Source organism: Lonchura striata, chromosome 8, assembly GCF_050655825.1.
Source record: "Lonchura striata isolate lonStrDom1 chromosome 8, ASM5065582v1, whole genome shotgun sequence".
Classification (NCBI taxonomy): domain Eukaryota; kingdom Metazoa; phylum Chordata; class Aves; order Passeriformes; family Estrildidae; genus Lonchura; species Lonchura striata.
The window spans coordinates 5,173,020-5,233,967 of record NC_140710.1 but is presented as its reverse complement, the minus strand read 5'-3'; the positions used below and the strand labels follow the sequence as shown (position 1 = coordinate 5,233,967).

The following is a 60,948-nucleotide window of genomic DNA, read 5'->3' as shown; positions in this document are numbered from 1 at the left end:
AAAAACACAAAAACTCTAAAAAAACTAAAAAAAAAAAAAAAAGGAAAAAGCCCCCCACACCTGAACAAGATGTAAAGTGGAAAAGGTAAAAATTTGACCCCTTGGGGAGCCCAATCTGCATCAACTGGAAAATATTAACCTGACTGTCACTATGAGACTGACACCCTCAGATCCCCCATCCCACCCACCCTTCCCTCCCTCCTGACTTTCTACAGGTAAAGAAGAATGAAAATGCCTAGGAAAAAGAAGGCAAACATTTAAAAAAAAATATTATTCGTATTACACACTAAAAAAAAAAGTTGTTTTGTCATCTCATGTCTTGCTGTCAGAATAATAAAAACAAGCCAAATGTCCCCCAAAAACATTTCAATGAAGGGGTGCGGAAAAAAGACATCCCTTTAATAAAACATTATCAACAAATATCGTACACAAACTACAATGTATAATAATTATTTTTTTTTTCCCCTCTCGGTAATTTTCGAACCAGACTACAAGGTAAGAAAAAACACTGAAACAAGATACAATGCTTTCAATAATCCGCACAAAGGTCAAATCCAAGGGAGAGAGTATTTTACAGAATATGATATACATGGAGCAGAAATGGGAGCTGGAGAAAAACCAAGACCAAACTACAGGGCAGTGTCATGTACAGAGATCCCAACCCGCCGCCTTGGCTCGTCCCTTCCTCTCCCACCAGAAGGAAGGGCCTTCGATGCTTGCCATTAATTTTTATTTTCTTATTACAGAGCGAGCCTACAGAATAGCAAGGTTACATTTTAACAACAAGAATTCCTTAAAAAATATCTCCATCCAGTTCCAAATCATAGATAAGTGAAATCCTGACAAGAGCACATCTCTAAAGAAAAGAAACCCCCCCACAAAATACCCCCAAAGCAAATAAAACCCCCAGAAAATCCCAAAGTTAGCTGGAGATCACAGTTTCAAAGTCCCAGGTCAGATTAACTTTTTTTTTTTTTTTTTTTTTTTTTGGTGGATTAAAAAAAAAATTATTAAAAAAAATCTATTTTTGCAGTGAACCAGCTGAAGGATTCTGGGGAAGGGAGGGACAAGAGATTTCTTCTTGTACTCAGAGGAGGGGGAAAGACTAACACAGTGCATGCCACAGTCACAGAGAGCAAGATCACGATTCATTCGAGGATGTGATCCTAGAAGGGGTCACCTGCGTTAACAAGTTTATAACGAGGTGGTGGAGTCTCTTCCCCAAAGCAGATCTTGTTAACTGGAGGAGGAAGCGTTGTGCTGCAAACGAACAAAAAAAAAAAAAAAAAACCACCCAAAAAATACACAGGAAAAAAACCCCCAAAACCAAAAAAAAGGGAAAAAAACAAAACAAAACAAAACAAAACAAAAAAAAACCACAGGCCTTCTGAACGAAAACCACCATTGTAAACTGTCCAGTTTATTTAAAAAAATGACTACAACAGAGACAACATGATTTCATATCTAGACTAGCTTCCTGGTGTCGCACGGCACAAACATACAACAGGTTCGGTTTCTGTCTTTATTTAAAAGAACAAAGCAAAGAGATCGGAGTTGGGTGCTAGAGGCTTCCGTTTGTTTCCAAAAAGAAGTGTCATGTACATATATAAACCCTTCTGCACAAAGAAGGGTCTTGTCATGTCTTGAAATATTTTAAGTTTTGTCCTTCATGTTTTATGGAATAAAAAGTTCAGCCTTTTTATTGCATGAAACTAAACCTGGGGTTTTGGCCCCCGCCACGCGTGTCCCTGCCCATACACCTAGCTTCTTCTTCTTCTTCTTCTTGCATAATTCGTTGAGAACCTCCGAACGGCAGCTGACTCTCTTGATCCTGGAGAGGAGGAGGGGGAGGGAAATCACACACTCATCGTCATGCTGGGGGAATACTGCAAGAGAGACAGAGCCACGGTGAGAAACCAGGCGGGTCAGAGCCCCGGACATCGAAGAGAGGGATGCAAAAGGAGGCTGATGATGACTACACAGCAACCTAATTGGATCTAATAAACCAGGAAGAGAGGAGATGCTGGAGACTCCAATTTATCAGGGCCTAATCTGCGCTGTAACTTGCTTTTCCGGGAAGAAAATCAGCAGAACAGTATGGGGCGAGATGCAATTTGAAACAAATAATTAACATGCACGTGTGTATATGCTGCTAATAGAGGGAGAACAGGAGGGATGTCTGCAGCCACCCACGGAGCTTCCAATGGGCCGGGCCAGCGCAGGCACCTCTGCACCGGCTCCTCTCCACCTCACCTGTGCACTCCATCCCACCACACACCCCAAACTTCCACCCACTGCCTTATTTCCTCCTGCCCCCTTTTCTGTCCTGCAGCAGCTCCCGCACAGCACAACCCAAGTCCACCCCAGTGCTGGGACACCTCGGGGACTGTCCCCCCATCCCCAGGCAGGCACTCACTCACATTGTCATTTTGGAAGGAATGGAGAAAGTTGCCTCCCAGCTCCCCGTCGTCTCTTGGAGTGCCCGGGGGATTGCTAATGCCACTTATGTTGTTTGGAGAATTCTGTGGGAGATGGGAGGGGAGGTGGTGAGCAGGTCCCCACAGCCCCCCGAAATGCCACAGGGGCAGGACAACGCCACGGTCACGCTCCCCGTGTCCCCATCCATCAGGGTCACAGCAGCACACCAGTGCTGAGGGAAGGGGAGAGCCCACACACCCACCCTGCAACCAACCCCACTTACTTTTGGAAGTCCATCTATGTCTCCTGACCCTGCAGAGAGGGGAGAGAAAGGAGAAGAGCCTTACTGGGCCTGCAGCCATGGCCCTGTGGCTCCCACAGCCCCGCTGACTTCCAGCCAAAGGCTCTGCTTTGAGCGCTGGTGCGAAATGGGGGCTGACCCCAGGATGGAAACAGGCACTGGGATGCTCTCCCAGTGTCCCCAGGGAATAAAGGACTATCAAGGCTCACCTAATGATCCGTTCATGTGATGGGGCTCCATCCCGCCCATGCCGCCCATGGGGCCGTCAGAGCCGGGGCCCATCGGGAACTGTGGAAGAAAAAGGTGAAAAAACCAAAATCAGCCAGAGAACAACCCCAAGAAGCTGCCACGGTGGTTCCTGAGGACTGTCCCTGCCCCAGCCAGCCCTCTGGAGCAGGGCAAGGAGGGAAGTATCACACCATCACTGAATTGTTGAGGTTGCAAAAGTCCTTTGAGATCACCAAGTCCAACAGTCAACACAGCACCCCCACTAAACCATACCCTGAAGTGCCAGATCCACGTATTTCTTGGACAATTCCAGGTATGGTGACTCCACCACTAACCTGGGCAGCACATTCCAATACTTGGCAACCCCTCTGATGAAAAAAAAATTCTGAATATCCAATCTAAACATTCCCTGGCACAACCTAAGGCCGCATCACCTCCTGAGGCTGTGGTGCTCATAGTCCTCTGGGTTCACCTATAAAATTTGGCTGGAGGGCTGACCCAGAGCTCCAGCACAGCATTCCAACCAACATTCCACAGGATTTAAGGTTGCCCATATCCCACAGAACCCAGCACCTTGGCTGGAGCAGCAGGACTGCTGCTCTCTTAATAAGCATAAAAAATTAACAAAGTCGCCCAAGAGTTAATCGCTTTTTGATGGTTTGTTTTATTTCTGTTTTGTAACAAATGGCTGAAATCAATTAAACTGCTTTACTCTCAACTGATGAAGTTAATTATGATTTGTTATGGTATCTGATATGTAAATTATTAGAAAGCAGACTTACATTCGATCGACTGCCTGCGGGCGGTACTGGATTAATCATTGTGTAGATGTTGTCACTTGAATTTGTTGAATCTATGAAACAGTGAAGCCCAGTAAGTCGGGTGATTAATTCATTTCTTAATTAAAACAAACTCATGCCACTTGAACTCATTCTTTTGTATTTTATCACCCAAAATTCCCTCTAACTACCACCATTTTCTGGCTAATTTGTATTTAATGAAGATCCACAAAGTTTTTAATCACAGAAATTCAACTGTGAAAAATAATTCAACTCTTGGCTGGGAAGGGTGGGGAGGTAATTCCTCACCTTCCTGAGCGCCACACCATCCAAAACCACAGGGGGATGTAGGAACATCCCCAAATGCAATCCCAAAGTCAAGAAGCCCATGCCGCTCACTTTCCAGAAAGCCAAAAACCACAAAAATTGGTCATAACCAACAGGGCAGGGATGGCCCTGGAAGAGAGAGGTCTCAGAGGGCTCATACCTGCAGGACTGGGCATGATGGGTGTCCCTGGAGGGCCACCGCCGCCGGGCGGACCCTGCAGAAGCAATGTTGGCGTCAGATGTGTAAATATGAGCACTGCCCACCTTTCCATGTTTTCAAACACCTCCCCCAACTCCCAACCCCCAAACCCAGCCCAGTGCCACTTCCCACCCCAAACCACATGAACTCCTGATGAAAGGACACACAGCAGGGGCAGGAGGACTCACCACGTATGTACCAGGCGATGAAGAAGAGTATGGGATCTGCAGGGACAAGAGAGACAGGCTCAGCCATGGGCTGGATCCCATCAGGGCACAGCTAAAACCCCCAGGCCCTTCAGCCTGGCCAGGGTGGGAGTCCCAGCAGCCCAAGCAAGAGGTTGAGGAACCCCTTCTCATTAGCAGGGCCCAGCTAATGGGGAATGATCCCATTTGCAGCACACTTCCCAGCCAACCCAAGATACTCACTGAGTTAGCACTGCTGGGGTTCGGCCACGGTCTACCAGCGCCCGGCCCCCTGGGGACAAAATTAAACAGGGGAAAAAATAAGTGTTGTGTTTTTCTGCAGACAGTCCCGAGTCAGTGGTGAAACCTCCCTGTGTGGGGATTGCCTTACATGTTAATTCCAGGCATGCCAGGACCTAGGGAGTTGGGTGGAGGTCTCATGCCGCTGCCGTAGTTCTGCAACGATAACCAAGGGTCAGTCTACCGTAACGGGAAGGGATGCCAGAGAGACAAGAGACAGGGGAAAACAAGCCAATAAACAAACAAAAAACAAGTGAGTCTGTGTGCAAAAATGAGCTTTTTAAAAAAAAAATTAATGGCGATGAACATAAGAGGCAATTGTGTTTATAAAAAAACCCTAGGATGAATATGGATGGGAGCCAGGCTGAGCCCCAAAGTTCCCCCTCCCTGCTCTGCAGAGGGAAAACATCCCCCTCCCCTCCACAAGGCAAATCCGTTCACAGCCCCAGCGCCAGCAACAGCCTTTTGGACTTTTCCCTTTGTGCAGGAGAAAACAGGGGCAGGAGGAGGAGAAAAAGCACCACTTGGAAGGTTCCTGCTGCAGTGTAAGGATGAGGAAAGGCTGCATGAGCTCCCCCAGAAATGGAGCACTCCTTGCTCCCTGGATGACTGCTGGAGTAGGGAATACCAAGCCAGGCTTGTTTTGCTGTTGCTCCCCATCTCTCTGCTCCATCCCCTGGAGCGGATCTGCAGCCACAGGGAGTGGGCGAGGGCAGGCAGCCCCCTGGGCCCCCTCTCCTGCCTTATTCCTCCCTGGCTTAGCCTCCAGCTGGGACTGGGAGCCTCAGATCTGCATCCCTCATCTCCTAAAACCAGCTCTAGTACAAAGCCAAGCCCAAGGCAGTGGAGGAAGAGGAATCCCCCGAATGCTGCGCTCCATTTGGTCTGTGCTTTGCTCCGTGTGCCCTCCAGGCGACGTGCAGCCAGATTTAGGTCGTGTTGCCACTCTTCCCCTCCCACCTCCCTCTCTTCTGTAATGCATCTTTTTGGACTGTGTTTCTCCCATTTAAAGAAAAAACTGCTACAGCAGGAGAAGGGATGGCTGGCCACTTGCTACACCACAGCCCCTTGGAGTGCTCCAAACTGGACAATAGTGTTGTCAATTTTTACCTGAATTTACAGTGAACCAGTGCATGGTGCACTGCTGAGGGCATCACCAAAGTTTGTTTTGAAGAGGCAAAAAAGGGTTTTCCCCAAACAAATTACCAGCAAGTCCTTAATTGATAGAAATTTCAGCCATTTACACTGAATAGCAGCATCAAGCCCCTTGTTTAAAAAAAAAAAAAAAAAGGGCTCAGCGTTTTTAATTGGAGCTGAAAGGCTGGAAAACGAAGCCAGCTGAAAGATGCTCAGGGAGGGTGAGGAGGGAACGCAGCTGTGCCGAGCGACCTGGGCAAGGCACCACCAAAACCCAGAGAGCTACAAACCCTCTTCATACTGGTGCTGGCAAACCCTGCCCTGGCTTCTGCAGAGCTACAAATGGGACTCAAAGGGAAAAAGGCAGCGGCAATCAGCTGAAAGGGATGATTCATCACTGCTGTGTAATAAGGAGCTGCTGTCAGGACTCCAGGATGTCCTGGCTAGATGTTCTGAAGCCCTCTGGAATCGTTTGAGAAGTGTTTAAGAAGGTCCCAATGCAAAGCTTAAAGAAAACAAGCCCTGGGCACACAAGGTGTGAGGGGCTGCTGGGTCTGGGTCGTTATTTTTGGTGGCTGCCTGCGCAGGCGCCGATTCCTGGACGGTTGCAGGGAGGCAGCGCCTGCGGGTGCCAGATTGGGAAGCCCAGCGCTTCTCCAGGGAAAGGCTGCCTCTTAAAAAACCTCTCCCTAATGTACATACACAGGGAACGGCGGAGTCAAAAATAAAGCTCTGAACATTTCACAACTCCTGCCGGCTCCCAGAGCCGCCGCCATCCCACGCGGCGCTCAGCGCGCGCTCGCCGCTTCCAAGTTTCGCGGCGAGCTCTGGAAGTGGGAAGCAGCCTCCCCCGGGCAAGCCGCCGCCACTCGCCTTGGCACAGGCCACGCTTGCAAATGCCTTTGTTTTTTTTTGGGTTTGTTTTTTTAATTTTCTTTTTGGGTGTAATTCTCCAGGAAAGGAGGATTTCAAGCACAGCAGCAGCGCTATGGGAGGGCTCGCCTGTGAAACGATGCTCGTGCAGGATTTTTGTCCCCTGCCTTAGGATGGATCTGGGTGCCCGTGGACGTGGCCGAGCACCACTGAGCAGCATCCTCAGGTTGGTGCTAAAGACATGACACAACTCCTTCTTTACACAACATTCACTTTTCTCAACGGTCTCCAGGGGAAAAACAAAACAAAACTCCAGCGCACCCGCTCATCTCCTGACAGACTCTGATCCTCGCGCTACAAACTCCACGTAGGCGACGATGCAGAGAGGATAAACCTCCAACCAAAATATGGTAATCTGGTTTTGAAGTCTCGTAGAAGGAACAAACAGGAGTGAGTCAACAACAAGCCACTCCATAAAGTGAATCAACAGAAAGACAGCATATATTAACCCAGATCTGCTTAATTTCAAGTTTACTCCCCTTTCCTGAAATAGACAACTCAAGCAGGCAGCAGGAAGGGCAGGTGGAGGGGAACCTCGCAGGGGAAAGCCTTATTCCCTTTGCTAAAGGGATCTTTGCCATTTCTTTTTATTTATTAATTTCAAATGCAAGCCTCCTTTCCCTTTCCTGCAGTTAGGGTTGTAACTGTTTCCCAGGCAGGCAGTGTAATGCACTCAAAGGCTGCTCCAGCGTGGAGCTAAGTGCCATCCCCTCTGACAGAAGGGCAGGAGGGAGGCTGTAATACCCTTAATGAGCTCTGAGGACCTCACTCCTGTTAAAAGGAGGGATTTCCAGATGCAAGACTAATGTAAAACACATTAACACTAATGGGGGGACAGGGCGTGGGGGGGAACTCCCAGCCCTGAGCCCCAGGAGGTTGCTCCCATGGTTTGTAGGATGTGCTTTGGCACTGGGCTTACCTGTGGACCGGGACCCATGGGGCCCATCCCTCGCGGAGGATTCATCCTTTGCATGGGGCCGCCCATGTTAGGGTGCCCTGTTGGGAGGAAAGCAGGGGTGTTACACAGCACCACAGTCACTCTGGGTCCCAAATTAGCAGCTAATTAAGAACATCAACGCTTGACCCTGCTCTGCTGGGTTTACCTTGCTGTCGCGTGGGATCCATCGAATTGGGCAGCAATGGCTGTGTACCGGGAACAGCACCCGGGGGCTGGGAAAGCAAGGGAGCAAGATTAAAAAAGTAAATCCTGCATCCCCCTGCATGCCACATCCTGCTGCATCCCACATCCCCCTGCATCCTGCTGCATCCCACATCCCACTGCTACAGCCTCCAGGTCTTTGCCGCCTTCATCCTTCTGCAAACCCTCTCTAAACTCCAAACAAGGTGATTCCCCCTCCCCCCAGGCCAAATGCTGTTGTATTTTAGGAAAGCAGGGGAAAACATGGGCTGAGCAGGTTAACGGTGTCAAATCCAGCAGGGAAAGGTGAGGAGCAGCATGGCACCTTGGTGACACACAGCACCAGGGCCAAACCAGACAGTGATTCACTGGCTGTGCTGGGGAGATAGATGCTCCATGTGCAGCAGAGCAAGGCTCCCTCCCCAAACTCACGTTCCACTTGGGCAATGCTGCTATTTAAGCTTCAAAGGCTACTCCAAACAGATAAAGGGAAAGAAAAATGCAGATATTGTCTGCCTGAGGGAAGCAAACTGTAAACAGTTTTGCTATGCTGGATGCCAACACCGAGGAGCCCTGTGCTGGAGCACAGCACAGGCCCTGGGTGCACACAGCTGTGCCGAGGCAGAATCAGCCCAATCCCAAGTTTTTTGCAGGCTGGAAGCTGGCAGCAGGAGGAAGATAAACCAGGAGGGTTGCAGGGGTGGATATTTACACTTCTGCTGCCTGACCTTCCTGCCTGCCTATTTATTCCTCTTGTCCCTCAGGATGTGACCATAACCTCGCTGAGCTCTGCCTAGGTACAAACATGTGTTTTTTATGTGGTGTTTGAGGGGAAAAAAATGAAATCCTTCTAATTAACTTTACCCAATCCTGGACACTTGATCCTGCTGTGGGGACAGCCTCCTCAAACCAGTTCCCCCTGCCTCTCCTGCCTACCCAGCTGACTGTGCTCAACTGCAGCAGAGCTTGGGATGAGTCAAGAACCACTGCAGGATGGGGTCCTGTTAAAACTGACCCATGAGGAGGTGCAGTGAATTAATACCTCATTAGATCATCAGTGCCCTGGGTGCAAGGCTCTTCCAGCCATGGGGGTCCTCCCTTAGCCCTTTCTGGGTTTTTCTCAGCTACATCTCAGCTGTCTCAGCATCAGTTAGCAAACTCCAAAGATTCAAGTCTCAAATCCAGTGAGCACAAACCCAGAGTAAGCTGGTACATCCTACTTCCTGACTATCCTGCTCCTTCTGCTAATTAGACCTACAGAAGAATCACGCTGACAGCCAAAAAACAAGCTCCCTAGATAATTTTTGAACAGACACCTTTGCTACTCAAAGGAATTACGGTTTTCCTTTAATTTCCCTTACAAATAACCTCTGGCTTGGCCATTACCCTATGGATCTGCATAGCATCACTGGCAAGGAGACCAAAGGCCACGCATGTGTCCAGGTAGGGCGTGGGGTGGGAGCCTCTGTCCACAAGGCCAGAAACAAACTGCCCTTGTATAAGCTGGGATAAGAGGATAAATCCAACCCAAAAAATTCAGCAGTGACCTGCCCTGCTTGACCCCACTGCTGATCTAAACGCTCAGGCAGGATTATCTCCATCACTTTAATTTTCTGCGATTGCAGGGAAAATCCAGCCAGGCAGCGAGCATGCAGCATGGCACAGCCCAGCTGGGAACACCACAGCTGGGAAGCAGCACATTCCCACTGCTGTTTCCACCCTGGATAGGCCCAAACCTCAAAATAAAATTAAACCATCGTTGTTAAGTGACACCCGATGATCCGGCACTAGGAAAAAGAAGGGTGACCAAGGAGGTGATGCTTGCCACCCAAACCCAAGGAGCATCTGCAGGACACCTGGCCCTCATCCCCCTTCCCAAATAACAGCTATCCCAAGGAAATCCAGAAGCCCGTGAGCACGGTACCTGGTTGCCCATCCTGATGGGGGGCCGGGGACCTCCGGCGTAGCGCGGCGACATGAACGGCTGCGGGGACACAAAAAGGGGTCAGGGCTGAGCCCTGGGGAGGCAGCACACTCCCCACGCACGCTGGTTAGCCTGTACACACTGCTCTTTTTTTTTTTTTTTTTTTCTGGAGACATCCTTTTTAAAAAAGTTAAGTTTCAAAAGGGAAAAAAAAAAAGAGAAAGGTGTCTGGAGTCCATTTTCTAGACATTTTCTCTGTAGGTTTATTGTTTGAGAGCGTGTTTGTCATCAGCAATACTAGGTGAGGCTGTTAAAATTAGTGCATGGGAAACCCTGAGTGTTAGATAATGTTCAAGTTTAATATATAGAGATATATTATAAAAAAAAAGTGGCAAATAAGCACATACAGACACGCACACACAAAAAACCCCAGTGCTAAGTACTGAAAAACAAAAAAAAAAAGAAGAAAGGCTTAATGTTACTTCTTTTTACAACTGCTGCTACTAACAGAAGCTTAAAAATCCACATCAAGTTAAATTTCTCAGGCTATCTTGGGAAGGTAAAACAGTCTGATACCCACGATTGACTTCTCAGTCCATTGACAACTGCATATCCAAAAAACACCAAAAAAAAAAAAAAGAAAAAAGAGAGAAAGAAAAAAAAAAAAGAAAAAAAAAAGGGAAAAAACCCAACATTTTGCTTTGGAGCTGGGGTGCCCAGGGGGATGCTCCCCGGGGAGCGGGTCCCCGCTGCCCAGCATGCTTACAGAGGGGAAAAAAAGAAGTAAATCGAGCGCACGTCCCGGTTCACAGCCCTACCCATCACTAGTGTCTTTACCTGACTGTGGGGTCCCATCATGCTGTTAGGATTGTGGGGTGGAGGCTGTGCGTGTGGCGAGGGCTGTGACCCAGGCGGTCCCTGTGAGGTCAGACAGTAGAAGGAGGTTATAGATTAGCACATGAAAGCGCAGAAAGAGCTAAAAAAAGGATTCACAGGTGGACCTGTTCAGGCAGGGAGTCAGTCCTCCCGGTTTTAAATAAATTTATTTTCCTTTTTATTTTTTTTTAATTGATTTTATATTCATTTGTAGCTGAACAATGAGTAATGATATAAGTGAAAAAAATATATATTCAAAATCAGAACATCTTTCAAAATACAGTGGCCACATTGAGAGTAAACGGTCCAGTGGTTCAACCAAGTCTGCAATGATAAACACACAGGGAAACACTTTGCAGGGGCGTGCAGTGAGGAAAAAAAATATGCAGGAGAGGACCAGAGAGGCTGGGGGGAAATAGAAAAACTACCCCCAAACCAAAAAAAAAAAAAAAAAAAAAAGAAAAAAAGGAAAAAAAAAATCTAAAAAAAAAAAAATTAAAAAAAGTATTTTTTTCCTCTCTCATCCCAAAGGTTGGAAACACCTCTGGGTTTGTGTTTTGACCGTGGTTCACTGGAGGTGCTGGAGCGAGCGCAGAGGACGAGGTGCACGTCCCAGCTCACGCTTGGGCAGCGTTTGGCCGGCACAACCGGGGCTGCACCGCCACGCTGAAGGGATGCAACATCCTTCCTCGAGGTGGATTCCCTAAGGATGAGAGTAAAATGGCTTGCCAGCAAAGAAAGGATGTCTAGGGGAAAAAAGGAGAGATTAGTTGGTGCAGGTTTAAGACTGCAATGCAGCAGTCGCTGACATTTTGGGCTTGAACGCCCACTTTAATTTTTTTTTTTTTTAATTTCCCTTAAAAGCACAAAATGAAAATTTGCTTGGAAAAACTGTGAGCTCAGTGCAAGATATACCGGTGCGTGTTAACGTGAGGAAAAGGAAAAAAAGAAAAAAAAAAAAAAAGAAAAAAAAAAGTATTTTTTGAGTCAAAGGAGGTGTAATTGGTAGAGAAAGCACAGGAGCTCTGTCAGTAGGTGATGGGAAGCGGCGGCAGGCTCCAGGACCGGCGCCGGAGCAGATGTTCTCTACCTGCCTCGTTACTAATTTCAACAAGTGTTCGCCTTCTAGCTGCTGCCAGCAATGGCATGGTTTGTTACCATGAGCAATTTTCTTAATTAACAGACATTAATTAGCCATTTAGCAATTTTGCAAGCATTTGTTTAGCAGCTTTCCTAAACATGAATACCACTGTGATAATGGTACTGATTAGAGGGTCCCCTAATTAACAGTACAGGGAAGGAAAATTGAAATCACATAAATTAAAAAGGGAGGGGAAGTTAATGAAGGCAGGACATATTTGCACCTGCAAATCTTTTGTACAGCGGAAACTTGAGTGCAATGTAAATAAAGTGAGAGGGTGGGTTTTTTCTTCTTTTTTTTTTTTAATTTTTTTTTTTAAATTTCAATGGTTCAGTGGCGAGATGGAGCCAAGCAGATTTAAACCAACAGCCTCCTGCCAGCTTCTCTGCTCCAGCCGCTGAAATCCCACCACTTACACCACCATTTATTTTCCAGATGCCAAAAGGAACCAGCCCCTGCCCTTAGTTCCTGGCCAACCTCATCTGGACGAGGTCACAGCACCTCAAGACAACCCTCCCCACTGCCTTCTCCATCCATGTCCCACCAGAGCGGAGAAGACAAACTTCTGAATTCCAACTGCAGCATCAACCTCCTTTAGCAGAAGTCCTCTCCAGGCATGGAAGTTGACTTATTTTTGCTTCTGAGTTGCTAACTCTGTCTGTGAATGCAAAGTGCAGCAGGGGCAGCAGACACCTCCCACCATCCCCCAGTAAGGTCTGGACACCCCCAAAGCCCTTCCTACACATCTCAACTGCAAGATTTGGGGTAGGGAAGATCAGAAGAGGTGAATGAGTGATGAAACCAAGTGAAAGGTAAAAATCAGGGCTGGCAGAGGCCAAACCTCAAGCCCCATCAATGCAAGAGCCAGTGTCCTCCACAATGCCTGCCTTGTGCTGCAGGAGGGGGTCATTGCTGTCCAGGCACTGATGTCCTTCCCTCATATTCTGCAGCAGGTGAAGGTGTGAACAGGTACCAAACACATGGGGGACATGGCCACCTGAAGGCACCCTGGCTGGGCCTGAAGGTGATGCTTGGAGCCTGCCTTTCGAGCTAGTGAGCAAACAATGTTTGATTATTGGAGAAAAAGCACCTATGAGACACGGCAGCATTTCCACCAGAGAAAAATCCCCTGTGGCAGCTGGACCCAGGGAGCATCCATTGTTTGTGCTGCTGAGTGCATCCTCTGGAGCGTGCTCCTGCCCTGACACCAAGGCTGCTCCCGGGATGCTCCAGACTCGGTGCCGCAGCATCCTTGCCCTCACATTATCCCATGTGGTACCATTCCCAGAGGACACTTCTGGATAAGGTGACGCCCAGCTCGTGCAAATGTTTTGGCAGGCAGGGAGGAGCTGAAAGCAGCTTTTAAAATTTTCCTGCTTTTCTTGCTTTTTCTATGCAGCAGCATCCAAAATGTTCGCTCCAAGCTGCGCCCGCCGCGGCCCCCTCGGCACGGCTGCCCTGCTCTGTCAGAAAGCAGTCCCTCTGGATATTGTTATCTCCATAAATACTTGCAGATGTTTCAGGGCTGGGATCTGTGTTGGGCTGGGAACGCCTGCTGGAGTGGTTGGCTTTTTGCACGGGACTGCCTCGCTGCAGAGGGAGCAGCAGATGATCCCGATGGATCACGGCAGTTCAGACAAGTGTTTTGCAGAGACGACATGTGGGCTCCAACCAACAGAACATCCCTCTTTTCTTAGAGAAACGTGTGTTTAGCAGTTATTAACTACTCCTGTTAAAGGAGGAGGCTGAACACATGCTGTCCTGCTCCCTCCACATTCCTCCATCCAGCCTGGATGGAGGCACAGCTCCTTGACACGCCATGCTGGGTGAGCAGGACCTGCTCTGCAGTTGCTTCACTCTCATCTCCAGACCAGCACTCTCCCCAGCCACAGAAACCCCTTAATCTCTCAAGTTTCTCCTTCTTCCCCTCAAACTGGACACTCTTTGTGTGGGGTTATTCTTCATCTTCCTGTAGCTGCCTCGAAAAAGAACCCCAACAGCTAAAATGGCATTAGAGGAAACTGTTTCCAACAGCTGTCGGTGCCCCAGCCTCCCCTGCTTCATTTCTTTCTCCCCTCTACACTCCAGGGACTTTAAAAGCCCAACCTGGCCCACTGGACAGACGAAGTTTGCTGCCACAGCTGCTTCCTACAGGGACTTTCCAGGAGATCAGGTTATTTCCACTCTGTCTTTCATGAGCTCGACTCCTCAAACTTCTTGTAAAATATTAAAGATGGAAAATGGCACGAGCGATCATAGCTCTGTGTGTGTCAATTTATGTTTCCAGCGTAATTCACCACAAATGGATCATGTTTTATGGGCTACATACTTTCAGCTAATGGGGGAGTTTTGCTATTTAAAAACATTTTCAAGCACCTCTGGGGGTGGCAGAACAAGGCAGGATGGTACGAGAAGGCAAAGCATCACTGCCACGAGACACCGATGGTTTCGAGTTAGCAATAGGGAGGCATCTTGTGTTTAAAATACTTGCCCCTGCCTGCCAGTTTTGACGTTAGAAAACACTAAAATAAATTAGATGGATATTAATTAAAGCCATGCCTGGGTTTACTGGAGAGGAGATTTATTTCTACTGAAGGAGAGAGATGTTTTGCAAGTTGACAAGGAAAAAAAGAGCTATCTCTGAAGGAGCCTTTAGGAGAGATGCTCCAGTTGCCTTCAAAGAGCAAGACCCCAGTTGACTTCCAGCATGTGGTGCTGGGTGAGGACCTTCCCAAGACAGGGCAAAGTGAGCCCAGGAGAGGTTAGACAAGGCAAAGCAAGGCAAAGCAAGGCAAGGCAAAGCAAGGCGAGGTTAGGCAAGGCAAGGCAAGGCAGCGAGGCGAGGCGAGGCGGGCCAAGCTCCCCCCGCAGACAGCGAAAGGCAGTCGTGGGCAGGAGCTCTGCCTCGCCTGCAGCTGGGGCTCCCAACTGCAGAAGCCTGGTTTTAAGGAATATGTTTAACACAAGCTCTTCAGGAAACAAACCCGTGTCAGCCAGAGCCAAGAACAGTCACCTCCATCTGGCTGGAGCACCCGAGAGAAAGTTGACTGCAAATCCCACCATATGCTCCAGACGCTCGGTACAAAAGCCTCGGGCATCCTACTAAACTTCCAGAAAAAACTTTCTCTGATGCTTGCTTTTCCTTTCCTCCAGTTTGTAGGCTACCTTCCTTCAAGCCCTGCCTGTTGCAGGCTGGTACCAAGTTCTACCCCATGATTTTGGGAAGAGCAGCCTGGTTTTATGGCTCTCGTGCTGCCTCACCAGAACTGGCTGGCCAGAGCTGGTGGCACCCGCCGAGCAGTGGGAGATCCCACTGAGACACCAGGACAGCAGGGGGAAAATGGTGGCATCCAAGGAGGGAGCAGGACAACATGGACCCCTTCCTATTGTCCCTGGCTTCACCATCCTCACCCCATGGGCGACCTCACCCAAAGGAGGAGGTCTCCAGGCTGCGGGGAGGAGAGGAGGGGATGGCAGGGGATGTTGGGGGGAGCCCCCCGGGCTCTGGAGCCCCCGTCCTGCCCAGCTCTCGAGGGCTGTCTGCATTAGGGGGCAGTGTGGGAACACGGAGCAGCCGGTGCTTTGTTTTGGTGCATCTCGGCGCCGAGCCGCTGATGCATAGCTAACGCAGCGCCGACATTGATTTATGGTCAACTTTCCATTTCATCAGCGCGGGGTACGGGGCGGCGCGGGGACTCTGCGCTGGGGACAGCAGGCATGCCTGGGGGGGCTGCTGACTCGGCCCCCCGTTTGTTTAGTGGCATAAAGGTGTGGTATTAGTTCCTTTCAATTTTTCTTTTCCTTCCTGTATTTCCCTGGCATCCCCCCCCATCCCTCTTGCGAGGGATCTGCACCCCGGCATCAATCCAGCTTTCAAAACAAAAGCAGGAACGCCTCTGATGACCTTTAGGAGGATGAGCAGAGGGTTTGTTTGTTCATCTCAACGGGACAAAGAGAGAGATTTAAATAAAAGCATCTACCCATGCTGGCCGTCAACCCAGCCAACCTTTTGTCCGGAGCACAGCCGATACTGTGCCACTGGCTGGCACCATGAAATGCCCCAGCAACTCAAAGAGTGCCAGGGGCCTCTGCTTCCCCATCATTTTGGGAAATTCTGCAGGCTGCACTTCCCTTGGCCCCTGACCTGAAGGGCACTGCAGCCTGGAGTCCTCTTTGCTTCTCCCTTTCCTGGAGCACTCCTTCTCCTCCAAGCTCCCTCACATGCGTTTGGGCTACAGAATCCCAGAAATGGTCCATATAGTTTTTTCCCTATGCCTGAGGTGAACATCCTCACATGCAGGGCTGCCCGCCAGGGTGGCAGTGCAGAGTTTCTGCTTCCTGAGCTTTGCTGGTGACTCATTCCTCAGCTCCCTGCGTGACTCCCCACCACGTCTGGACATGATCAGGCTCTATAAATCCTCCTAAAAACTATCTGCCCATTCTTGCTACCCTTGGGGTATCCCTTGCAGGTCCCTGATGCAGAAGAACAAGATGCTGAAAACCCTTGAGCCCTCTCCTGGCATGAGGATGGCACTGGCTGAGGTGGCACCACCTCGCTCACTCCCAGCGCTGGCATACACCAAGGGTTGGGGGAGAAGTCCTTTCTATCTTCTGTGACCTTTTTGTTTTTGCCCTCTGAATTTAGGCATTTTAATCTCCTACAGATAGGAAATTACCCCCAAGCTGTGACTGGCTCAGCACTGAGCCTCTAGCCCATCTCTGCAAGAGCTGGTCTCCAGCATCTCCTGAAGCTGGAATGAGCTCCAACACCCTCAATAAATCAGACAAGCTTTCATGGAAGCGATGTTCAGACTGTGTTAAAAGGTGGGATTTTTCTTCTGCTTTCCATCCCGAGGGCTGGGAGAAGAAACCAGATGTTGGAGGGCTTTCAGGAAAGGCAGGCTCTTGAGATGTCACATGTGAGCCATATGCACCAGCACCCATCCTCTCTTCCCTCTGGCAGTGCTGGGGACGGGCAGCATAACCTGTCCTGGTGTTATTACAATTGTCTGGGATTTCAGGATCCACTCCTGCTTCTGAGACACCACATTCCCCAGTGGCTCCTGGGCCAGCTGCATGGGAGGCAAGGAGCTAAGACGGGTTGTTTGCTCCTGAATCAGACCTTCCATGCAAAAGTGCTACAGGAGGGCAGAAAGGAAAAAAAAGGGGGGACAGCTTGGAGGCTGTCAACGGGAAGAGTCGAGACGGCAATATGAACAGTAAAAGTCTGGAGAGATGTGACTCCTCTTCCTCACCTTTCCCACTCTGGGAAAGCCAACCCATCCTCTCGATGCCTTGCCCTAAATTCATGCCAGTTTTGCAGCCCTCGCAGCTCGGCGTGACAGAAGCCCCAAAGGACAGTCAGCTTCACCGCGGGGCGAGATCAGGACGTTTTGGAGACACATTTGTTGGAAGCAGCAGCTTGGCACTCGGATTGCTGGCAGCAGCTCTGACCTGCGAGATTGCATCTCCGCCGTCGGCTTCACCCCCTGCTGCCGAGTGCCGCTACAAGATTCGCCTGTTTTAGGGCTCCCGATCAATATCGGATATTCTTACTCTGTCAGAAGCATGTTCAGGAAATGGGATCTCTCCTTCTCTCTCAAAAAAAAGACGGGACCCTCCTTCCCCCTTCCCACACAAATGCAACCGGCGATACCGGGCTCAGATATCGCCACAATAAATCACAAGCTCCTTATCGAGCTCGCCTGTCTACTGCCCGAGAAGTTCTCCCATATACAAATCAAAAGCCCAGATTAAAAAAAGCCCAGCTTGCCAAAACAAATACTCCTTTCGACTCTTATCCCATTTTTTTACACGAACAAGTGTTTCATCCTCGAGCAGGAGGATTTTAAAGCACCAAAAGCTTATGTTGCTGCAAACCAGTGCAGCTCAATCCGGGCAAAGAGATTCCTGAGAAAAACCCCCAAGGTTCAAGGTTTGAAAACTCCTTTTCTTTGTGCTTGTTGATCTCCTTTCTGTCAGCATCACTCCAAACACGTTACTCCCTCCTCTGTGAGAGCTTGTTGTGGGATAAGGAAGGAGCAAGGGGACTTTGGGGACTTTGCTGGGTATTTGCTTACAAGGTGCCTCCACGGCATTCAGGGATTTGGCTGGAGCCCACTCCCGCCTGCAGCCGCAGCCAGGGTTTGTTAATGCATTCAGTGATTGCATTTGGAAAAAATCAAGTGGTTAACCAGAGGAGGGGGAAAAAGTTTCAGGAATCAAAATCCAGAATGTTTTCAATTACACACGTCTGTTAGGACTGGAGAACAAATACAATCCCAACCCAAACACAAACCAAGCAGCTTGGAAAAAAAACATTGGTTGTAAATACACAGTAACCTCTTCGAGCAAGAAAAGAATTTGCTTTAAGGCCACAAAAGATAGAAAGCAAACGTGGAAGGACAGCAGAACACGAATTATTCCTAGACAGGTCAGCTGTGCAGGCATGCTGCTCCCCTAGCATCCTCTTGGGGGAAAAAAAAACAAACAAACAAACAAAAAACCAAAACACAGGCACGACAGCGCTGACACCCAGAGCAAAAGCAAACACGTGCGCGGTGTGGAGGGACACCGGGAGGAGCCACAGCCTACCTGGAAGAACCCGGGCGGGATGGGGCCCCCGGGCATCCCGTCATTCGGGGGAATGTTTCCAAGCACGGGACTCGGGGCAGCAGCTGCGCTCTGTGGGGAACAAAACCAGGGCAAACATGGTCAGAGTTATGACAAAAGCACATTAAAAATGCCACCTCTCCTGCCACATCCCACCGAGCCAATCAGCCTTGTATCTCCCTGAGCATCTTCCCCGGTGCAGGAACCAGTGCAGGATGCTCACAGCTGGAGGGACACCAGCCTCTGTGACTCACCCACGGAGGAGATGGCCACACAGAACCTGGAGATGATTCTGCGTTTTGTTTATTCATTTACCCAGGCACTGTGTCTTGTTAATCCACCAAGGAACCACATTCAACATGTAATTTTAGGCAGAAGCTGTTTGAAAGCTTTAAAATGCTTCTCTCTCCCACCTCCCCACCAGGTTTGCTGGTTTAGCCCTGTCCTTTGAAAATTATGCTTCCCTGACCTCACCAACATGCCAAGGCTTTATTATTAATTTCCAAATTCACTGCATTCAACCTGTGGAGCCACATTCCCTCTTGTGCCTCCCTAGAATGAGCCACCAGCACAGCTCCAGGCCCAAAAAGAGAAATGGGGACAGATATGGGGTACCTGGACACCCCACTCGTTCCTGTCAGCATCCCTATTTGCATTTATTCACTTCTGGGAAAGCACCAGTGTGATGGTAAGCTCAAAGAAAATAAAGAAAAAGATCTTTCTCTAAAAGCCACTGCTGGTGACACCTCCCTGTGAGATTAGGAGCAGTACCCGTGCCATCCAAGTGCACCCCAGCTTGCCCAACACCAAGTGACCCCATTCCAGTTACAGGGCAGTTATAAAGGCACCTCAGTGGTGTTAATTGGATTTGGATTGCTGAACTACTCCCTCCACCAATTTTTATGATGGATGTACCCACCTAAAACCATAGTGGAAAAAATTTCTACAGAGGAAATCCCATGAACAGATGGGGTACATGTGAGCCTGCTCAGGCTTGGTTTCACCCAACAAACCCCATGTCCCAACAGCAGCCGAGCCAGCCCCGGCTCCCAACCGCATCCGATGCAGCAACAACCACAAGATGTGAGCAGAGGGGGAAGCCAGGCTGTCAGGGCAGCCTGGAAAATTAAGGATTATTACTAAGAACTAAGGATTGCCAAGATAGGATCCCCATGTTTGGTCAGCAATCCTGCTATTCCTGACCAGAAAGCCTTGCAGAGGCAGGGGAGCACCAGACTAATCATTGCCTTGTGCCTTCCCAGGGCATCCCTTATGCCCCTCACCACGTTCTCCAGCAGGAGCTGGCGTGCAGGATGTGGGATGAAGGCCAGGACTATGCCAGATGAGTGGGTGGTTTTCCCACCCCAGCATCTCAGAGCTGCAAGTGTCACAGACAGCAGTGGAGGCTGATTCCCTAGTAAGAGCCTCCCTTCATGAAATAACCAATTCCCCCTGAGGCTACTGGGTCCTGCACCCCCACACCACGCTCCCTCCCGTGCCCCTGAACAAGGCATCCTGAACAGCCTTCCCCCCATCAGCAGCAAAGGCCAGATCTGAATGTTTTTACAGTTAATAAAAAAAAAAGTCCTGGCAGGAAAAATAAGCCTGCCCATTCCAGGCTCTTTTTATACATCAGACGGCAGCAAAAATAGATGGGAGAGGGAGTGAACCCACTTCTCCCCCTCCCTCCATCCCCCCAAGTGGGTCAGCTATAAAAGTAAAACCAAATCTTAATCCAAGGCCATGAACATATTGCAGTTTCTCTGCAAAGCAGATGACTGTTCTTAATGCAAAAATATATAAGACTGAGCCCCAAACTGCAGTGAGCCCATTTGGAATTTCCTTTATTAAACCCTCTATCACGCAAAACGCTTCTCTCCCAAGGCGGCAAGCGCTGCAATAAAGCTGCCAAGGTGATATTTTATGGTTTCAAGAGATTTCCAGCACACTATAATCCTTTGCTTGGGGAATCTCCCAAAGTGAAATGGATCCCAAAGTGATGGGGAGTGAGGAAGAACACGGATTTGAGGATCTGGGGGGAAAGGACGCTGCTCTTCCCTTCTGCAACAGGGAGCAGAGGGAGGAGAGCAGAGGAGCCAAAGAAAATCTTGAAGCAAATGCCAATTTTTCCACAAAACCACAGAGTATTTTTCCGTGTTAAACACCCTGAAACCTCACCTATGCCTTCGCAGCATAAACGGGGATTTAAAGTTCCTCGCACATGTGGCGCTTGGCAGAACTTGGTAATTAAAAACCCGCAAGTACCCTGAGCATATTGTAGGATGAGAGCCAAATTGGTCAGCCCTTGATGAATGATTTACAAGGCTGCGAAGTGACATTTTATTTCTTTTTTTATTCCCCTCCCCATCACCGCTGCTAAGGTAAACACTGAGGCACCTTTAGCCCTGGTGAAGCAATGGGAGCACAGCTGTGGCTAAAGCAGCTCTGTAAAACACTTGGGCATGCCAGAAATGAAAGAAAAAAAGGCAAGAACAGACAACAGGAACAACTTTTCCAAACCTTAAGGGTGAGCACCCAAACCCTAAGGGTCAATGCACAAATCCAGCACCCATTTCCAGGACTTTTTTGGCCACACAGCTCCTCCCATATGATTTATTTTCAACATTTTGTCCCAGAAACTCTTTTGAGGGACTCTTGGTTGCAGTTTGCTTTCCAAAGCTCGTTTCTGAGGTGAACATCTAAAACCCATCAAACCTCCCTGGTGAAGGTACAATGTGCAGTTGCCATGGAAGCTGGCAGAAAATAGGCATGGAACTGCTGTGCCACCACATCCAAGCTGGAGCTGCACCAGAAGCACATCAGCCACATCAAGGTCCCCACTGGCATGTGACACCCCGAATTTCCTTCCACTGAAACACATGGAAACCACTGCCAGAAACGAGCCAGGACATCTCTGGCAATGCTGGCATGCCAGCTCATTTGCCTTTTGTAAGATGGCAAATTTTCCCCACGTTGGAAATCAATATATATGTGTTCCTGTGGCGCACATGTATAGCTATATACACAAACACACATATGTATTTTTAATTCCCTGCCACATACATTGGTATTTTTCCTCTTTTTTTTTGGTGGAAGCCAGTGGAATGATGACAATCTGGATCACCGTGTTTCGCTTCCAAACCGAAGCTCTCAGTTAACACACCGGCCTGGTATGCCAGCAGATGCCGTCTAAGCCTTTAAATCGCACACTAATTGCACTAATTGAGCTAACAGTCTCTGTTTCGTCTCCCTACCCTGAGTCAACCAGCATCTTCTGGTACTGCTGTAGAGATCCAAGCTGTTGACTGTAGTGTTATTTTGTCAGCCATTAAACGATTCATCAGAGTCATTAATTGATTTATTACCGCTGCCTGCGAGTATAGCTTTGCAAATAAAGAAGGATGGAGGTCAGGAGGCAATGGAAATCGGACAAAACAGCACAGCCAGGAGCTGGGCACTTGAATTATCAATAGGAGCCCACTTGCACAGGACCACTGGCATCAGGTTGTGGAGGGAAAAAAAAGGAAAAAAGGAAAAGATGCGCTGTCTGGCTGTGCTACAAAGCTGGTTAGGGTCTTCAGCTACAATCTATGCAGGATGTAAAAGGGCTATTAAAACCATCTTGTTTTCTTAACCTAATCCTCCCGGAGAAACCAGGTTACTCTGCTGTATTAACTGTGCTGAAGAGCAGCAGGGAAGAAGCACCGGCGTGGCTGCCCCACACCGCTCCCCAGCCTCCGGCGCACCTCGGTGACATCCACATTTGCTTTCCCAGGCCGGCTGAGCCGGGAACACAGCTCACCTCCGCTGTCCCACAGCCCTGGGAGGAGCTGCGGGCCAGTGCTTTTATTTATTTACTTTCTTTACTGCAGGGTTGAGGTCTTTGCTGGGCGTGAGGGTTTGCTGCGAGCAGGGTGCGGCGAGCCGTTTCCTGCCCCCCGCCCTGCCGCACGCTCGGGCCCGGAGCCGCCGTGAGGCACCGCCGAGGCCCCGCCGGGGTTTTGGGGGCTGAATTTAGAAACCAGAGCAGGTGGGTTGAAATTACCCTCACTGCCAGAACGTGCCTGCCCCCAGCTCCCAGCCTAATAAAAGACAGCGCCCTATGAGAGAGGGCTTGGGAAGTCAAGAGCTTTCTGCATGTGTTGTCCACACACGGGGCTGCTGCAAGGGATTCTTCCTCCTCATCCCCACTTGTGGACCTTGAAGAGCAGCCTGAAGGTTGGGGCTAAGGCACCGCACCCCTTCCTGCAAGGCTCTCAGTGTCATAATGGTGGCAGGGCACTGGCCAAGCTCACCACCCACCCAAACCTGCCATGTTTCACCAACACCAGCAGTGGTTCCTATGAGCCATCCATGAAAAACAGGTTCCAACTGGTGGTAGTAACTCTGCCATTAAATGCAAGCTGGTGTCCCCACCGCACACTCCAGGCGAGCAGCTCGCCCCAGCATCTCATGCTGGCTTTCACCAAACATTTTTAATTAAAATAACATGCCAAGAGTGGCAGGAAGCATAGAGGATGCTCCATTCATGGGAAGCACCACCAGCACTGGCTGCTTGGTCAGGCACAGCCCCCATCAACCCAGCAGTGAGATGGGGAGAGCAAAAGTATCTTCATAGCACAGACCTAAAACCAAACTAAGGATGGCTGAGTATTTCCTTTTTGAGCTGGTTTTGCCCTCTCTCCTCTTCAGAACACCGGACCAGAGGATTTTGGCTGATCTCACACCTGTGAGAGATCTGTGGGAGCAGCACAAGACTTGAGGGCAGCTGCCTCTGGTAGGAGCATGCGGGGGTGCCCAGGACATGCTGGTGATCTGGTATCTACCTGTCTCCTTTGATTTTACTTTTTTGCCTAGAGCACAGGCTTTGGAGCCTAAAGAAGAAACCAGCGTGCGGGTCAGGACTTAAGCAGGCTGCGTAAACAGGTAATACGGAATTTAATTGGACTCCAGTTAAGCCTTTTCATCTCGTTAAAGCTGCCTTCATCTTATATAGCCAGGTTTTAAATTTAATAATAGAACCCTCCCACACCTCACAGTAACCCGATTAACGCCAGGGAGGACGACACGCCGATCCCTTCCTCTGGACCCAGCCCTCAGATCCTCTCCCCCATCAGTCCCCTCCACGGGCGGGTGCCAGGGCCTGTGTTGTATCAACGTGCACCAAAATAAATAGAACACCAGCCTGCTGCAGGTTCTGAGAGTGTGACTGCCAGCCCACGTGCCAGCAGCAGGCACCCACTGTGGCACCCACCTCAAAACCATGGTGCCTGTAGAGCCTCTCAGCATTTTTTGGGGGCATACTGTGCTCTCCAGCCCAGGTATGCCAAAGTCCATCCTGCTTTCTCCAGTGCAAGCCACTTGGCTGGATGCTCCAGAAGACAAAGCAAACTGGCTTTGGTTTATTTTAGGGTAAGAGAAGGTAAAAGAAGACTGGGTTGAAGCTCTGTGTATTCCCAAGATATTAAAAAAAAAAAACCAAAACAGATTAAATGGGCTCATAGCAGTATCACCAAACCATCCAAAAGCCACTGCTGTGCTCCCATAGGACAACAAGCTGTGCATATAAGTTCACCTTAATTATACTTTTACAACAGCACAAGCTTTTTGTGCTTATTTTAAATCCATCACCTGTGAGCTGCCCAGCACACAAAGCTCCAGCACACACCCTGGACAGGAACAGCCACGCTCGGCAACTTTTTCCCTCTCCTTTATGGAGAAAGAAACAACTCCCAGCCCCGTATTTTCCTTGAGCCTTAAAAAAACCCCAAACCATTAAAAAAAAGGCACAAGAGTTGAATGGTGTTTCAAGCTAATATGGGTTTTTTTGTTGGGTTTTTTTCTTTTCCCTTCCCTTGTAAAGGATAATCTGAGACAGCAGCTCCGGCCATGAAACAATAGGATTTTAATCTCTTAAGTCGGCGTCCCCCTTATCCCCGGGAAGGAAACCCCTTCAGTCATTTACAAGTTTGTAAATAAGGCTCTTGGTAGCATCTCGCGGACATCTGCTCCGCCAGCCCGCCAGCGTTCCTGCTAACATTTACAAACATCCTTCCACAAACACCCAGCGCGCTCTGCTGAGCTGGCTTTCTCTAAATATATCCCAAGGAAATAACTTGGCAGGGCTGCAAAAATTTCACAGCGACCGAATTAAAGGGGGGTGGAGAGCAGGGGGGGACAAGCATGGGGGGTGTAAAATAGACTAAATGCAACTAGGCTCCGTTTTGCACGCGCGTGTGTACAGGGAGCAAGGTTTACAAAGGGAAACTTGTGAGAAGTGAAGCTCGACTTGCTGGAAGTGCTTCTCCTGACTCAGGAAGGGCTTTGCAGAGGAGAGCACTCCAGGGCTTCACACCATGTGGCTGGGTGTACAGATTCACCCCAACCCTGGTATTTAGGGATGCTTTGTCATGGAGTGGCCCCTATCCCTGGCTTGGAGTGAAGGTGAAGCTGATGGTCCCACTGCCAGAATCTTCCTTGGCACAAGATCTACATCCAGCAACACCTTAAAACCAGTGTATGAGAACCAATGTATGAACCCTCCCCACTGCCAAACAGCTTAAATGGATCCCATGCAATTAGCACCCTAGAAAATGCTGTAAATACACAGGTATTAATTACTATCAATTCTCCTCTAATAATTCCAGCAACAGACAGGCCAGGCTCTTTTCCAGCAATCAATACCATCCATTTTGGGGTCTACCTGCCAAAAAAGTTATATAAAATAATGATATAAAATTTTCATTAGATAATGCAATTGCTCAGGACTATTAATCTACTGCTCATCTATCAGTGTGGGAAGCTCAGCTCTGTGAGGGATACCCAGCAGCTCTTGCACCAACAACCTGCATTCCCTTCTGCACTCGACACTCAGTGCTTCCACCTAAATGTGCTCCTGATGTACCCACCCAAGACAGTATGGAAAGCTCACAGATTAATTTCAGATTTAAAAAAACATCACAGTCCTTAAACCAGAACTGCTGCCGGGAGAGGTAATTTCCTGGAGTTCACTACAAAGTTGTGATGGTTTCAAGTTTACTCCCACTGACGTCCCTTGCTCCATGCTGCAGTTTCTGGGGTGTAACTATGTGGGATTGCACGGCTGGATGCTCAGTGCCATGTGCACCAGCTCACCTTCCATCCTTCCACAGCTAAAATCAAGTCCTCTCTGCTACCAGCCTTTGAAAAGACCAGATTAAGGAAAATACCACCTACCCTCTCAGAAAACTAGTAATAATGTGGTGATGAGGTGCAGGGGAAGCTGCTGGTGTTGGCAGCTGGACTTCTGCTTCCAAGCGCCTGCTGCTCTGCACTCCTCTGCCTTCTCTTCCAGATCAAAACTGCCAAGTGCATTTTGGAAGGGGTTGTAAGAAAAGCTAGATTTAAATTGGTAATCCAATTCAAGAAGGAAAAATAACAATAACTCGTGACTTTAGAAAAATGCCACGCCACTGCACCACGTGCATTTGAAGAAAACTAGTTTTAACTTGTCCAAAGGATTTACTGACAACTAACGAGGATATTGCCAATCCCACTGGCAAAACACCCCAGAGCCCGGCAGCGATTTCCCCATTAAAGATGGATGCAGATTACAAATATATTTTTCAATTTTCTTTTTCAAATTTTTGCCACCTTGTGTTTCAGCCAGTTAATCTCGTAATTTGCTGTTTGCAATCAAAAATAACACAAAACAAGCTGTGAGTTTGCACAGGGAGTCAGTGACGTCTGATAACTCACCCTCATCCGAATCCAGAGAAAAGGGTGAGACCTCCCCTTTCCCAGCAACTGCCTTTGCAGTGCAGAGGGAAACACCATGACCTCCCTGGAAAAACATCCTTTTTGCATTGTCTGGGCAGTTGGATGATGTGAGATGGAGCACTGACACCCCAGCACAGCATCCAGCACTTCCCACCCCCAATCCATCGGGAGAAGACCAGGCCCTGGCTTTACCCCACGGGAAAACATCCCAGTTTTCTCCATCCTCTCCCGCCGCAGGGAAAGAGAGGAGAGAATTAATGCAAATACTCCCATTCTTGTCGCGCACTTGAATGCCAAAATATCCCATTTGCTTAAGCCTATTTTACTGCGAGCAGCTGCCCCGGCATTATTCCCCGACACCAAAGGCAAAGGGCAAAAGAAGTTGGTCTGGAGCAGGTGAACACCATCTGCCCGTCCCTGACAAGATGCTCGTGGCCACCATCTTCGTGTAATAACACAAAGCCCGTTTGAACGCCTGTGAAAGGTTACGGCGGCGCTTTCCGAGCAGTGCCGTAACCTTTCGCGGGCGCTCGGGCGGGTTTTGTGTACCTACGGAGGCGGCCAAGCATCCAGCCCCGCTCGCAGCGGCCCCTGATGGATTTGCCTGCTGATCTGTGAAGTTTTACCACAGCCAGCCCTTAAAAAAAGAAATATTAAAAAAAAAAAAACAACAAGAAAAAATAAGAAAAAAAATCCCTTTCTCTAACAAAGCAGCAGGTTAACAAAAAAGAAATCAGTATTTTTTTAAAAGGCGGCTCTGTTGATGCTTGGTGGTGCTTTGTAGCACCTTCTCTGCAAAGCATCTTTCATGAAAAATGCTGTTGAAGGAGTGGAAATGCCTTAAATTGAGGTGGCGGTGGCAGCTGAACTTAACTAAGGGCTGTAATTTGCTGCACAGGGACAAAGTCCAGCACATCCTATAAACCCTGACGAGGTGGATGGGGAGGAAGGTGCTGGACTTTGCACGGGAGCAGCCGGCACCGCTGTGGCCAGACCTGGGGCAGCCCTTCAGAGCCCTGAATTAACTGGGATGGATGGACTCAGAGCAGGATTGAGGACTGCTGTATTCAGTAACAATGATGGCTACAGGCTTTTGTCCTTGCCACTAACCAAATCACACCCATCCTACAGCACCCACCCTCGTGGAAGCATTGCCATGACTAACCCTCCATGCACCCTTGACTCATCCCAAGAAGGCATTAAGGGTTTAGACATCCTTCATGAGGCTGCAGTTGTACTCCAAGAGCCAATCTAGTTCCCAACTGGCCATTGCTGGGACAGCAACACTGGAGCACCATGAGGAAAGCTGCTGGCAAACCCCAATCCCAAGCAAGATGGGCTTTGCGACTGAGTGATGATGGAGAAAAGCCATCATTCCTTGGCGTGACTCCCATGATTTCCAGGGTGATGTCTGAAAAATGGTGAAAATATTCTGCCCTCCATGCAGGCCTTTTCACTGACATCGTGCCTTAGGAAAAGAGCCACAAAACATCTTGCATCCTGGCATCCCTGCAGTGTTTTGCTGTGCAGCAATGGAGCTGTGGTGCATCCTGGATCCCTGCAGTGTTTCACTGCTCAGTCTGGAGCTGCAGAACACCACCCTACATCCCCACATCCCACAGCAGTGGTGGTGACCCCCCCCATCCAGGGGATGGCCACCAGCAAGGTCACAACACACGTGACTTCCCAAGTGCTGTGTCCCGGGCTCATCCATCCCTGGGGAGCAGGTTTGCCCACGCAGCACGGACTGAGCACCACTGATACTCTTTCCAGGCAAGCTGAAAGCTCGAGCAAGCAGCTCAGGTTGGAAATCAAGCACAAGGGAAGGTGCAAGATGTGGGTGTGAGGTGGTGGCAGGAGGAAAATCCCAGCTTTCCTCACCACCTGCCAGCACAGGATCCAAGCCCAGGCCACGGGCATCGCTTTACCCCGGCAGCACCGAGGCTGAGCTGTGACTCCAGGCCACAGACAAACCCAAAGCAGTGCTAATCGTTCCCAGAAATCATCTTTGTGCATCTGCCAGGGGTCAGAGATGAGGATTTTTGGGGAGGGGGGATTGCAGCAACTTTCCCCTCCTCTCCACTCATCTAATCCCCCAGGCTAATCCCTTCCAGCCATATGGAGCCCTCACATCCCAAACCTGCTCCAAGGCTGCCCCTTTACACCCTCTATGCCCCTGGGAATAATGCTTTGGACCTCAAAAGTGGTGTATGGGTGGGAAAAGGGTGTGATTCCCCCTCCAGACCCCCGAGAGACCCCCAACCACTCTACACACACGGCTTCTGATGAAAATTCACATTAAATTCACATTCAAAATCTAGGCAAGCACAGCCCCATGTCTGATGTTCCCTCCCCTTTTTCAACAGCAGGGTTTATTGCAGTTATTTGTGGGTGCTGCCCCCCAAAAACAGTGTTTCCCAGGTTTGATAATTGCTCTAGGCATATCAAAATTAATAGAGCAGCTAGAGCAAAGGACAGGAGGAGTAAATCTGACGTAAGCCACTGTGTAATTCAGTTTTGTTCCCAAGAACTGGTGGCTTTCTCCACTGCCAAAAAAAGCCAGGGGCTAAGCTAGCGTGGAGGGGGTGCAGATCTCCCCTGGTAGGCTGGGATTTCTTGGGAGGGGGAGGGTGAACAGGAAGAGGCATTTTAACCATTTCAGCATGTTCTGGAGGAGAAGAGGTACACATCCATGGGGTAAGAGGGAATTCACCACACCACCTCCCCACTGCTCTGCTGCCTCTCGCCTGCCTTAACCTGGGGATTGGAAACACCGCTCCAAAGTGGCCTCATGTTTTATTTACCTTAACACCAGCTCTCTGCATTGCTTTGGTGCTGCTGGCACTGGTGACCCAGGCACAGCTGAGCTGCAGGACTTCCCCATGGAAAAGTCCTCCTGGGGTTGCACAACTGACAAGGTGCAAATTGGGATAGGGGAGGATTTCTGATAAAAATACGGGTTCTAAAAAAAAATCACTGTTTTCTGCACAGAGCATTTTTGTTAGGTGCAACTCCAAGCCACATCACCCTTAAAGCTTACAAAACATTAATTATTTCTCTTCTAAGAGCAGTTCTCCCTGTCAAAACACAGTGGTTAATACAAACCCCCCATTTATGAACTGGGAGCTTTTTGAAGCCAGCTCTGGAGGGACCCTATAAAACCAGCGTGCAAACCCCTGCCCCCCTGACCCAGCAATAAACTGGTACGTGAGGCAGGAAAACTTAAAGTCTGGAGAGTAAGGGGGAAAAAAAAGAAAGAGCCCCAGGCTTTCAGACAGCAGAGAGGGGGAGGGAGTGATGTGAGAGAGCTGAGCATCACTGCAAGGTCTTGTTTAGACTGGCAGTGCTGGGAAACACCTGGCTACAGAGCCAGTGAGTGGAGTTCAAGGGACAGACCAGGATGAGGAGCGGAGGCAGCACAGGTATGGTGGTCATGGTCATGAATTGCTGGAGGAAACTCCCTGACAGGCTTTTTCTCTTTTGTTTTTTTCACATCCACCATTTGATACCCATAGGTAAGAACAGCTCCTTCACTCCCCACCGTCAGAGCTGCTCTTGCAATACCCCGACATAAACCCAGGCACGACACCCTCCTATCCATGGGGACATTCCTACGAGCACCAGCTTGTGATGCTGACCATCCTCAGTCCCCAAAGCTGAGCATCCCAAATCCTTCCAGATTTTAGAGCTGCTGCAGCCTCACCTCCCTGAGAGCAAAACCTCCCGAAACTCCACAGGGAGCTACAGGCAGACCCCGAGCTCCCCAAAAGGCAGAGGATGGCCTGCGGTATTCCAATTAGTTTTTCTAGGTCTTTGTAAAGGCTGGAGAGAACCCCCCTCCTGGGGCACCCTGCAGATTCCCAAGTACTGGTGAAGCTCCAGGGCTCTTTGGGGGTGCTCCTTGCCTTTATCCTGGTGGGACAGAGCACCCACCACAGCAGCCCCCAGCACCCACCAGGCTTTCGGTGGGCAACAGCCTCTCCTGGGAAAAACTCTTCCCAGCTGCAGCATGGAACTGACACGAGGGATGAGGGGCCTTTGTGCAGGCAGCACCCTGCTAAGCTGCACAAAGCTGGGAGCAGGGGGGTTCAAAGGCTCCTGGTGCAGGGAAGGGGCCCCTCCATCTTCCCCCCTCCCCGGGCACCGGCTTTTGTATCGCCTTGGCCGGATTCGCTAACTCCCCTGCCGGAGCTGGCTGGGGCCTCCTCCGCCTGCAATCCCTGCGGATTTTACCTCCGGGCAAGAGCAAGGGGGGGAGAAAAAGGGGGGCAGCCCAGTGCCTTAAAAGAGCCTGGTAAAAACAACAGACTGCAGTTGGAGGATAGATACACGATGGCTTTAAAAAAGCACACCGCCGAGGAGAGTTTGATGGCTCTGCCAAAAGGAAAGAAGTGTCTTCCCACTTGCAAACAAGAGTTAATTATAGAAAAAAAGGCCCAGGAAAGTGTTAAAACCATCTGTGCCACGAGGAAGAGGCTGGGGCTGGGCGGGTGAAGGCAGCAGTGCTGACAGCTGCTGTGTACAGGCAGCCTGGACCGCTCCCCCGGCGCCGCACCGTGCCCTGACATCCTCCTGCCCTGCCATCCTTGCTGTGACATCCTCCCACCCTGCCATTCCTGCTGTGCCATCCCTGTCATGCCATCCTTGTCATGCCATCCTTGTCGTGCCATCCTTGCCACACTATCCTTGCCCTGCCATCCTCCCTAGTGAGCCACAGCTCCTACCTGCCCTGGCATGCACTGGGGTCCCCAGCAGGATCCCCCCCGCAGCAGCCTCCCTCCTGCAGTGGTGCACAGGGCAGGAGCTCCAGGTTCATCAGGAAAAGGCACCACCAACCCCCAGAAGAAGCCTGGATGGCACAGAAGGGACATCCCCGGGATGCACAGTGCAGCCTCGCCAGCAGACCTGCTCTAAACACGTCCCACTGAAGCATCACACTGGTACACCCCAGGAGAGAGACCTCTAAGCACCCGTTTTTACCCCACACCCTAGAGCCATGGTCAAGTGATGATGCCAAGTGCCCTGCACTGCCTCCACCATCTCCAGGGCAGGGGTGAGGATGGACATGCCTCCTGCTGTGGGAAGGACCGGATCTACAGGAGGCCAGGCCAGCCCACAGGGCTGCGCACAGCGCCTGACCCCGCAGCCGGATCCCAACTGCTTCACAAATATTTACCTAGCTGGTTTTTAAACAAACCCCAAATGCCAGAGAGTTTAAAGTCCGTGTCCTAAACAGCTCCTGTCTTGCTCTTTCCTGCCCTCGAGTCCCTAGCTGCCTGCCCGGGGAGCCTCCAAGCCCCTGCACCCTGCCCCGACCCCTGGGTTTAAGGAAACTGCAGGCAGCAGGCTCCTGCCTGGTCAGGCAGCTGGGCTGGAGGCAACACTTCTGTCTCTGATTTTATTAGGGACAGTCAGGCTGGATGATGCCTGAACACGCAATCGGTACATTTCAGAGAAGCCCTCATGTTGAGGAGCTCCCATATAGATTCATCGCAGAAAATAATTAGCCATAATTAAGGGCTTCTGGTTTATGGCTCCAACAATTGTTTAAACAGCAGAGCCCTATTCAAATTAAGTTCAGGGCTCACCAATTAATATTTCTTTACCCTGCTATGGTTCAGTTTCAAATTTCTGCTCAGAGAGCAGCCTGGGCTGCCACTCCTGTGAGCAGCCAAAGGAGCTGTGTGCCTGGTTGGGTCCGGCCCCAAAAACACTTTATTCTGAAGCAAAAACATGTTGAGGGTAAGAGAAGGGAAGAAGGAACGGAAGGATAAAATTGATGGGAGCTGGAGAATACGACAGTGGATGAAGAGCAAGAAGGTGCTGCCAGTCTCTAGATGGCTCTGAGACGTGACATGGCACCAATGCCCATGGCACAGACAGATCAGCTGCAATCTTGGCTCACCAAGTCTGAGTTTGAGGCAGTTTCAGGCTCTTCTGTGTAGCAACTACCCACCAGGCCAGCCCCCACCCCACCTGTGGCACTCCCTCCCTATGGACAACATATGGCACGTCTCACCTCATTAGAGACATAACTAGCAGAAATAATAAGCAAGTCTTTACACAAAATCTGAACCAGTGCACCAGAACAGGCTCTTCAGCCCTGAGGTTTTTGGTGTGTCCTACCAAACCCTGATCCAAAATCCAGCTGTGTGTCCTGTAGCCTGCTCGTCCTCCAAGCCACCAGCCTGGGCAATATCAACTGGGCAAAGCAGAGTTAAATGTGGAGATCAATATTCATATCAAGGCAGCTTCTGAGAGGTTTCAGTTGGTTAAGTAGCCTTGAGATTTTGGCTGTGAAAGGCAGTGCTGCTGACGTGGCCGTAGGTGCACTCCGGGGTCATCCATACAATTGTGATCTCCGGAGGAAGTTGCTGACGAGAGGGAATCATAGAATCATTTATGTCAGAAAAGACCTCTAAGAACATCGAGTCCAATCGTTCCCCAGCACTGCCAATTCCACCACTAAACCACGTCCCCAAGGGCCACATCTATACAGCTTTTAAATCCCTCCAGGGATGGTGACTCCATCACTGCCCTGGGCAGCCTGTTCCAAGGCTTGACAAGCTTTTCAGTGAAGAAATTTTTCCTAATATCCAATCTAAACCTTCTCTGGGGCAACTTGAGGTCATTTCCTCTCATCCTGCCTGTTACAGCTGCTGGGATAGGATGCAGGAACCCCTCATGGGTGGAAACCTGCACGCAGCTCTACAACACATACACTAAAACTTTACTTTTTTCCACTTTTTAATTAACACCAGCCCTCTGCCACCGTCTACCACACTGTGATGCAGTCTCATCACACAGCCCCACCACAATGGACCAGGTAAAAGACAAGAAAAGAGGAGCCCATACAATGGCCTGCTAGGAGTTTTGTCCTCAGCATGATGAGGACATCACATGAGGATGCTGGCCCTCAGCCTGGACAGCTTCTTCTCTCCAAGACAGGTCCTGAAGCCACCCAGGGCCATCAAGGAAAGGCCAGATGATGCTGCAAATCAATAGAGGTCTTCCCACTGTTTTCTTTGAGGGAAAAGTATGTTTTCCCCTGTGTGTGCTTCCTCCAGCAGAAAAAAACTTTGGAGACTCTTAGGAGCAAAACCCCAGTGCTCCTCTGTCACCCAAAAGGGCATCCTCCTAGATGTGTGGTGCCTGCCCAGAGGCACGAAGCGGGAGCACCACTGGCTCCTGCCAACTGCAGAGTTTTTCCCAGTATGATTGAGGAGCACCGTGAGAAGCACGCACAGAAAACAGCCATATCATAAACCAACTCAACTTTGTGACCTGAACGTTTTAAGACATAGCAGGAGCCTTTGTACCGTGGCCATAACTGCAATATATCAGTTAGCCATCGCTTCAACCAAGATCTAGTGCTCCAGATCTCACAGCAAATGCTGACTTAAAGACCCATATCAAATACATTATGATACCACTGTTTCCCGTTACCCACGCTGATGATTCAATTAATTTAAAAACAGCAGTGAAATTTAATTTCACCATTAACCCTGCAATCCCCAGCAAATGCCAGCTGGGAAGGCAGCAGCCACCTGCCCCAAGTTTGGATGGACCAGTGGGGTAGGAACAAAATGAAGGGGTAAAAGATGAGGAAATAGAGATGTGAGAAGCAAAATGGGGCAAAGCAGGTTCTTTTCTAAGCCCCCTGACTGGGTAGAAAGTATAGAAAAGTTTGCAGGAGAGACAGGGAGCAAATGACGGGTTGCAGACCAGCATCTGCAAAGGGTTCACTGAGAATAGGTTCTTGAAAGAAAGGCTCACTCTTCTCCTTTCATTTCCTTCCATGAGCACCAGTCAAACTCATGGGTCCTGCCCAACTCCAAAGACAAATGCCATGCATAGCACAAAATACACCGGCAGACGCCCTCCAAAAGGGCAGCCCCCGGAGCCTGCCCAGGCCTTGCCTCGGATCCATCAGCAGGGCCAAGGGTTAACAAGAACCATCAAATGGAGCGCAATCTGCTCTTTCACAGGGGTAAAAGGCTGCCCTTTTGAGATCTGCAGGGATGGTCTGCACGTAGGCTCAGGCCTCAGGTCAAGTGGGGTTCACCCAGGGCTTCAGCAGGCAGCCCAGCTCACCACACAGGAACAGCACAGAAGGGACACAGCCGCCCGACGAGCTTCCCTCCCCGACACGTGGCCGGAGAAGAATAGTTAGCCCAAGCAGAGCTCTCCCATCTGCTTTTGTTTTCCACTCTTCAGTCCTGGGCTCTGCTAAAGCCCCTGAAGTCACCGGGCATCTGTTCTCCTCCACCCATCGCAATCTGCCAGCCACCGCCGCTCTGACAGCCATCCATCACGCCGTAATACGCTGACCACGAGACCCAGTGGGACATCATTTTCAAGTCAAATGCTGCAGTTAGCATAAAATAAAGCATCGCCCTGGTTTGGTTTTTTTTCTTTTTTTTCCCCCCTTCCCGACGATCCCGCAGCTGCAGCAAGGGACTTGGTATGCAACAAAAGTGAAGGGGGGAAAAAAGGCACAGGAAAATGGCAATTCTACTCTTCTGAGTCATAACAATTATGACGTTGTGATAAGAAACGTTTTCTATGAATTTTTAAGTACCAGTAATCCTGTTTTGCAATTGTCCCCCGGGAACAAGGCGACAGATTGAATGGGGCTGACAGTTATTTCCATCCTGACGAACGCGGCTCCGACGCGCCGTCTCCTCCCTCCGAACTTCCCGGCCCAGTGCTCAGCCCACTGCTCCAGCTTGTTTGGTGCAAGCAACATGGAGCTGGCTTGGCCACTGGTGTGACTGAGGACATCCCCAAACACCCTCTGAAACCACCCCACTGCCTCCAAGACCCAAGCATACACTCTTCTGTGTACCCATAGAGCAGAGCTGCCCTCCAACAGCACAAGCAAGGAGGAGATGCACCTTTTGAAACCCCTTTTCCCTGGACACACAGCCATGCCCTCAAGAAACCTTCAGCTGTGAGCTACGAGGTGAGTTGAGCATCTTGGTTCCCCCAGTCCTCCCACAGCAAACACCCTTGGAAGTCCAGGAAAGATGGGGACCAACAGGGAAAGCACTGCTCAATGTTTTGCTACTTGAGATTCCAAAATTTTCATCACCGCTCTGAAACTCTGCAGATTTATCTCACTGATACAGAAGAGAAGGCAGCAGGAAACACCTTTTTGTTCAAGTCTTTCAGTCTGGGAACAAAACCAGCTCCTTTTACCTCTTTTGTAAAATGAGCACCGTCATCAGAATCAGTGCCGAGGAGCGAATTTGTTTTGCAGAGGATCAAATAAATAATGGATGACGGAGGAAAGCTGCCACGGCGAGACTGCTCGGGAGATGCTCTGCTCTAGGCAGCCTTTCCCGAAATGCTCCTAACAGATCCTCACACTAGCTCCAGCTCCAGCAGTGCCCCCCAAATCCAGGCACCAAGGGGTGCTCTGGCCAAAGTGACACTCTCCAAGACATCAGTGACTCGTGGCTGTTGTCTTTGGCAACGCGTACCAACGATGGGAATGTGTTTTAATTGCTGCCAAGCAAGGGAAGAGATGTGGGAAGTGCTCCTGCACAGGACACTGCATGAACCCTGGAGGCCAGCAGCCTGGTACAGAGCAGCTTCCCTACAGGAAAACCCAGTTTGCTGTCCTGTGTAGGCCATTCTCAGCCACCATCCTCTCAGTAAGTCTCAATCCTTAAAAAAATCTGGGGTTTTTTTGTTTGTTTTTTTTTTAATGAAATACTAAGTTTCTGCTTCCTTGCAAGCAGTCATCCCATGCCTCTGCCACCTCCACCCTGGGAATGGCTCTGTGCCACCATGCCAGAGCCCAGCAAGCGTGGGGACCATGCTACATGCCCACCTACAAGAGAAGCCTGGGCCTTCAGTGCTCTATAGCCAGGAGACATTAAAATCAGCCTGTCAATTTACATGCAAATTTATTTTAGATGCGACAGAGGGCTTACAAAGAAGGTGTACTAGATGCTGTTTGCTTCTGCTAAGGCTGTTGTGGTTTGGCTCCCAAGGGTATTGGATGGATGAGCTTGAGAGGCAGGTACTGGGAGGCAGAGGCTTTCACCTCTGGATCAGTGTCTGGCTGAAACTCAACTCCCCAAGGACCAAAAACCCTCAGAGTGAGGGCAGTGCAAGCTGCTGCTGGTAGAGCAGTGCAAGCACAGAAGTGTGCCCACCACCACTGCCCCTCTGCCTGGCAAGCCCTCCTTGGTACGATTCCACCTTGGTAAGATTCCCCCACATCCTTTGTCTTGTGCTTTGTTTGCCTTCCCTGAGCCTGGGGAAGCCTTCCTCCCGTCCTCCTCCCCATCCCCAGCACCCAGCAGGTCCCCGGGGCCGTTTCTCAGAAAGCACAACTGTTTCTGCAGAAAGTTTGGCACTTCGGGCCAATGGCAGGAGTTTCTTTAATCAACTCAAATGGCATTTTCTGCAGATAAGTCTCCCACTCTCGGCCACCAAGAAAAAGCCAGTCGGACAGCAGCAAGGGAAAAAAAACCCCAACACAACCCCCCCCCACCCAACAGAGGCTGCAAAGTCACCGCACAAGCTCGCAGGGTGGTTATTTATAGCCTTTCCCTCTGCAAAAGCCAAAAATAATTGTTCCAGCCCAATTAATGAATTTCTGAACGCTGGGCTCAGGGGTAGCCACCGAAGTGCAGCACTTTGAGCTACTTGCAATGTATTGGGCTCTAGAATAATGTATTTAAGAAGGGAGAAAACTTATTGTGCAGAAGCAACTGCAGACAGAGAAGAGAGGAGCGAGAACGTGAAAGCAGCAACCCTGCAGACCTCAAGGTCAGTGGGGAAGGAGGGAAGGAGGAGGAGGAGGTGCTCCAGGCACCAGAGCAGAGATTCCCCTGCAGCCTGTGGTGCAGACCATGGTGAGGCAGCTGTGGCCCTGCAGCCCATGGAGCTCCATGGTGGAGCTGAGATCCCCCTGCGGCCCATGGGGAGCCCCACACTGGAGCAGGGGGATGCCCAAAAGAGGCTGTGAGCCCATGGAATGGACCCACACTGGAGCAGTTTGGGAAGAACTGCAGCCTGGGAGAAGGACCCATGTTGGAGAAATTTGTGGAAGACTGTCTCCCATGGGAAGAGTGGGAGGAGTCCTTTTCCCTGAGGAGGAAGGAGCAGCAGAGACACCTGTGAGGAACTGACCACAGCACCCATTCCCTCTCCCCTGGAGCCACTGGTGGAAAGGAGGGAGAGAAAACCAGGAGTGAAGCTGGGCCCAGAAAGAAGGGAAGGGTAGGGGGAAGGCCTTTGACCTTTTAAGATTTAGTTTGTATTTCTCATTATCATTTTCTGATTTGATTAGCAATAAATTAAATTAATTTTGACTCTAGTTGAGTCAGTTTTGCCTGTGACGGTGGCTGGTGAGTGATGCTTCCCTGTCCTTATCTGACCCATGAGCCTTTAATGGTATTTCCTCTCTCCTGTCCAGCTGAGGAGTGACAGAGTGGCTTTGGGGGGCACCTGGCACCCAGGTGGGGTCAGCCCAGCACCTGCAAGTGGCACCTGGTGAGGTGGGATGGCTGAAGGCCGTGGGCAGCTCTGGAGAGCCAGCAGGCTGTGGGCACGGCAGCGCTTCCTGGGGGCTAGGGATTGTGAGGGGGACGTGTCTTCCCAACTCATCTCCATGGGGTTGACCTGGAACTCCCAAGAGGTTCCCCAAGAAAGGGCTAGGCTCTAACAAGGTTTAACTACAGCCAGTGCTGAACCCCAGAAGCCCCTGTGAAGGTCTGACCGTGCTCACCAGCTGGGAACAAGTGTGGGAAAACACTGAGTTGGGATCCTTCCACCCTGCCCCAAAGCCCAGCAAGACCAAAAGCCTTCTGCAGCCCTCTCCTCAAACATTTCTACCCTCCCTCAGTTTTCCATTTCTCCTCACAAGCTCTCTGGTTTTGTTTGGAGAGCATTATCCCTTCTCCACACGCTCAACCCACTCTTTTCTATCAGCAGGAGAAGAGGAGCAACTGCATTTGCATGGGAAGAGAGGGGGGGAAAGCACCAGGCATCCTCTCCAAGTTCCCAAGCTCTGCAAGAAAACCTTCTCTAATATTAAAAAAAAAAAAAATTACATTGTCCTGGTTTTGTCTGGGATAGAGTTAATTTTCTTCCTAGTAGCTGTACAGTGCTGTGTTATGAGAACGGCGTTGATAACACGCTGGTGTTTTTGCTGTTGCTAAGTAGTGCTTACTCCAAGTCAAGGACTTTGCAGCTTCCCATGTTCTGCCAGTGAGGACGTGCACAAGAAACCATGAGGGAGAATGACCAGGAGAGCTGACACAAACTGGCCAAAGGTTTACTCCATACCACAGAATCTCATATCCAGTACATAAACTGGGGGAATTTGGCCAGGAAGCTCGGGGACAGGCTGAGCATTAGTCAGTGGGTGGTGAGGAATTATGTAGTGCATCAGTTATCTGTTCTATGTTTTACTTCTCTCTTTCTATCATGTCCCTTTTCATCCCTATTATTCTATTTTATTTCAATTAATAAACTACACTTATTGCAATCCATGGGTTTTACATTCTCCTTCTGCCCCCAATCTCCTCCCCATCCCACTGGGGCAGAGGTGTAAACAAGATATATGGTACTTGGTGTGGTTTAATCCCAATCAGCAATTTATATATACATATATATATATATCTCATATATACCCCATATATGACAAACATCTACAGACCAAAACTGCTGCTGGTGGAGCCAAGCCAAGGGGTAGTTCAGGGCACCACAGTTGCTGTCCCTGCAGTCAAAACTGATCTCCCAGATTGGGTATCACACACCCTGGGAATATTTGTCTCTTGGCTACCCTCTAGACAAGCCAACCACCCACAACCCAACATGAACCCCAGACACAGCTGCTGAGGACACGGCTGCCTTTTGAGGGAGAAAGCCTGGGTTCCCTTTGCATCCCATCTCTATCTGTTAGCTTGACCCAGTGGGGAGTCTCAAAAAAATACCAGTTTTGTAAAAATTGGTAAAGCCGAGAGAAACCCAAACTGCTCTGGTGGCTCCAGCTGAGGAGCCAGCAGAGGAACTTGTGTGGGAACCCAGAGATGATCCCATAGCAAACCCACAAATAGACACATTTCTTTCTTTTTAGAGACAGCATATACTTTTTCCTTATTGGGGAAGGAGTTTTCCTTTAGTATCCCCCTTGGGAGGACCAGATGTGTCCTGCTGAGCTGCTCTCCTGACAGCAAACACCTGAGGTCCCCGTGAGACGCACCCTACACTACAGAGCACCCTGTGCTTCCACCTCAGGCAGCCAGCAGAGCTGCAGATTCCTAAACCCACCAAAACCTGTCCATTCCCTTCCACACAACTCATCCCACCCCACGACCATCTTCACCTCTGGATGACCCACAGAGGGACAGGCGCACATCCTGCATCCATGGGACACCTCCAAGCAGCACGAGCTAGGGCTCAAACATGCCAGCGTGGGCTTCAAACTGACCTAGAGGACCCCAGATGGGAGGAATTCGGGGCAGGGGGACCCTATCTTTACCCCTGCAAAGCGCTGGCCCCCCTTTCCCGCGAGGCTGCGCCGGCTCCAGCCGCTCCCGCGATCCAAGCGGAGCAGATGGCACGCGCAACACTTACGGCTTCGCTTTCCAGCCGCCATCGCAGAGCTGCTTCTCAGCAGGGCGGAGGCGGGGGGGAGACGGCTTTTTTTTTTTTTTTTTTAAATATATTTTCCCTGGGAATTTTTGATTTTCTTTAAAAAAAAAAAAAACAACACATCTATAATCCCATGCTTGAGCCCCAGGAGCCCCTGGCAGCAGAGCACGGCGCTCCACGGAAGGACGGTGCGTGCCGGCTGATTGGCAGCCTGTCTGTCTGTCCGTGCCTGGGGACCCGGCTGACCGCCCGAAATCCCCGCCGAGAGGGACAAATCCTGGAAAGCCTCACAAAGCAGAGATAGGGGAAAAAAAAGGGATGAAGTGATCAAAAAAAGGGCTTTCTAGGGATTCTGCTGGCTCGCCTGGATTTCCTCCCTTTGCTTCCCTCCAGCCTTTGCCTCTGCCATCCCAGTCCTGAGTGGAGAAGACACAGAGGGAAAGCAGAGCTGTTTCAGCTCCATGGGACATTGGTCCTCCTGTCTCCATCAGATAAGATGGAGCAAGGGAGATGCTGTCCCACCCAGGGTGATGACAGGCTCTGGGGCCATTTGCCAGCTCAGGGATCAGACCTGGGATCCAGTGTCACTACACACCATGGTCCTCTCATCCTACTCCGATGGCTCAAACCAGGTTTTCTACTTCCCAGTGGAAGCCAACACCTCAAATGAGGCTGGGAAACCATAAATCTGGGCATCGCAGACACCAGATTGCTTTCAGCAGCCGCGCTCTGCACAGAGCTCGGCAATAAGTAACAAAAAGTCTGTGCTTTGCACCACTGATTTCTTGTCTGGGGATGCATAAAACCTGGAGATGACAGATCAGCACCTCGATCCAAGAGCATCCCCGCCCTCACTCTGCCGGAGAGGCGGGTAAACAAAGGCGGCTCTCCCCGGCGTCCGTCCACAGGCAGCTGCCATCGACGCCGCCGTGGAGTAGTGGGAGGGGGAAAAAACAAAAGAGGTCTGCACGCTGGGATCTGCGGGAATGGGATGCCCCTGGCGCTATCCTGGCTCTTTTATTCCATGGGTACCCAGAGGGAGCTTGGCCCCAGCCCTTTGGACACCTTCCTTCCCTCAGGGTCTCCTTGCCCAGCCATCCTGGCTGGGTGGCAAGGGCAGAGCCACACTCCACAACCACTCAGCATCCAGCAAGGGGGAAAACATCCCAGGTTTGGGCACAGAGAGTGGCTTGGCCACCCTGGCAAAAGCTCAATGGTTATTTGGACCAGGATGCAACAGTTCTGTGCCGATGGGCATTGTCAGGTGTGACCAACATCCATTCAAATCCCGTGCCGGACTGCACAGGCAGGAGTTTGGGCCCCCATCCAATGGTGCACAGAGGTTTAGTGAGGCCAAATCAGGCAGGGAAGTTTTGGGATGCAGTTTCTTAATTTAGATGGCTCTACCACTGGCAAGGACGAGCAGGTGATCATCAGTGCTTTGCATGGGGTAGTGACTACAGCAAGGGAAAAGGGACAGTGCTGGGAAATGCCAACTTGAGGATGTTTCCAAGAAATAAACTACAAGGTGGCCATGGCTGAGGCACTGAAACGCCCAGGTCTTGGTCTGTCCATCCCTGGGGATGTGCTGGTTGTGCCTCTTGGCCCAGTGAGCCCAGAGGAGCCTAGAGCAGCTGCAATAATGCAGCCACACTCCTCCCAAAGCCCACCAACCTTCCCCAAAACACTGGCTGGATGCTGCATCGCAACTCCACCACCTTTTCCAACCACTGTGCTTCCCTGTTCATGTCCCATCTGTTTGTTACTGGAGCCACAGACCCCAAAACACAGGGTTTGGAAGTACTAATGGGCACACCTTTAGCTCTGGGGCCACATGGACGATTTCATCTGGGGCCACCATGGCAAATCCTTTCAAAGGAGGAATGGCAAGGTAGGAAACCATCTTTACAATCCTAAAGTTGAATAATTATCACCTGGGCTGCGGGAAGCCCGCTCCCCCTTTCTGAGCAAGAGCTCCCAGGACCCAGCAGTGCCCAGGGAGGCGACGGTGCTGCCGGCCCCTCCGGGCTTGGCCAAGGAATGCCGGGGGCGGCAGCGGGGGGAGCAGCGGCGGTGGCGGTGCTGGGAAGGGAACCAGCTGGAGAGCCGCAGCCTCATGAAATAATGAAATGCCAAACCAACCCCTGCATCTTCCACAGTCTCTCAGGTCACCTACCAGATTAGGAGGCCTGTTGCTAAGGCAACCATATCTTGCAAGTGCTAGCTGAACTTCCCCATCGGTTTTAACCCTTTGAGGAGCAAAAAAAAAAAAAAAAAATAACCAAACCAAAAACCTCCCTAAGAAATATGTATAAAAATAAAATGAAGGGGTAATGCTGATGATGCAACCCACAGGAGACCAGCAGAGGCAAAGGGGGGCCAGCTGGGAAGGGGAAGAAAAGGGAAGGCACCCCAGCAGCCACCTCCTGCACGGTGCACGCTGTGCTGGCTCTCTTCCAGGCAGCTAATAAAATTATTCAGCATCCGCACATGCACACAAGACCCAGCAAACTTTTGATGCGCCTGGAACAGCAGCAGGGGAGTTAAAAAAAAACCAAAAAAACCCCTCCCCAAAACGCAACAAAAAGTCAGGTTATGCATATGAAATGGGGGCAAACAAAGCAAAAATGGAACTTTTTTTTCTCTGTAATTTTTTTTCCTCAGGTGGCCTCGCAGCCGCTGGGCAAGCCCTGATGCCTCGGCAAGCAGCCGGCAGCCCGGCGCCGCGCAGGAGGGGACAGATGGCCGGCGCAGTGACGTCGGGATGGAGGCGATGGGCACCCGTGGCCACCTCACCAGTTCTGCTGCAATCCATGGCCAGGAGCATCCAGAACAGGGATACACGACTTGTGCTCCACGGCCATAAAACAGAATAATAGAAACAGCCCCTTCTACATGCAAGGATCATACCCCAGTGGGGTGATGGGGATCACAGTTCCCTCCTCTGGGAGAATAAAACCCCACTCAGACTGCACATCAGGCAGGGAGCCCTAAATCTTGCAGCCCACTGGGCTAACAGGGAGGCCTGTGAGCAATAAGGGAGGGGAGAAAAAAAAAAAAAAAAAAAAAAAGAGCAAGGCAATGCACAGGCAGCACAACGGAGGAAAAAAAAAAAGAGGGAGAGGAGAAAGAGGCATGGAAAGGAGGAGAAAATGTGGAGTGGCATAAATCAGGCGCGCGGGGGGAGCCGGGGAGCACAGCAGCACGTGCTGCGTTCCAGGCGCACAGGCAGCGCACGCGGACGGTTCCTGCCTGGCAGGATGAGCACCGGCCCCATGCCCCACAGAAAGGGGCCCCCAGCCCCTCCCAGAGCTGATCTGATGTGGGGTGTCAGCTCTGCTGGCCAGCACACCGTTATTTCCATGTTAGTCTCCGTGGGAAAGAAAAAGCCTCTGCTGGTGCTGGGGTAAAAGATAGTTGATGGTAAAAACTAGAAGGGTTTCTGCACCCTTCTTCCCACCCTCGGGTCAGGTTGGGGACAGCAGGTGTCCTCATTTGAATTCCCCTCAAATGAGAGCAGCAAAATGGAAACTTGCTCCTGAAAGTCACCGTCTTCCCACCAGCCTGCTCCAAATTCATAATAAAGAGAGGGGCAAGGCTCAGTGCAAACCCAGCTTTGCTCTCATGGGCTCACACCATGCTAAGTGGCTGCTGGTATTGCTGCCTGGCTGTGATCCTGCCCTCTGACCTCACCTCCATGCCAGCACCCCTGCACCCTGCCAACCAGCTGACAGGAGAAACTTAATTAGCCATGTCCATCAACCCCAAACATCTGTAACCAGCAATATTTACAACCAGAAATAAAGAGGAGTGACCTTCGCGGTGCTGAAAGACAGTTGGGTTCTTGTATTACAACAGTGGGGACAGGCAAAATTCATTATCTCTAATAGCCATCCTTATAACCAGATTAAACACAAAGGCAGCAATTCCATATTCCCTGACCTGCCACTGTCCCCATCCCAAGCAGAGGGAACTCCCCCTGCCACACAGCACTGCTCCCACAAACCCCAGGGCTGCAGTTCAGCTGATGTTTATGCATGTGGCCATCTCCATCCCTCCTACCCAGAAAAGACAATACTCTGGTTCATCCCACCCCAAGGGCAGGGACACCCAGCTGGGGTCACATCTCTCCTGGTCCTCCTCCAGGCAGCTCTAAGGAGATGCTCAGCTCCCCTGTGAACACTCGGGAGGTACCAGGGGTAAGCTCCCTGCTACACCAGGAATGCTGTGCTGGACATGTTTGCTCAGAGAAAAAGCATTCAGTTTCCAAAGCACAACCCGACAGAGCCCAACCCTCCAGAAATCACCATCGCCAAGTCCCCCATGCTTAGACATCCCCAGGCACGAGGGGTTTTGTCCTGAAGATGCAGGCAAGGCTTCCACCTCTGGCTGCGAGATCCTCATGGTGCCAACCACAAGCTAGGGAGCCAGAGCCTGTTATTTTCATCAGAGATGTTCTCTGTGGGGACCTTCAGCTGCCAGCCAGGAGAAACAAGCCACTGGAGAAAACCTGAGCCTCCTAATGGCTTTTCCTCCACCAGCCCCAGCTCCAGCAGCAGTGTGAAGGCAGCTCCTTCTCCAGAAGATGAGCACCAGTGGGGCCAGCTGGATTCTCCAGTGCTCAGCAGCAACAAGTCAAACTGCTTGGAAAACACTTAAGGTTGGGGGGTGGAAGCTTCAAATGGACCAGGCGGATGAGGCACCGCGCTGGAGCAACGGTAAAAGTTAAAATTAATTAGCTGGCAGGATGACAAAGAAGCCATTGTGCAGCACGGTGGAGCAATCCAAGTACAAAGGCTTTATATAAGTCATGTTGAAAACTCCTTGATGACTGCAGGTAAGGACAGACAAGCTGTCAGGATGTGCCACAACACCCTGAAGGGCTCTGGGACAAGCAAGTAAATCTGCTTTTAACAATGAAATTAGCCCTGGGAGCCTCAGCCTGAACCTGCTCTCCAGCGGAGACTGGCAAAGGTGTGAAGCACCTGGGTGTTATTGGTGCTGTAATACCCAGGATAAACCAAAACCATATGTTTTGGGGTTTCCATGAAAAACTGCTCTTGAGCTGGGCTAAAGGGACCCACATGCAATGTGAAGCAGCATTTGCTTCCTTGTGAGCTCCCCACATCCATATCCCACAAAGCACATCATGCCAAAAGCCCCTGATGAGACCAAGAATTTCAAAGCTGTCCCTGCCCCAAACCAGACCCCAACAGGGTCTCACAGAACCAGACCCACCTCCTGCTTCACGTCTTCAGGAAGACCCCAACAGCCAAAGTGTTTCCAGCACCAACAGGCAGACTCAGGTTCTGTTCCTCAGGGAGGAGCAGGCACTCTCCCAGAGCCACAGAGACACCGGAGAGGGGCTGAAGCTGTGATGGAAAGTCACCCCAAGCTGTCACCAGCCATGACCCCCGCCCACCATTCTCCTGGCAGATGGGCACAGGGAGGCTGGGTGTGATTTACATCCCATCAGCTGCACAGCTCTCTGGCAGAAAGGAGCCAAGGGGGAGAAAAGCACCTCTCCACCTCTCCCTCCTTCTTGCTGTGAGCATCGCTCGTGGGCAGGGAGATGCGGGGGTTCAAGCAGCTTCTGCACTAGAGGTTGCCTTACCCCAATGGGGCTTCCCCCAAAAAACAGGATCAGCACCCAGTGAGGGCTGGGCAGAGCAGGAGAGCAAGGAGGACGCTCTGCTGGGTTTGGCAGGGCAGAGGAGCCAAGTGTGACGCAGCACCCTTATCTGCCCACTCCAAACCAGGGTGCTTCAAGGAAGCGCCCTGCCCCCTTCCTCAGGGTGTTCTGCCTTTTTTTCACTAAAAAAAAAAAAGGCAAAAAACACAGCCCAAAACAACCAGCCTGGAGGCTGAGTTATAAACACTGCCTGGGGCAGGAAGCAGCCACCTGCCTGGGGACACAGCTGGGCAATGCCAGCTACCCGTGGGGTGAGAATAGGGCATTTCCCACCTTACTGTCACTATAAATGGGTAAATAAGCAAAGCCAAGGCTTGGGACACCCTCACAGCAAGGCTGCTCTGGAAGGAAGGAGACTCCAGCTGGCCACTTGCCATGGTGGGCACCAGGCAGTGCTGGACCAGGTACCCAAGTATGATGACAGCTGTGTGGGTGGGAGCTGGGACAGGAGTAGGACACAGAAGGAAATCCATGTCAGGTAGGAGGGACTGGCTCTGGGCTGTTTTACCTGCTGGGAATGCCATGGGATGCCAGCACCCCAGCTGTGTTGGGCAGGTCATGCCCACCAGCAAGTCAGAGCTGCTGCAGTGCATCCCCCTGCTTCAGTATGTAGCCAAAAAATTCCAATTATAGGTGCGAGCTCAGCCTTGAGAGATTGTAAAAAAAAGACCAGCCCAAATCCAGGGAAAATGGGAAGGAAACCCCCCCCCCCCCCCACTCCAGACCCTGTTTGAGGCAGGCAGGAGGGGTGGTGAGAGCTCATTTTCACTACAGAAAGCTGCCGCACCCCAGGAGGAGAGGCACCAGATCAAATGTTCAAGGGTTGATGCAGAAACATTAAGGAAAAAAAATTAAAAAGAAAATGTTAGCTCAAGACACAGCCAGAGGTCTTCCTTTGGACTTTATCTTAAGGCAGCAGGCGCAGCCTCACACATGGATGGACAGACAGACAGACAGACCGATCCCACAGGCTCCCACCCAGCCTGGGGAATACGGAGGTGGAAATCACCTTGCTAAAAACCACTGGCGGCAGTGGCAAAGGCCATGGAGGAGGAAGAATAAGGCAAGTGGGAGGGCATTGGATAGCCAGGCACAAAGCACTGCTCTGTCCCACCACTCCAAAATACACAGGCACACGCCCCTCTATCTTTATCCACATGTACATCTAATAGTGCATATTCCACAGATGTAATTGCACACGTGTACATTTGTTTTCTGTTTAATTTTGATACTAACAGTCACCATGCATGCCACATTAAGCTCAGGCAGGAGAATGAGCATTTCTCCTCTTACCAAATTTAAAAAAAAATTCATTAAATGCACAAACTCAACACAAAAGGAAAGCTGGTCTTGCCACACAGAGCTGCACTCTCATCCAAACCCAAATCTTACTCAAGCCACCCAGGTGCCCCTCTTGCCCTGACTGGCACAGGAGATTGGTGTCACTGCTCTGGAGATGAGAGGAGGTGGTAGTGGGTGGCTGCACAGCAGGGTTCCATCACACACAGGTAGCAGCACCCAAAGCTATCCTGCATTTTGGAAATCCCTCCTTGACTGCACAGCTGTAGCTCTGAACTTGGCACTTGTGGCCATGGCCAGGAGTTTTGAGAGACCAAACAAAAACCTAAACCCCAAACCTAGGCAGAGGTGAGGTATTTGTTTACTTGAAGACATTTTTTCTCCCTGCCAGCCTGGAGGAAAGCACTGTTTCTACTCAGACCCCAGCCCTGGGTGTCCCCCCAGGGATCTGCAGGGTGAGGACTTGGAGGGAAAAAATTCCAGGAAATAAGGAGGAATGTGCCTGTGGGCTGAGCAGAAGCCTCAGCAGAAGTCAGGGAGCCTCTCTGAGCCATGAGTGGGATGCTGGCAAGGCGGGTGTGCGATGTTCAGGGGGATCCAGCCCATGCTGTCTCCAGTGGGCAGGGCTGGTCAGATCCCAGCACCAGCCAGGCTGGACACAAGGCACAGGTCACAATCCAGCACCAGCCAGGCTGGACACAAGGCACAGGTCACAATCCAGCATTAGCCAGGCTGGACACAAGGCACAGGTCACAATCCAGCATTAGCCAGGCTGGACACAAGGCACAGGTCACAATCCAGCATTAGCCAGGCTGGACACAAGGCACAGGTCACATCCCAGCACCAGCCAGGCTGGACACAAGGCACAGGTCACATCCCAGCACCAGCCAGGCTGGACACAAGGCACAGGTCACAATCCAGCACCAGCCAGGCTGGACACAAGGCACAGGTCACAATCCAGCACCAGCCAGGCTGGACACAAGGCACAGGTCACATCCCAGCACCAGCCAGGCTGGACACAAGGCACAGGTCACATCCCAGCACCAGCCAGGCTGGACACAAGGCACAGGTCACAATCCAGCACCAGCCAGGCTGGACACAAGGCACAGGTCACAATCCAGCACCAGCCAGGCTGGACACAAGGCACAGGTCACATCCCAGCACTAGCCAGGCTGGACACAAGGCACAGGTCACATCCCAGCACCAGCCAGGCTGGACACAAGGCACAGGTCACATCCCAGCACCAGCCAGGCTGGACACAAGGTGCTCTGGGTGCTGCACCGCTCTCCCTCTGCCATCCCCTCTGTTCCTAAGGAAAACCAGGAACAAACGTGGCTGCAGCAGCTCCCCCCGAGCACCCCCACCAGGGAGGGCTCCGCACAGCCGGGTGCCATTCGGCGGTGCCAGCTCTGCCACGGGGGCGTGAGCGGCAAGAGAGGAGGAACAGGCAGAGCCCCCCGCCCGCTCCCCAGGACCAGCTCCGGCAGCTGTTTCCAATAGAACCAGGGACAGCTTTACAAGAGAAAAATAGGGAACAAAAGGTAGGAGAAAATCCAAGTTTCCAAGGTAAGGAAGGAAATGATCAGGAGGACAGGAAAGTCCCACTCGTACCCAACAGACGGCGTCCTGACCTAACACCTCCCCACCGCCCGCCGCCGGACAGGAGCGCCCGTGCGGCCACGGCACGGCACGGCTTGGCACGGCGGCCCCTGGCCCTCTTTGTTCCTGCGAGGGCCGGGGAGGGCAGGGCTGCGAGCTTTGTGCTCGCCCGGAGCCCGGCATCTGCCGGGGCCGGCGCTCCCCCCGCCGGCCCCAGCGCGCTCCCCACGTGGCCGCCGGGGCAGACAATGGGATGGCGCTGGGCTGCGCGCTCGCACCGCGGCCTTCCTCCTCCTCCTCCTCCTCCCCGCTGCGGGCTTCGCCTGCCACTGGAAGCTGGCCCCTCTCAAGCACTGGGGGGAGGGGGATTAAAAAGATACTATGAAAAAAAAACAAAACAAACAAAGCAAGGAAAAGAAAAAATACTCCGGTCTGGCTCGCTGCTGCTTGCTGGGCAAGGGCGCACCGGCGTGGGCAATGGGGCAGCAGGGCAGGACCTCCACGGGCAGCAGCCAGACCGCGACACCCGGCCAGGCAGGGGTCCCCACCCCAAGCAGAAACCCCCACTTGCCTTCCCATCCTCGGGCAGGATTGAAGAAATCCTTCCTCTCCTCCCATCCCGCTCCCGGCTTTTTTGGAGAACCCCCTCCCGGACTGGAGCCAGAGAAACTTTGCGTGCTTGCACCATTTGTTGATATAAAATCCATCCCCTGCCTTACTTTTGCAGAGGCACTCGGGGTGGGGTGGAGGGGGGGAACGTCTGTTTCTATTTGAAACCGTCAAAATTAGCATTCAGTAATTAAAAATCACACCCTTTCTCTTAATAACCTAACCAGCATGATACAATCAGGTTGTGCCAACTCTTTAATCTAATTGACTAATTACAGATTTTAATTTAGTCAGTTACTGAACAACTGTTGACAATTTGTTTTCATTAGGGACAGAACAGGATAAATATTTAGGCTCCCCAGTCAAAGACTAAGACATAAGCTCTGGGCTCTGACCTCCAGTTTCACAATGGAGCCTTCTCCATGAGCATCACCCGTGGAAAGGTGCTGCTCTGCAATGCCCTGGTCCTGCTGCTGGGCAGCAGGAAACGTGGAAGCCGAGGTTGCTCTGTCATGACAGCCAATGTTGTTTAAAATATAATATTAAACTCATCCACCCTTGCATGGTACTCCAGCAAGAGCAAGCTTTAAAGGACACCCAGGCTCAGCAGTACCCTTAACTGGGAGGGAAGGCCGAGCCCAGCACTGCCAGGAAAGGGAATATCTGGATTTATTTATTTTTGTTGCAATTTTTTTTTTTTTAAGTGATGTGGAGTTTTGCAGCTGCTCTTGGCAAGCTGCCACTCCTGAAGGAAACTCCCCTCTCCGGTTACCTACCAGGGAACCCTGTCCCTGCAGAGCAGAGCTGGATGGAGCCCAGACGGAGCGCAGCTCCACATGGAAGGAAACAGGAGAGAGCAGTGCCACCACTGAGCCACATGCCCAGGGCTCAGGCAATGCCTGTGGGGGCTCACAGGGACCACACAAAGCTGTTCCCAACCCCTGTCCCTGTGCTGCACTAAACCTGCCCCAAAAACACCTCTTCTCCTACACAGCACTGGCTGCACACAACAGGAGAAGCTCTCATGGACCCATCACCAGCAGCACCTCAACAGAAGTACTCATGGATCATCACACCTGTTGGTCACACCCTCACAGCCACGGGTGCCTTGAACAAGGCCTTACAACCTTCACTGATCCTGGAACGAGACCCTGGCATGGCAGAGGAGACACACCAAAACCTTCATGCCTGAAGAGCATCCCTTCCCAGGGGTCCCACAAGGCCATGTCACCTGCCAGGGCACCATGCCATGAGTTGGCCACACAGACCCTAGCGAGGAGGTGGTGCTGTGACAAGGAAATGCTCCCCTGCAGCCCAAGAATACCCAGGTAGTGACGCTGGGATGGGGTGCCTGTCCCACACCTGGGTGGGCGTGTGATTGGCAGATTCAGCACAGAAGAACCATCTCTAGGACATCTCTGTACAGCAAGCAGGCCCAAGTCGTCCAGCCTCTCGGGCTTTACCTTGTTTCCATTGAGCACACTAACTCCAGCAAGCCTGAATTCTCCATCCATCCATCCACCCACATGAGATTCAGAACCCCCCAAGATATCTCTAAGGGGAACTGTTTCAGATGGGTGAAAAAGGAGGAGCTCTGGCTGTCCCCAACCAAGATAGGAGGACAAGAGCCCCAAACACACCATCTTTTCCCAGTCCAACCACTGCACCTCCAGCAGCAACCACCCCCACTGCTGCAGAGCATCCTTCCAGACCCAAGTTAGAAAGAACTGCAGCAGCTTTCCAAAGTTAAAAACAAAAACAAATAAATCAATGCTTTGCGTTAATGGCAAGTTGAAGCCACAGCTCGGCAGATCTTGTGCTGCAAAGAAAATAGCTTTTCAAATGCTCCCAAGTGCAGGTCCTTCTCAGGAGGAAACTGGGGGAAAACAGAACTAGGGAATGATGAAGTCAAAGTCTTCATCAGCTAAAGGCTACCCTGAATTTTCTCTCCTGCATGTTGACATGAGCTGGCTGTGCAGGCAGAGCAATACCACAAAAAAAGTATGTAGCAACAGTCAACTAGATTTAAGTTCATTTTCTGTAGCTCGAGGCCAAAATCGACTGAAGTGGTTCTGGTGATCAAGTTTTCTGCAATTCCCCTTTCTATGTATTAGCTCTTTGACAGAAATTCACTGCGGTATTTAAACTGGCAGTCATCACCGCTAACTCAAATTGTATTGGCTTTCACGGCGTTGAAATGCTCAACTGCGACCAGCCATCGGCCAATTCCCAGATAACGCGGCGGCTGAAATCCCCTGTCATGACGAGCGATCCCGTTGCAAGCTCGCCGGCTCCGGGAGCGTGCCGGAACGCTGGCATGCTCGCCACGGGGCTTGGAGGAGCCTAAATCAATGGCTACAGGTTGAGTTTTAGGAGTTGGTGAGTGCTCGTGGGGTTGTTAGCTTGGATAAACTCTTTGGATACTGGTGGAAGAGGATGACTAACAACCCTCCAACCAACACAGCTCAATAGTTGTGTTAGCAGACGCACAGACCTGCCAGAGACGGAAGGGTAGAGCAGAGCAGCATTCCTCCTGCCTGTGTCAGGTGAATTCCCACTCCCATCACTCTTCTCCCAACAAGCAGTTTTCTACAAAGTCCCAGCAGGCTTTTGTCCCACCCTGGGAGAAAAACCTCAGTGGAATGGTAAAAAGTATTTCCAAGCACTCATAAGACCCCACAGTTTTCAAAGGTCCCCTCAAAAAAAGAAGTGGTAGGATTTCTCCTTACTTTCTTAATTTCCTTCCTTTAATTTCTCACCGGAGATTTATAAACACTCAAAACTGGAGGGGGAAAAACGGTAATTTGTCCTGCTGCTCCTAACAGTTTTCATACAGTTATGCTGAAAAACAAAGTGGAAATGACACACCATGCATATGCCACCCTGCTACCAAGGAGAACTGCTCCCCTTTCCCAAAAGGTTTGTGCCCTGGGCTAGAACCCCTCCAGTGCTGGCTCTGGGAAAGTGACATGCCAGGCTCCCAAAGCATCCCCTCTTTCTGTCCTTACCCTAACACAGTCTCTGGGTTAACACACACCATATTTTGGGCAAACACCAAGCAGGACACATGGAATTTGCCCATTGCTGGCCAAGTGTAAATACAACACTCTACCAACCTGGGGCAAGACTTAGACTGGGATATTTTTAACCACAACCACCACATGAAGCAATTCACGACTCACTGATCCAGTCCCATTTGGGGCTCATATCCCATTTTAGCTGCCACGCACCACTGATGGGTCGCTGGGTTTAGTGTTTGACACTGCCTACCACGCTCAATGGTACCAGCAGCCTGCCCAGAAGCTGCAGAGAAACAAGGCTCTATTCACACTCCCATGGTTATCATTCGGTTCTTCGGTCAATATTTAAGTTTTGGCCAGGCAGGTCCCTCGCCCTGCAAAGTACACTCTGTGCCAGGAAAACACCACTCCTCAGAGAGGGACTGTACCCTGAGCATCCGTCACCAGCCACGCCACGGAGAAGCACAAGCCCTGTCTTGGGGCCAAAACATGCCTGGGGAAACCAACCCAGTGCCACCAAGCCAAAGCACCGGGGAGTGAAAAATCTTAGGAGTTACTCAAAAGGTAAAGCACTTGGGGCTGTTAGAAAACTGCATTACACTGAGAATTAAAAACAATCAGGATTGTGTCTATTTACTGTAAGCTTAAAGCAACGTGTATTAAAGAAGTTTATGCGAATCATCTAATGCACTCAGGCCTATTGTTAGAATTATTACCAAGCTAAAAAAAGATTAATTTCTCTAAATACACTAAATCCTCAGACACAATGAGGAGGCTGCTGTGGATGGAGCATTACCAGGTCTTGCTTGCTAATGTCATCTTCACCTGTGGCTCTGCTGCCCATAGATCTACCTTTGCTTTGCTCCTGATGAGCCCATCTGGGCTCCCAAACCCCCCACAATTTGCCCCAAAACATTTCGGAAGCGAGCAGAAGCCAACAACTGCTAGACGTGCAGCTGGTTATCATCTCTGACCCTTGGTTCAGGAGTTCATCATCTTAATCCGACCCAGTGAAAACAAGCAATGCAGACAGCGGCCGCAGGGATGGACCGACAGACAGACAAACCCCACCTAGCAAATACCCAGACACTTCCCCCAAGACCCAGCAGGGTGGGAAGAAACAAGAGGCAGCTCAGCAGCCAGCCCAGCCTCTCTGACACTGCCCGTGCCCCAGGGCAACCACTGTGCCTAGTGCCAGCGTGTGAGAGCGCCGTGGAGGTCCCCGAGACGCTCGCCCGGCACTGCTCACCAGCAAACCCTCACACATCCCAAGCCAGGCATGTCAGGGCAACGAGAAACTTGGGAAGGGAGGAAAAATGGTTTCCATACCATAGTCTCCCTGGAGCAGACAAAACCAGCTCCTGCTACGAGGTTGAAACACACTTGACTGGGGTCCAAGCCCGCAGCCAGGTGACTAATCCTTTGATGCAAATTCCTCCCAACGCTGTGGATGCGGGTACCGTGTGCGGGACCAGAGTGGGCAGCCCACCCGACACCCGTGGGGCAGGCAGGCATGCCATGCCCCCTTCCCAAGAGGGATTCCTTGGGAGACACCTCAGACTCAAGCATGACACCCCTGAAGCACCATCCATCCCTGGGTCATGCTGCCACCTCTGCAACCCAAACCATGGAGAGCCAAGATGCACAACGACCAACCAACCATCAGCTTCAACAAGACAACACCTCTCCCTTGCTGGGATCAAGGGAGGACTCGGGAAACCAAGGAAGCCCCCAGCCTTGCCAAAGGCAGGGAGATATTAACTAAGGCATTCAACAGTGGTTTGGGGAATTCCCCCTTCTCCTCCCCACCAAAATCCAACCCCCACCCATCCTGCAAGGTGCCCTCAGCATGGAACATCTCACCACCACAGTATCCTCAGCATGAAATATCTTGCCATATAAACGCTTTGTTGTCCATTGCTATGCAAAAGTTCTTAATTCTACCACTAGCCCGAATGCCTTTAAGTGCTTAAGATAAGTATCTGAGCTCATTTACATAATTGCAACATTATGAAATACTGTTCAGTCAAATCAGAACATTGCTGGTTAAAAAAAACCCCACACTTTTTGCCAGCCAGTTACGTTAGGTTGGCACTTGGTGCGCCGGAGCTCCCCAACGCCGTAATTACCGCGAGGATTAGAAACTTGTTACTCACGTAGTCATGAAAGGCTTTGGCTTCACTCGAATGTTCACAAGTGTCTCGCCTTTCGGGAGCTGCGCAGTACAGGTCCCAAAACACGCTGCACGGCAGGGAGAGATGGGAGAAGAGCAGTCACTCATCAGGGATCGGGCACCCAGGTCAGCTCAAGTGAGCGGCTTCCCAGCCCCCGGGGCCCACAGCTGGGATGGGACCTCAGCTGGATCCAGCTGTGCATCCCAGCTTTACACTACGCGGATCTGACCGTCGGGACTGGGGATGCTGGGCGCTTAAGGAAGCAAAACTAGCCTTCAAGAGGCAACACCTTGAAGGGATAACACCCCGTGGGACTTCAGGGACTTCTCCCAGCCTCGCAGCCGCCCAGCCCTGCTCCCCTGGGCGGCCCAGTGGCACCGGCACAGCCCGGTGCCTGCGGCTGGCCCGGCAGCTCTCCAGCGGGAGCCCTGCCCGCCGCTCCCGCGGGGCCGGGGGTGGCTCCGCCGCGCCTCGACGCCCGCGGGGAGCGGGAGCCGGGGCGGTTCGGGGCTCGCCGCCGCTGCTGACTCACGCCACTACCGGGGCTGCACCCCGTGGGGCCCCGCGCCACCGGCGCGCACCCCCCCGCCCCCGGGGGCTGCTCCCACCCGCGACGGGACACCCCCGCACTTACCACCACCAGGAGTGCAGGAAGCCGGGGGGCTCGCCCAGAGTGATGTTCTTCTCCCACCGGATCTGCGGGCAAGAGGAAGACGGAGGGGGGGTGGTGGGTTGGGAGGGGGGGGCGGCGCGGGTGGGGGGTGGTCGCGGGTGGGCGTGGGCCCCCACGCGCGGCGACCCCCCGGCGCCGCCGCCGCCCCGCGCAAGATGGAGGGCGGGCGTGCGGCGGCGCACAAAGGGCGCGGGGGGCGGCGGGGCTCACCTCGGACAGGAAGGTCTGCGCAGACTTCTGGGCGCCGACGTGCAGCAGGTACTCGTAGACGTACAGCGCCAGCCTGCAACAGCCGAGCGCCGGGTCGGAGGAGGAACAGGAGCCCCGCTCCCGCCCCGCACAAAGCCGCCCGCCGCCACCGCCGCCCCGCTCCCCCCGCCGCCGCCGCCGCCGCTCTTACTTCTCCCGCGCCTGCCCGTCCGAGGGCACCGCCGAGCCCTTCCCTTTGGCGAACATGGTCCGCGCCGAGCAGGAGGGAGGCGGCCGCCGAGAGCCGCCGCCGCTGCCGCCGGAGCCGCTGCGCCCGCCGCCGAGGGAGCGCCGGGGGCTGTCAGAGCGCCGGCCGCCGCCGCGCCCCCATCGCCCCGCGCCCGCCGCCGCTCGCTGCGCCCAACGCGCCGCTGGCCGCGCACCCGAACGTGGCCGCGCCGGGCGCCGCCCCCGCCGCCGACGGGCGCCCGCTCCCGCCAATCAGCGCCCGGCGGGGGCGGGGCCTCTCCGCAACACGCCCCGCTCCGGAGGCGGCGGGCGGCCTCCCGCGGCGGGCAGGGAGGGCGGGCGGCGGCGGCGCGCGGTCCTAGAGCGCGCCCGGCTCGGCCCGCGGGCGGCGCCGCTTCCCCGGCGCCGCGCGGCGCGCGGGCCCTTTAAGGCGGCGGGCCGCGGCGCGCAGCGCGCGCTGATTGGCCGGCGCCGCGGAGACCTCGGAAGGGGGGACTTGAAACCGCCCGTCGGGGGGGGGCGCGGGGAGCGCGGTGCGGCCGGGCGGGCGCTGCCGCTCCGCGGCGCCGGGCGGGACGGACCCGGCGGGAGGCAGGCGCAGGGAGAAGGAAGAAGGGAGGCGGCCGGGGGCTGGGCACGCCGCCTTCTCCTCCGGACCGGCCCCGGCGGGTCCCGCCCGGCGCCGCGCACCCCGGCCCCGCGCCGCCGGCGGTCACCCCGGGGCCGGGCGCGCCCGGCTGCGCGGAGCCCTGAGCGGAGCCCGGGGCCAGCCTGTCCTGGCTGCCAGCTCCAGCCACGGGTCGTGTTCGCCTCGCTGCCCTTAAAAACACGCGGGGGAAGCCACCCCCTGCGGGCTGGGTGGGGGTCGCGCAGGGCGGGCTGTGGGGAGCCCTTCTGCCTCTCTCCGGGGCTTGTCCCAGCGCGCCTCTAATTTAAAAGTCGGGGCTTTGCGCCCCTCGCCCCACCAGCATCTGTTTCTGCAGAACCAAAGTGAGCACCGGTGCCGGCCTCGGGTGGCGGTGCCCGTGGGGACGGATGTTGGAGCAGCACAAAAACAAGGGCTTCCAACAGCTCCTTCCCCCTGCCCTGGCCTCACCTCTACCCCCGAAGTGAGTGGCTGAACAAAAACCAGCCGGGCCGGCGGCTGCGCGCTTGGCTGCGGCTGTGTGATGAGTTACCCGCTGCTAGAACCGGGAGGTTGCAGTGCAAACACGGGGACCTCGGGTGTGAGCGGGGCCATGCGCTCCGTGCGAGGGCAGGGAGCCCCGGGGCGGCGGCGTGGGGAGCCGCGGGGCGTGGGAGGGACTCCCGCGGCGGCGGCAGCGCCGCGGCGCCCGTGGGAATGTTCACGGCCATCGGGACCTGCCTGAGCAGGGCCAAACTCGTTCACAGGTTAAATTGTGGTTTAAATTGAACTGGGGGGTGGGGGGAAGAAAAAAAGTCTTGCAATGCGGTAGGTCGAAAAGGATAAAAACTTGCAGGAGTCCAAGATCGTCTCAGAAGAAAAGGAAAACCTGGGGCTTCGCCCAAGTTTTGGGTTTTATGGTGGGAGCCGAGGTGACAGAAGCGATGACAAGGCAGGCATGTGGGGCTCTGCTCCATGCACGCCTCTGCAGCACAGACCAGAGGGACAGGCCAGACAAACCCCAGACTTTGTGTCTCCCAAGCCTTTGCATCCCTCTGCTCCTCTGCTGCTCTGATGGGTTCAAAAATAACTGGGAGTGTCCCCTGGGACTGAGGCTATGGGATAAATCTGACCCTCCAGCAGCACGTGAGGAGTTCACTAAATATCCCTGGTTAAAAATAATACCATGATATCCTGTACCTCCTGCGTGGAGGTGGAAAGCACTAATGCCACTGGAATGATGGGCGCTGTGCCCTCGGCAGCAAAAGGACCTCTCTGTGCCCAGAATATTGCCCTGCCTTCTTCTGTTCATCGGGAGCTTGTTTTCTTGTAACTCTGATTTTCTGGCATAGGTGGGTAGGCAAAACCCAGCCACTTCCTCTCCCCAACCCCTGGAGTGGTTCAGAACATGAAGCAAGCCCAGGGAAGTGGGATGGGAGACAGGATCCTTTCCTCTCCAGGTGCCTTCAGCAGTCTGGTTCCAGGTCTCCAGACAGAAGTGGAAGATGTTTCTGAGATGCTCAGAGGAGAGAGCAGGCTGAGAAGGGAGACAGAAAACAACCTCGGCTTTCCCTCCTTTCTTCCGGACAGCTGTAGTTCCCAGCTTTTTCTAGAGGAAACAATCGAGAGCAGTTGATGAAAAACTCCCCAAAGTGGCACCAAAAGAAATTATCAATATTGCCATCCCAGGGTGGCAGAGCCCGACCTGCCAGCTGCCAGACTCTGGCACAGCAAGGGCGGAAACTCCCAGCCCGTGTGAATTCACTGGGCACCGGCCCTGCCTTCGCATCTTCCACGACCTGATGATTAGAGCAAATTATGAGCTGGTGCTTTGGACCAACATAGCTAAAGATCAGAAGGGAGACTAATTTCATATCATCACCACCGCAGAAGGCAATTAAGTGGCTCTGCAAAGTTTTAACGCAAGTTATGACAGGAAATTTAGGAAAAAATAAATCCCCACACCCAAAGCCAGCAGCTTCATCTAGCTGAGTTGCAGGAGGATGTACCAAGGCTACCGAGTGCTCCCAAGGTGCGGAGGGTGACCTGTGGGCTACCTTATTTGGCCAGACTTTCTCTTCATCAGGAGTTTTTCTTGGGTTGCAGCAATTTAAGCACCAGAAGTCATTAAAAACCCCAAACCATCACCCAGCTGGTTGTTCTAAACACCTGCCTGTGGATTTCTCCCAGGTGTCGGGGTGTCTCCTGTGCCAGGGCTGCGTTGCATGGCACCCACCTGGTGGGTACCCAACAGATCCTGTTCCACTGAGCCCAAAGGCAGGAGAAGGTACCGGGGGAAAAGGCAGCATCCCCTGGGCACAGCAAAGGGAAGGCTCAAATTTACTGCACACTGCCAGCGGCTCCGCTGGGACTGCTGTGGGATCCCCGTGGGCAGGCTCCCAGTGGGCAGGGATGTGCAGCAGGAAGGACAGGTTTGGGAGGGAGTAGCTGTGGGAAGAGTGGCCTCTCCACGTTGCATATTAATGCTCCTTGTGCTTTAATTGCGGTGGGACCTCTCGAGCAGAGCCATTAGCATGCAATGCGGAGGAACATGTATTTTTGGGATGCCTGCCTGGCTCACAGACTCTCATCTGTGGGGAGGGGTAGGCTGTGGGATGCAGGGAGAGGTGTCTCGTTCCCCCCCCAGGGATGCCGCTGGAGTCGCAGCTCCTTCCTCGAGCCCCTGAATCATCCCCGCTGCCATCTGCTGCACCCTCGCTCTTCCCCACAGATGTCCTTCTTCCTTCCCCAGAAGGAGATGAGAACTGAGGACAAGGTGCCAAACACTACTTCAAACGGCATCTAATAAAACACGGGATTAATTTCTTCTGACTGGTGCTCAATGGCTCTGATTAAGCAGAGCAGGATTTAATTAGCTTGTTTGGACTGCCTCGAAGCCCGTGCCAAAGGTGGGGGAGTCTCAGTAGTTGGGTCTCTCCAGGCCCTGACCAAGAGCTGATGCAGGACCTTCCCCTGTGAAGAGCAGAGCCCACTGCCTGATCCTTCAGGATCCTCTGACCATGCTTTACCACCCAGGATGGGTGCCCTTGGCTCTGCTTAATCCCAGTGATGCACATGGGGCAGGCACAGGGGAATGACAGGAGCAAGGTGAGGTTTGTTGGGGGACACAGGTTGGTGGCCCCACCAAGAAGACGCTGTTGTCTTCCCCAACAACACCTCTTGGCACAAACCAAACTTGCCCTGCCACCAAGACCTTGAATTTAAAGTAACCCTGTTCTCTCCCTGATTTACTACCAGTTGCTGGCTCCTTTCCTCTCCCTCCGCCTGTCTCCTTTAACCCATTTCATTATCTATGCTAGCTTAGGCTTGTCTATGTGGGAACATCATGGTGAAGTTATTGCAAAATAGATGGGCTGTGAATGTAAAGCATGGCAGCTATTCCCCAGCAGCTCCCTGCGTGGCAGCTCCAATTCCTCACCCGCAGTTCTGCGCTAACCTCGGCTGCAGGCAGGCACTGCAAAGTGCCGAGCAGGAGCGCCCATGTGGGACACAGCTCCTGGGCTTTCCCCAGGGAAAGCTGGGAAACCATGCTGCATTCCCACAGCTGGTGCTCCTGGGATCTTAGCTCTGTGGTTCCTGTCATTGCACAGGAGACAAACAGAGCTAGAAGGCACAAATGGAGAAAGTGACAGGGATAAAGCTGAGGAGCAGGACTTCCCCATCTGAGGAGCACGGGCTTGCAAGCCCCAAACTCACACTTGTGGTTTGACTGCCGAGGAACAGGGCAAAGGCAAAACCCAAAATGTCAGACCCTCGTTACCCTGTCGCCCTGACAGTGTCACCTTTGCTCACCTCTTACCAGTGCCAGCTGCTTTGGGCTACTCCGGTTCTCCTTGTTCCCACCTCTTTTGCCACTAGCCTGCATCTCCCTGCAAGGGACATTTTGCAATGAAATACCTCTCCCCAAACAAACCAGCATGCAGGTCCTGCAAAATGACAACCCCAGCCTGGCTCTCAGCAGTGCTGCTGACATTCCCATGCGGTGCTGTGTCTGACCCTGCTCCTTTCCTGTGGCTGAGCTCTGGTGGCTGCTATGTGGGGCCAAGCAGGGCACTGGCATGAAGCGAGGATGCCTCAAGGGGTTACATATAAGTGCTGCCTGTCAGTCTCCTATGACGATGGCATAGCAGAGACCCTCCCAAGTGGTGCCAGCAGAGCTGTGTATGCCTGCAGACCCTACAGATCATGGGATGGTGCCTGTCTTAGAGTTTTCTCAGTTATCCCACAGGACAGCCTCCAAGCTGTGCCCGATGCCAACCATTCTCCAGTGAAGGGTTGCAGCCTCTCCAGAGTAGCAGCAGTTTTCAGCTGCCTTGGGAGCCAGCAGAAGCCCCGCTGCACCACCTAAGTATCTGCAGTTCAACACCAGTGGTTTCCTCACGCCCCTGCCCTCGGCTAGGGGGGGTTTAGGCAGGGAACAGGTATCCAGCCAGCGTTGCGGGATCTAAATCCAGCTCTGCTGGGTCTGGTTTTGAGCCTCCTCTCTCTGCTGGGGCAGAGCCTTTGGGTCCTATCTCTCCTGTTTCTTCTCCAGGCTGAGTCCCTTATCTGTCACCTCTTCCATCTGTCTCCGCCTGATACGTGCCGCCAGCAGTGCCCTGAGCCAGCCACCCCCTCCAGCGCCCTGCAATGGAGCCAGAGCACCTCTGACAGAGGGTGACCTTGTGTTTTGCAGCAGACCTTCCCCCTGCTGCCACTGGCCCCGTGGGTGCTCCCACAGCAGGGTGGACCAGTGCCAGGTGTGTGCATGGAGCTGAAAATCTGCTGCGAGTGCTGTGACAGTTTGGGTACTTATTTTAGCAGCCTTATTTTAGGTAAAAAGCTGCTGCAGGGTGAACTGTGGCCCAACTGGCTCTGCTGCCCACGAGGGTTTCCTCCATCACTCCTGGGAGTTTTGTGGGGGAAGGGGATCTCAGGGCTATAGG

General features: G+C 52.0%; 1 protein-coding gene across 3 annotated transcripts; it reads right to left on the bottom strand.

Moving 5' to 3' along the window:
• Nucleotides 1-378: 378 nt before the first annotated feature.
• Nucleotides 379-55,579, bottom strand: SSBP3 (single stranded DNA binding protein 3). Of its 3 annotated transcripts, none has more exons than XM_085586225.1 (18): nucleotides 55,340-55,543; nucleotides 55,150-55,222; nucleotides 54,901-54,962; nucleotides 54,249-54,333; nucleotides 18,481-18,570; nucleotides 10,707-10,787; nucleotides 9,870-9,929; nucleotides 7,911-7,977; nucleotides 7,727-7,803; nucleotides 4,829-4,893; nucleotides 4,681-4,729; nucleotides 4,441-4,476; nucleotides 4,214-4,268; nucleotides 3,730-3,800; nucleotides 2,929-3,007; nucleotides 2,702-2,730; nucleotides 2,421-2,522; nucleotides 379-1,831 (listed from the first exon to the last, which is right to left on the bottom strand). In XM_085586225.1, exons 1-18 carry the CDS (start codon nucleotides 55,393-55,395, stop codon nucleotides 1,700-1,702), a joined length of 1,269 nt encoding a protein of 422 aa, XP_085442351.1. In that variant the 5' UTR covers nucleotides 55,396-55,543; the 3' UTR covers nucleotides 379-1,699. The 3 variants fall into 3 exon arrangements, with proteins under 3 accessions (XP_085442351.1, XP_077641468.1, XP_021397641.1); XM_077785342.2 differs by having other exon boundaries at nucleotides 1,509-1,886; nucleotides 55,340-55,544; XM_021541966.4 differs by lacking the exon at nucleotides 10,707-10,787 and having other exon boundaries at nucleotides 1,509-1,886; nucleotides 55,340-55,579.
• Nucleotides 55,580-60,948: the final 5,369 nt, after the last annotated feature.

What these genes read in the sequence shown, in the direction of transcription:
- SSBP3 (XM_085586225.1), bottom strand. Translation starts at nt 55,395, where the DNA reads ATGTTCGCCAAAGGGAAGGGCTCGGCGGTGCCCTCGGACGGGCAGGCG. An exon ending in GGATCCCACGCGACAGCAAG is followed by an intron (nt 7,804 to 7,910) that starts GTAAACCCAGCA and finishes TCCTCCCAACAG; the next exon opens with GGCACCCTAACATGGGCGGC. An exon ending in TCACATGAACGGATCATTAG is followed by an intron (nt 2,731 to 2,928) that starts GTGAGCCTTGAT and finishes CCCTCTCTGCAG; the next exon opens with GGTCAGGAGACATAGATGGA.